This window comes from Schistocerca piceifrons, chromosome 6 (assembly GCF_021461385.2).
Source record: "Schistocerca piceifrons isolate TAMUIC-IGC-003096 chromosome 6, iqSchPice1.1, whole genome shotgun sequence".
NCBI lineage: Eukaryota > Metazoa > Arthropoda > Insecta > Orthoptera > Acrididae > Schistocerca > Schistocerca piceifrons.
The window spans coordinates 327,583,724-327,655,812 of record NC_060143.1 but is presented as its reverse complement, the minus strand read 5'-3'; the positions used below and the strand labels follow the sequence as shown (position 1 = coordinate 327,655,812).

Genomic DNA, 72,089 nt, shown 5'->3' with positions numbered 1-72,089 from the left:
AGTATCATTTCCGAACTTTCGCGGGCGAAATTTAAGTGAGCTAGACTCAGTTCCTGTGTCAGTTCTACTACGTGATTACATGAATGAACGTTGTTAGACAATCCTATACCTCTTCGTTTCTTTTGACTGCTTCCTTTATCCACGTAGCACAATAAGGCTATGTATCATTTCTCAACAAATACGATAGTATCACATACAACGTCCGGTCGTTCTCAGATTCCTGCTGTCCATATTCAGGTGATTTGCTTGATTTATTGTAAAGGTATTATATTCCTTGTGCCTAATGAATTCTCACCCTGTGCTGACAAATTCTCTACTTTTTCTGTGAGAGGGTGGAGAAAAATTGTGTCACGAAATTTTAACCCACTAGAAACCGAAATTACTAATGTTGAGTAGATAGACAACGCACAGTTTTTAAACTACGAAAACTTGGAGCCACACACTTCAAGTGGCCGCAGGAGTGCCCTGTTGCCAGATGCTCTGGATTTCGCATGACCGCGAACGCTATGCCTGCCGGAGATCGTGATCCAATGCGGCCCGCACTCTGTGGGGCTGGGGACGAATCCGCAGCAATCCCGACACATCCATTGCAGTTTCATGATAAGACGGGAACAAACCCGTCAACAGCTGTTAGTACAGAAAGTCTGTTACAAATTCTCTCGGTCAAGAAAAGTGCGTTTTTTGTAGCTAGGACGCTGTTTACTTAAAGCAGGTGCTCGAACTGGCGTCCCTCTGACGCGACGCAAGCTTGGTAACGTCGAACTCTTTCAAAGACTCCTGGCATTGCCGTGATGTGATTGGCGGCATGTTGAATGCGATCCATTAATTCCTTTCGTTTGTGGTTGGTTCGCGTCTGAGTGGTTGAACTAGAACGTTGAATAATCCTCACAGGAAAAAGCACGGTCGCGTGAAGTCTGGTGATGACGAGGGCCACGTCTTACGAGGGCCTCTGCCAGTTACCCGGACGTCGAAGAGTTCATTTAAATACCCGCGAGTGACTGGCCGAGGGACCGGCAACCATAGTGCTGCTCGTCAACCGACGAACGGCGACAGGGCAGTACCACGGCCAATCGGAGCGCGTGGCGTTGCGTTTCCTTAGATTAAAAATGGTGCGTTGTCGACCTATAGTAATTTTGGTTCCTTCTGGAATCAGCTGTCCAGGATTAAAATTTCGTGACAAAATTTTTCTCCTATATATATATATATATATATATATATATATATATATATATATATATATTGTGTGTGTTTGGGACGTATTTTTCGAGCTCTTGTATAAAAACTTAGTTCGAACTATACATGTGACGGAACATATGTCACACAAGATGCCCGTGACGTAGCGTTGTGCCGTCATAGAACCGTCATTTACTACCAGCCGTGACTTGGAGCCACTCCCGATGACTACTCACACTATGACGTGAGAAGAAAAACACTGCTGTCACTCTGAAAAACATTGGGATAATTGGATCTCCCCACAGGTCGCCGCCACACTGGAGGACGATTGTCATCCGATAACCGCGACTCATCGCTGAACACACTGTAACACTATTCACGCTTCACGATCACGCCACCACCCCAGAAGCTGTAGTTCGTGTTAAAGGAAGTATGTGAAGGTAATTCCCTAGCCCACGTGCTGCTAGCCTTTGACCAATGGTGTGAGACGATACGGAGTGTTCAGGGAGTTGTCTATTCTCGGACGGTAGACGCAAAGGTGAAATGGTTTCAGTGAGATTTGCCGGCCGCTGTGACCGAGCGCTTCTAGGCGCATCAGTCCGGAACTGCGCTGCTGCTACGGTCGCAGGTTCGAATCCTGCCTCTGGAATGGAAGTGTGTGATGTCCTTAGATTAGTTAGGTTTAAGTAGTTCTAAGTCTAGGGGACTGATGACCTCAGATGTTAAGTCTCATAGTGGTTAGAACCATTTGAACCAGTTTGAACAGTGAGATTGGTGCACAATCCGGCGATCCTCCATTTTGGCGGTCAGACTTGGTCGAACGTAACGTTGACGACGCGTATGTCTGCCCTCACTTCAACGTGAGGATGTGAAGCATCTGAGTGTCCCACAAATCTGGATACTGCACCATTCGACGAATTGGACAAATGGAGACTAACAATGTGGCCACTTCTAGAGCTGTCAGGGACTGATAACAGTGTTTCCAGTACGCAGCATCTCCGTTTCCCTCAAATTGAGCACTCAGCATCTGACTATACATTGTACTGGTCCTGGTAGCAACACTAAACACGCATGACTTCAAGGTGCTTCATTCTTTTATGTCAAGTTGTGTATATTTAGGTGGACGTTAATCTTCAGTATGTTCAAAAAATGGCTCTGAGCACTATGCGACTTAACATCTGAGTTCATCAGTCCCCTAGAACTTAGAACTAACCTAAGGACAGCACACACATCCATGCCCGAGGCAGGATTCAAACCTGCGACCGTAGCGGTCGTGCTGTTCCAGACTGAAGCGCCTAGAAGAGCTCGGCCACACCGGCCAGCCTCTTAGTTAGTGCTTCATGGTCTCTTAGTGTAACGTTTTGGTCATTTCGTGATATATAGATTCAGGATTCAACAGTTGTTTGACTCTCCTGGAACCTTTTCCGTGCTGTACTACGCATCTTTTTCTAGCGCCTGACACTGGTATGTGAGGAACATTTTCGTTACACTCTCCTGTGTACTAAGGGAACACGTGGCGAAAAGCGTTTGTCTTCCTTCGATTTTTTATGTCACCTCAATTAATTCTATGTTAAGGAGCTCCTACTGATGATCAATAAGCAACACTGTTGAACGAGGATAAAGTAAACTGCATCGTCAGTGAATTGCTTTTCCTCAGGCATCCTCTGATTAATGTGTCTAGCATCAGACATTCCTGCAACTATATTTATTCAGTCCTTTCCTTGGAGCAAATGTCCGACGTCTTGAGATGGTTCAATCTTGCTGGTGGCTGAAGATGTCGGACAGTTGCTCAGAAGAATTATTGCGCAATTTGCACAATGTGATCCGGCGGCAAACCCTTGAAGACTATATACATATCCGCCGGGAAAGCTTGAAGAGTCACATGTAAAATTTTGATAGGTGACCGAAAGTCCGTGGAAGATGTGGGTGTGCTATAGGGTGAGACTGGTAATATACGACATGTACCACAATTAAGAGGGAATAATAAGAAGACCAATTAGGATGTGTTTGCATTAAAATGTGTGTAGGACATGCATGTACTGTTTCGCCCCTACTGTCCAATGCATACATCGAAGAAGCAATGACGGTAAGTACAGGAAGATTCAGAAATGAATTAAAGTTCAAGGTGAAAGGATATCAAGAATAAGATTCACTGATGACATTGCTATACTCAGTGAAGAAGCATTGCAAGATTTGTTGAATGGAATGAGCATTCGAATATAGGCTTAGGGTAAATCTAAAAAAGACGAAACTCGCGAAGTAGATTAAGTCAAGGAATTCTGTTACCCAGGCAGCAAAATAACTGATGACGGAAGAAAAGGGAGAACATCAAAAGCTGACTAGCAGTGGCAAAAAGGGGATTCCTGGCAAAGAGAGGTCTACTGATATCGAATAGAGGTTCTAAGTTGAGGAAGAAATTTCTGAAAATCTACGGTGGATCACAGCATTGTATGTTAGCAAAACATGTTGTAAGGGGATACCTGAACAGAAGAGAATGGAAGAATATGAAACTTCGGGTTACACAACAATGTTGAAAATTCGGTGGTCTGATAAGGTAAAGATTGAGGAGTTTCTGTACAGATTGGGAGAGAAAGGAATACACGGAAAACACTGACAAGGAGAAAGATCAGAGTCACAGTGTAAGTAGGCTGTTTAGATTTTTATGCTGGTAACGTCATGTAGCGCTGTATTGTTGTCTTTAGTGTAATGTTTTTTCTGCTTGAGCTTTGTCATGTTTAGATTTTAGTAATTGCATTTGCTGCTGTTGTTTGCTAGGCATAGTGCTACTAAATTTCACTTTGTATTACTCTGTTAAACCAGTTTTACTACTGATCTATTTTTCTTGTTTCTGCACATTGGCTCATATTAGTTGTAATGTTGCATTTGCTTTGCTGATTTAGATATACTGCTGCTTGCTTTGCCAATTTGCATTTTTTGTCATTGCTGTTTATGTTAATTTGTTGTGTGTTACTGCATTGCCTCGTCCCTTAGTTTATGTATCTGAGCTCAGAAGATTTAAGTTAGCTTAAGAGTAGGGGATACTATATAAGAAACTAACTATGAAGAATACGGAAAGAATGCATTGAGAAGTTATATGAAAAATATATGGGCAAAAATGAGTATTCTACAATGAGAAAAATGTATTTAGAAAGAGGATATGAACAAAACAGTAGGGTTTAGGGACAATAGGTATAGATAGGACTTTTTGGGAATAATGATGAATGAAGGGAGATCTCCAAGAAGTAAAGAAAGTTTTGATTGCAAAATACTGCAGTGAAACAAACCCTGTCCTTTCCTTTTGTGTTATTCCGCTATGTGTTTGTGTACCCTCGTGTATTTGTTTTCTTCCTGTCTCTATATGTTTATCTGATAAGAGTTATGTTGTAGAATTTTTCTAATAATGTGTTATTTTCTTTGTAAAGGTGTTTAGACATTATTTATTCTGTACTGATTTAATGTTCATGTGTGAAATTAATGTTTCGAAAATAATTCTCATTATTTTATTTATTTATGTCATAATTCCTGTAGCACTGATGTATATGTTTACTTCGATTCTTTTGTAAAGCCCGTATTACCACAAATGTTATCTGTACTGTTATGTTCTTTAATGATGTATTTTGTACCTTTGTAATTGTATTCTTATGTTGTAAATGTATAATTGTATAGACACCAGTTCTTCAAATTAAGTTTCATCTCAGTGCAAATGTTTCTGTTGGTCATAGTATATACACAGTATGTGAAAAAAGGGGCTGTTAGTGCTTGCACTTGTGTTAATAATTCAGCAAGGGACTGGTTAACAGCATTGCTGGTTCTAAGGACAACTCCAAAAACTTTGTGAGTGCACAAGTGGTGGTTATGGACTTGCTATATTGTCCGCAAGACTCTTCGATGGTGACTGTGCACCTGCACAGTCGCAACAGATGGCTGCTTGCCATCTCTACAAGGACTACAGTGGATCTGCATTTTTGATGGCCCACCAATACCATCATTTCTACAAGGACTGCAGCGGGTCTGCACCTCTGGTGGCCCGCCAATACTGTAATCTCTAACAGGACTACAGTGGGTCTACTCTGTGATGACCTACTTACCAATATTCTTCAAAACTTTGACTGAATCTGCTGTGGGTTTGCTCTGTTGTGGCCCATTACCTGTCTGTATGTCAAGAGTCAGCACTGTCTTTCCGTTGGAAGGACAACACTACTTCAAGACTGCATGGAAATCCACTACTTCCGTGTGCATTTTCTTTTACTGCTCAGACTTTGTGCATAAAATTGTAATTAATGCTGTGATGAATGAATGATCAGGACTGTGTTTATGCACAGTGAGAAAATTTTAGCTTTTGACCAACATTGTATCAATAAGTGTGAGCATTTGATTTCTTTGTTACTGTAATTATGAATGTTTTTTGTCAAATCTGTATTGGCCACTGCCCAAAACAATTTGTAAATTTTTTTGTGGGGAGCATGGGGGCTATGTAAGTAGGCTATTTAGGTTTTTATATGTTGGTAACGCCCTGTTGAGCTCTATATGAAAATCACTGACTGTGCTGTGTGCAGTCTGTGGCTGGTTTGCATTGTTTAAATTTGCTATTGTAGTGTTGGGCAGTTGGCTGTTAACAGCGCGTAGCGTTGCGCAGTTGGAGGTCAGCCGCCAGCAGTGGTGGATGTGGGTAGAGAAATGGCGGAGTATTGAGAGCGGATGATCTGGACGTGTGTCCATCAGAGACAGTAAATTTGTAATACTGGATGTCATGAACTGATACATATATATTATGACTCTTGAACACTATTAAGGTAAATACGTTGTTTGTTCTCTATCAAAATCTTTCATTTGCTAAGTATGCCTATCAGTAGTTCGTGCCATCAGTAGTTGGAATCTGTTATTTAGCTGGCAGTATTGGCTCTCGCTGTATTGCAGTAGTTCGAGTAACGAAGATTTTTTTGAGGTAAGTGATTTGTGAAAGGTATAGGTTAATGTTAGTCAGGACCATTCTTTTGTAGGGATTTTTGAAAGTCAGATTGCGTTGCGCTAAAAATATTGTATGTCAACTTAGTGTTGATCAGAATAAGTAAAGAGCGAAATGTCTGAGTACGTTCAGTTCTGCCCAGCTGTTTGAAAATCAAATAATGTAAGAGGTTTATCGGCACAGTCATTCATAAATTTTTCTAAGGGGACGTTTCAACAGGACCTCTTTTAAGACACCAGGGAAAACTTCTATTATAGTAGAGGAAGCTGCAGAGGGTAAAAGTTGTAGAGGAAGACAGAGATTGGAATACATCAAGCAGATAACTGAGGATACGAGCTAAGATCTGTTGGCTAAGGAATCTTCAATACTATTACAACGCTGGCTCTGTATTCCGTACACTCGCATTTCATTTGCTAGACGAGACGGGTGGAGAGTGTCGTAGACATTCCTCATATCATGGAGTGCGAAATAAATCTAGGCGTTGAGTTTTACTTCTTTTTTGGAGTTCTTGGAAGAGCAGAGTGAGAAGCTTTCACAAGATCGACGTTTATGGAATAAAAATTGATTCTGACAACGAAGTTTTCTTTGATTTCTGAAAGGCCATAAAATTCGTGCATTTTCAGTATATTATGGTATTGTAAATAAATGTAAAAGCGCGAAACTACCGATCATATGTAAGCACATTTCAGTACGATTAAGTATTATATAGTACATATGACTGAAATGAATCAGCAAATACGAAAATATTATTCTTGTACAACCAATACATGTTTCATTACCTTCTCATGACTTCCTGATTTCATTTCCTATATTTTCCTAAATTTAAAAAAGTTATTTTTGTACATGTAGATAATAATAATAATAATAATAATAATAATAATAATAATAATAATTCTTGCTACGTTTTAGCATGGTTTATTCCAATAATTCGATAAATCTGCCTCTTTACCTTCGTATGTTCCAGTAGCAAATAAACACTCTGATCAAACTTCCTCTGTGAACATGATTAGTTGTCTTACCTTCCTCTCACTGTGCTGACCCAGGCGTCTCTGAATGACAGTTTGACTTCAATCAATATTTTCCTAATGCCATTAACAATTTCAATACGTTCCACTTATATTTTACCTTCACACTTCACTGCAAGCTTGTAACTTTGCACTGCTTGCAAAATTGAACACTGTCAGAAACCACGGAAGGGACATTGCGGATATCAATTAATTCAGAAAACCGCCCATTTACGCTACGGTCATCTAAATTTATATTGATTCTGAACGTTCTCGCTGAGTCTGATTAGATGTCAAATGGTTTATCAAACATAGGTGTCAGTCTGTATTGAAATAATGTCTACATGATTGTAGATACATTATTCAACGCTCACTCTCCGCATTATTTCCACTTTTCACAACCACACCTACATCTACAGGAGGCCACCGACGTGGAAAAAGCCACCATTGTACAGATAGGCTTTGCAAATTGATTTGAAGAGAATGATACAAGGAAAATGGGTGAAAGAATTCCGTCACAGACTCACGAAGGGACCCGATTAAAGATCGATGAAGTTAGATATGCTGCTGTGATATATGTTTGCCCATCTTCTCTGAAGATCAGTAATGAGTTTAAAAAAGCATAACGTGGTGGTAGATTTTAATGTTATTAACAAATTGGGAAAGATCCTCCGACGTAGTATGTTATGGTTCAAATGGCTGTGAGCACTATGGGACTTAACATCTATGGTCATCAGTCCCCTAGAACTTAGAACTACTTAAACCTAACTGACCTAAGGACATCACACAACACCCAGTCATCAAGAGGCAGAGAAAATCCCTGACCCCGCCGGGAATCGAATGCGGGAACCCGGGCGTGGGAAGCGAGAGCGCTACCACACGCCCACGAGCTGCGGACGTAGTATGTTATCCTGGCTGTGGTGGTGCACTAGCAGCTCATTTACATCAGTGCAGTCACCAGCTTTACGACATCGAAAACAATTTACAGGTTCTTCCTTAGGAGAATATAGGTGTTCCTTTGGATATCTTGTAAGACCTAGAAATGTTCGTACATAGACGGCGGTAGCATAACCGATTACTTAATGAGCTGGTCTATAGAACAAGAGATTGGTTTTTCCATATATTTGATAATGCCATCAGTTGTCATTGGAAGTAACACCAAATGTACGGTGACATTTGCCGCGACTTTGAGTATAAATTTATATCCTGCAATTTTCATATATGTAATATCTGCAACTGTAGTTGACACGTTTTGATACATTTTGAACTGTATAAAACTTCCTGGCAGATTAAAACTGTGTGGCGGACCAAGACTCGAACTCAGGACCTTTGCCTTTCGCGGGCAAGTTTCATATCAGCGCACATTCCGCTGCAGGATGAAAATCTAATTCTGGAAACATCCAGGCTGTGGCTAAGCCATGTCTCCGCAATATCCTTCCTTCCAGGAGTGCTAGTTCTGCAAGTTTTGCAGGAGAGCTTCTGCGAAGCTTGGAACGTAGGAGACGAGGTACTGGCGGAAGCAAAGCTGTGAGGACGGGGCGTGAGTCGTTCTTGTTTGGGTAGCTCAGATGGCGCCGGCACAGTAACTAAGCGTGTTGACCTCTGTAACAAAAAACTGAGTGGAAGGATCAACAAACGAACTTTAACGGATATCATGTGATGTCCGCAACGACCAAACACAACGATCAACAACGAATAAAATGCAAATAAATAAAAGAAAAAGAAAAATATGGTAGAGCACTTGCCCGCGAAAGGCAAAGGTCCAGAGTTCGAGTCTCGGTCCGACACGCATTTTTAATCTGCCAGGAAGTTTCATATCAGCGCACACTCCGCTACAGAGTGAAAATCTCATTCTGGAATTTTGAGCTTTACTCTTTTCATAGCCAGTATTCTGGATATACAACTTACATTAATTTCCATGCGATACTGGCGGCTCTGCTACCTGGGATTGTGTTAGCCCAAGGTGCTCTCTATCGGCCACAGCAAGCGTTATCTGCATCTCTGTCTCTGGTACGTTTGATTTCTGTCTGTGCGAGTGGAACGTTGTTGCACCTGATATACCGTATGCATTCCGTGATGTACGGCATTTGCTACTGCCTCCTCATATGGTCTGTTTCACCTATTTTGACATCTTTGATTTTTGTATTATTTTTGTGCGTTTGTGAATCTGGCAACTGCTTATACTTGCATTCGTATTATGGGAAGAGTTTGTAATCCCAAATATTAATTGCTGACAGGTCACCAGACGGTAGGCTGATCTCGAAACTTGTTGTGAATCGGAAAATAAAAAAAAAAAATCCGCAAAAACAGCTACGAGAGTTTTTGCCAACCAACAAGCCTTTTTAGATCCATTTTTACTATACTAATCCTATCTGATAAGGACCCTATACCGCGCAGCAACACACCAGAAAAGGACAGCCAGATTTAGTGCAAGCAGTCTCTTTAGTAGATCTGTTGCATTTTCTAAGTCCTGGGTTGGCTTTCTCCACAAGGTAATGTATTGCTCGTTTCAGTTTAAGTTAGTCGTAATTGTAATCCCTAATTATTTAGTTGACTTCATAGCCTTTAGGTTTGTGTGATTCATCGTGTACCCGAAATTTAGCAAATTTCTTTCAGTACTCAAGTGTGTGACATTACACTTTTCATTATTTAGGATCAATTGTCACTATTCGTACCATACAGATAACTTGTCTGTCATTTTGAAATTGGCTTTGATCATTTGATGAATTTACGTGCAGCTATTATGGATAAGCCTCACATGAGTCTCACAGACGAGAAACTTTCTAATTGCGAAGTCAGCATGGTTCTGGAGAACTCAGAAACGCTAAATTCTTGGGCCCAAATTCTAGCGTTATCATTGGGCGAAAAGACTTTGAATGCGTTATGATTCCACATATGCCCATGGAAACACGAGAAAGTTTGAAGGAAAAAAGATGATCTCCTTTTTTCCAGGGTTTTAAGTTACATTCCATTTTACCTCCATAATTTTCTACCTTCTTATAACATTTTCATGTCTACATAAACTACCATATCTTCTATAGTGTATTTCAAACATTCTACTAACGTTTCCCTTCGTTTGGTAGGTCTTTATCGATTCAATGTGAGCTATCTAGACATAGAAGCTAAAGCTTGTTCATCTGAAATTGGCTTAAAAACTACGAAATGTATATATACAGGTTTGTCAGGAACAGTGTGTAATGTTTGTAGGAGTGTTGCAGGGTGTCTTGTGGCAAGAAATAATTGTTAAGGAAAAAAATTCCTTATGTTGCGCTGTTTTTAAGTTAATTAGCATAGAAATTAACCAGTCACCCTGCCTCGCTCAAATTGAAGCGTCCCACCAGAGACAGTTACACTGCTGCAAGATCCCATCGCCGTCGTGGAGACATGAGATACGAAGGGGTGCAGGTGGTCCGCGATAACGTTAACGTCGTCCGTAGCTGCCTTGGTCTCGTCGAGTAACAGCACTGGCCCAATGGAAGCCCTAGTGATTGCCCCACGTGACGGCATTGTCCTCTTTGTCAAAGTCATTTACGTCAGTAGGTACCCCCAGTCATATCCCGTAGCGTCTCTAGAATTATGCATTATTTGTCTCTGCTCTGCGTATTTAGGGGTACCTTGCTTACATCGTCACGTACCCTCAGCGTCACCAGACAACATTCAAACTAACGTAGGAAAATGGTCGTAATTCTTTTGCTCATCACCATATGACAGTTAAATTAATACTGCTAATATGAAATGAATCACATAAACCCTTACCAAAACAAAGTGAAATCCATGGGAGTGCTCTCCGACCCTTTTTAGATTAAAAACCGTTGTACGGTAAGGAGATGGACTCACACCACTGCTATGTAACTGCGCTCAATGGAAACCCGAAGATCCATTGTGGAACAAAAAGAAAGGCATCAGTGTCAATTGTCTGGCCTTTGTCGAAGGATGACGCTAGTAGCCGAGACCTAGGAAGAAGCCAAAGAACTGACATTCCAACCACAAGAACTGACAGAAAAAGTCGGTTTCAGAATACCCTTCGGAAAGATTGTGACAAAAGGTATTTTGAAATTGCTGGAAAAACATACAGGTCGTCAAAGAATTCCCATATCTTGGAGAATACATCTGTTGAAATGACCTCGAGAATGGTAATGAAGTGTAAAATATATAAAGCTGGACTGGCCTCATCACTCACCGCAAACATATGTAACAAAAAATCCCCCTAATAAAAAGTAAGACTAGTACACAACAACACGGTAATGAAATCGAAAGCCCTGTATGCAGCCGTAGCACTATCACATTGCCCATGATCAGCCATGGTCCAGTTCAAAGACTGGAGATCAAAGGAAGGGTGACATTAAAAAGTCCTTGGGCCCCAGATTTGTACAACAAGAAACTAACCCACAACACATATGAAACCTTTTAACAAACTGCCGAAAAACTCTCACATAATGAGAAAAAGAAGAATTGATTTTTATGGACACATTCTCAGAATGAACCCAAACAGATTACTAAAAACAGTTCTTGACCTCTTCCCCCCGCCCCCCCCCCCCCCCCCCCCCGCAAAAAAGAGGCAGCAAAATTTGTTTATGGAAACGAAGAAGTACTTAAGAGAACCCAAAGCGCATAAAATATGCTCATAGATAAAAATGCAAAAAAAGGTAACCAATCACAAGAAACAGAGGTTTCAGGTCAAAATGAAAATAAAAAAACGATCCAAATTTCTGAAGTGAAAGGAAGTCGAGATCAGGAAGACTGGAACAATATTTGGCTAACAGAAAGGCACAGAATATTAATAACTGATAATTTAACTTACCCAAAAGTCGGATGAAACGAAAGAAGAAGAAGAAATGAATAGTTGTAACGGAGATAAAGTCAATGAAGAAGCAATGCCTTGAAATATCAGCGAAGCTAGTGTAATAAATTTGTTGTGACTAATGAATTATACTTGTATTGTGCACGATATGTACGTCTGCTGACAATATGTAATTCTTATATTTCAAATGAAACTCCTCCACACAACTAATGTCTTTCACAGTTGTCTCGTTGCTGTTGCTGTTATTTTCTTGCAACTGAAGTTATCATCTGCCACTATATTAGCTTTTGTCACCAGATTTTCTTCTTCTTCTTCTTCTACCTTGTCATCCTCCCTCATTTCAAGGAATGAGGTGGATGTCGCAGGGCGCCACGCTTTGACATCATTACAAATGAAGGTTAAACGAACATTTTTTGAGCCGTAAACTTATGCATCGCAATGGGAGACAGTTTCTGCGTCCCTAAAAAGTGATTCTTTAATTTTGTTGTGCGGAGTAATTGCAACTCCAGAGAAAATTAAAAAGGTTTATATTGTATCTGTAAGATAATTTGTGTGGCTTGCTATACAGAGAAGGAGACCGTTGACTTAATTTATATTAATTCTGTGGTATATATGCAATCCTCCGCTAAAATACAAATGAAAGATGTGTTTATGATAACATGATTTAAATCCGAAGAAATGTTCAATGCATGTGAAGTATTTTTCAAGATGCTAACTGTGCCTTACGCTACTTTAATATACATGGTGCCCTCCTACTTTTGAAATCAGCAACAGGGAAAATGGTTCGCTGGTTCGAAAGATCTACTGCTTGAGCTGCCGAAAATCTGTTGAATAACGTACTGGTAAAGTAAAATATTATGTCCTCTGTCCACCACGAGATTCAGTGCCACAAGGGGGTGTAGCGGGAGCTTTAAGTTGTAAGCAAAGTATACAGAGTGAGTCACTGGCTATTGCCACCAAGAAAAACTCCGAAAGTATGATAGTAGCTGAAAACGTAGGCGACAAAAGATGCCTGGAACAACGGGGGCCACAATATGACGTTTGTTTTTTGTTGATAGGTGGATCGCTTCAGAGATATGAAGGATTTTTTTTTAATGGGATGCTACATTTTGGTACTTATTTTCTGATATCGGCTATCGAGACGAATCCAATGATGTATAACAGTAAGGTATTCGAAGGTCAACGAAGGTTAAAAAGGTGGCATGAACGTTCATTTACAGAGGGCCATAGACACGGGTTCCCATTTAGATGCCGTGTTTCTTGACTTCCTCAAGGCGTTGGATACAGTTCCCTACAGCCGTTTAATGAACAAAGTAAGAGCATATGGACTATTGTGTGATTGGATTGAAGAGTTCCTAGATAACAGAACGCAGCATGTCATTCTCAATGGAGAGAGGTCTTCCGAAGTCAGAGTGATTTCAGGTGTGCCGCAGGGGAGTGTCGTAGGAGCGTTGCTATTCGCAATATACATAAATGACCTTGTGGATGACATCGGAAGTTCACTGAGGCTTTTTGCGGATGATGCTGTGGTGTATCGAGAGGTTGTAACAATGGAAAATTGTACTGAAATGCAGGAGGATCTGCAACGAATTGACGCATGGTGCAGGGAATGGCAATTGAATCTCAATGTAGACAAGTGTAATGTGCTGCGAATACACAGAAAGATAGATCCTTTATCATTTAGCTACAAAATAGCAGGTCAGCAACTGGAAGCAATTAATTCCATAAATTATCTGGGAGTACGCATTAGGAGTGATTTAAAATGGAATGATCATATAAAGTTGATCGTCGGTAAAGCAGATGCCAGACGGAGATTCATTGGAAGAATCCTAAGGAAATGCAATTCGAAAACAAAGGAAGTAGGTTACAGTACGCTTGTTCGTGAAGTTTCGAGAACATACCTTCATCGAGGAGTCAAGCAGTATATTGCTCCCTCCTATGTATATCTCGCGAAGAGACCATGAGGATAAAATCGGAGAGATTAGAGCCCACACAGAGGCATACCGACAATCCTTCTTTCCACGAACAATACGAGATTGGAATAGAAGGGAGGACCGATAGAGGTACTCAAGGTACCCTCCGCCACACACCGTCAGGTGGCTTGCGGAGTATGGATGTAGATGTAGATTTAGAAGGTGTTCTAAGTGATGACCATTGGTATCAGTGCAGTGCTGCAATTTTCTTCTTATGGACTGAGTGGTATTCCTTATCACATTGGCACTTACCGAAGCACATGCTCTGACAGTTCTCTCTTGCATATCTTCAGATGCTGTTGAAACGTCTTTATAAACCAAGTATATTACGAATCCCGTCGAGAAGAAAACCAGAGGTCTCAAGTCTGGTGACACATCTCCACGTCCAATCCACCGATTTGGGAATTTTGTCTTCAACGTATTTCTAGCCATCAGTGAGGAATGTTCCGGACACTCCTCGTGTTGATACCACATTCTGTTTCAATAACAGACCTAACGCTTACTGCAGGAAATTGGTGTACTTCCTACCATTCAGATTTCCTTCGATGAAATAGGGGCCTATAATTCTGTTCTCTAGAACCCCACACCATTCATTCACCGACCATGGTTTTCGGTGTGCAACATGCCTCAGCCCACATGGATTTTCAGTTACCCAATAATGCGTGTTATGCAAATTAACATTTTCATTGTTCGTGAATGTAGCTTCGTCAGTAAATAAAATCAGATTAATAAATGTGTCATCCCTCTGAATCTGAAGCTGAGCCGATTGGCAGAATTCAATGCGACACATACCGTCCGTACCAGTAAATTCTTGATGGAGACTGACATGGTAATTATGATTTTTATGGCGATGCACAACACGAACAACACTTCTCTGGCTCATGGCATTCCCTTGCGATTTGACGCCAACTAACACAAAGATCTCGAACCACAGTGGCAAGCGTACCAATTGCAGTTTCCTCGTTAGTAACTTTCCTTTGCCGGATATGTTTGCGATTTGTTAAACATCCAGTTGTTCTCAATTTTTCATACACATATTTAAAGGTACGACGTGTAGGGTGAGTACGTTGAGGATATGTTTCAGCGTATAAGTCTCTAGCTCCATTGAATATCATTGGCATTCTCCGTAAGTGAGAAGCATATCGACTTGTTCTTCGAAAGAAAATATCATTCTTATTCGCTTGATTCGACGATACTTGTCTTACCGTTTCCATTAGTGTTGTACTGCAAAACCGTCGAATATTGTTTACATGTCCATGGCACGTTCTATGGATACGCCGTTTTATGCGAATATTTACTATTTGCACGATATAGGAGAGAGAATTGTTAGGGCGTGTACGTCGATAAGAGCCGGAGAGTGATAAAGAATACCACTCAGTCCATGATAAGAAGATCGCTGCACTGCATTGATACCAATGGTCATCACTTCGAGCACCTTCTGTAAATGGACGCTCATGCCACCTTTCTAACCTTCGTTGACCTTCGAAGACCTTACTGTCATACATCATTGGATTCGTCTCGAAAGCCGCTATCAGAAAATCAGTACCAAACTGTAGCATCCCAATTTTTTTAAAAGTTGACCTTCATATCTCTGACGCGACCCCACCCAGAAAAAAAATGGTTCAAATGTCTCTGAGCACTATGGGACTTAACTTCTGAGGTCATCAGTCCCCTAGAACTTAGAACTACTTAAACCTAACTAACGTAAGGACATCACACACATCCATGCCCGAGGCAGGATTCGAACCTGCGACCGTAGCGGTCGCGCGGTTCCAGACTGACGCGCCTAGAACCGCTCGGCCACAACGGCCGGCAGAAACACAAAACCAACGTTATAGTATGGCCCCCGTTGTCACATGCAATATTTGCCCCCCACAAACTTTTCAGCTACTATCATACTTTTGGAGCTATTCTTGGTGGCAATATTTAGTGACTCATCCTGTATAACGGAAAAGAGATGATTGGGTAACCATTTTAGTGAAGATGTGGGCCTCAATTGGCGAAATCCCCATTATCAAGGGAAGTTTGTTATGGCCCGGCTCTTTGGACCACAATCTTGGGAAAAGAGAATCTGGCCAGCTGTTGGTATGCTACTGTCGTGAGTTTTTGTGGAATTTGGTTGAAGTGCTTCTAAACTAAGCATATGCGACAAGGTAAATGACGTCCTCTTTGTAAACCACGCAATCCGTCGCAGATCAGCCGTCAAGGTATAGTGGTGCTGTATGCAGAACTATTTCGGAGCACATCGTTCAGTGCACGTTGTGGGAGCTTCACAACAGACGGTACCATTTTGCTCGGATGGAGCCATGAATTACCACTGCAGAAACCTGTTGTATCACCGGTATGCGGACCGTCGGTTAGTGGAAACGTGTCGTCTTGCTGGATGAGTTCAGTATCTATTTACACCATATCGATGGTTGTGTTGGAATACGCCGTCATTCATGTGAACGGATGCTCGTAACATGCACTACATCACGAACACAGGACGGTGCTTGTAGTATTACGCTATGTGGGACATTCACCTGAACTTCCATGGGACTGTGGTCTACTTGAACATGATTGCGAACCATCTGTACCCCTTCTTTAATTGAAGTCTTTCTCGATGGAGGTTGCATCTTCCAGCTTGGTAAGTATTCGTGTCAGGAGGCCAGAATCGTGCTATAGGCGTTTGAACATACTGTCACAGAACTTGTAGGCCTTACATCGATTAGAAGTAGGTTTATATTATGTAGCTGTGTATCAGCAAATTTATGAAGTGTGTTTGTGTTGTTTAAACTCCTTGATCTATGTCAAGAAATTTAGAGTTTTGTAATGTATATACGAAAAAAGCAAACGAATATGTTGAAATGACCAATTATTATGAGTATGTTCATGAAAAGTCCCTCTGCAACGGAAGTGGAATGGCGCAATGTAAAAGGTGGTTTTGGCGGTCAAACTGAGCAGCTCCATTGTGTGAACGGCTTGAAGTGTCTAGCCTTACCACGGTACACTCCGACGGTGCTAAGAGGGGAAATTGGAAGCTGCATTATAAAGGATTTGCCTCGGATGTAGATCTGGCTAGTATTTGGTATTCACAGCATAATGGAATGGCTCTAATACGTTGAAAATCCGACACCAGGAAATAGTTTTATAGAGCATTCGTACATCAAGAACCGTGAGTACTGTTAGCAGCCCTGTCGCCAGCCACCAACCTTCGCCATTGCTTCACAAACTTCATACACTCAGTTAAGTGATGTATATGGGCGTGGACCAGTTCATTTGTGTGTTGTTTCAATAATAACCATATAAAACCTAAATTCGTGTCTGGAACCACATATTTAATCCTGATCACGAACCTACGCAAGGACCTCACCTAAGTGCTACTAGAACCGAATATCCTCATTTAAATGAACAACTCTAGCATTCGTTTGTTCGAAAGTGATTTTTTTGTCTAAAATGAACGGAGTATAAACGTTAAAGCTAAAAACATAAATGTGAAGTAGGATAGGCTTTTGATGAAGTTTTCTTTGTTATTATAAAGTATAGTTTTGTAGGACTACAGTGCAAGATTGTGTAAATATTATTGTCTAGAATACCTGCTCCACAGGTGATTAAAAGCAAATATCTACAAATATTTGATGAACAGGTTTACGATACTAATGTTGGAAGTGAAGTTACGCTCATTTTCAAAAATAGTTTACTTTTGGTTTCTATTATAAAGTTTTCTGTTTTGAAGTTAATTAAACACAGTGTTGTGTTGTATTGTCTTGCAAAGTAATTCATGGACTACTCCAAGTGAAATAAATTATTAGCTTTTGGAATTAGTCTTTAATACTATAATAATCAAAGAGCGTTGACTAGTGAAACTATAGTAGTTCATGGGTCCCCATCATATTCTCCACCTAATAGGAAAAAATTTATTTATTACTGTTGCTAAGAAAGAATGATGTTTGTATAAGAGCTTAAACAGTGTATTTATGATATTATTCATATTTATATATGCTTTTAATGTCATTCATGACAGAGGCCCCTCATTTCCATATGTAGTTCTGCACTTCAAGCAGTGACACTTGAGTATTTGATGAAGTAATGCTTTTGTGTGTGGTTGTCATTAAGCTGAGCTTGGTGCGGATTTACTCCCCATAATTTACTGGTGTGTGTGTGTGTGTGTGTGTGTGTGTGTGTGTGTGTGTGTGTGTGTGTGTCTGTGTCACAGAGTGCACTGTGCCAGTTTGTATCCTGTTTGCTATTCAAAGGTAAATCTAAAAAAAATATTAACTTCAATAACCGATATTAAATTTTCTCAAACATATATTTCCCAATTAATGTGCCTAATTGGGCTAGCGACCGTTATTTTTTTCATTCATTTGTGATTTTAACACTTTCATTAACTCCCAAGGCTAGAGTCAGTTTGGTTTTTCTGTTAATTTCACCAAATTGAAAATTATAATCCGATACCTCTGTCCATTAGACACACGTGCGGTCAAACTTTTAAATCCCCTCAGGGGTTAACATTAGCATGTTCCACGACACGTTAGTTATATACGTGCCTTTCCTGTGACGGGACTGGAGGTTCAGTTGTTGTGGAAGAGTGATACACATTAGTGTCATATGTGGCGCCGCGTGACAGGACGTTCGTCAGTTTTACTCATTAAAATACACATTCTAACATAAATATGAGGCGTATAACAACTGTGAAACGAGCACTGAACGTCCAGCGACGCGAACTTACAATAGATCGGGCAAAATTATTAACAGAAGACTTAACAGGTCCTTAAAAGATGAAATATAAAGTTTTAATAAAATTAAGATGGATACACAGACGACAGTAGGTCAGAATGTGTGCTAGGTGGCAGTACTTCACTAAACGAGAGCACAGATAACGCCCCAGGATGGCAAACAGGTTTATGTTGAATGCGATACGTCACAAATATAACAACATATGAAGAATGACATGAATTAAGACAGTGGTTATGTTAGCGAATATATGCATGCATATTCAATCCATCGAAAGTCGAATGTCAGCCGAGCGAAACACGACAAGTAGAATCTGAACATGGAGACACCTTAGTACAAGATACTGAGAAACCACTGAGTATGGACGATTTGTTAAATATGTTGTCTGCACAAATTCAGCACAAGGTCATCAAATTAAAACACAAGGTGCTAAAATCAGTAAACAGATCGAAAAAGTAGACTCAAAAGTAGGTGTTGTGAGTAATGCAATAAAGCACTTAAAAATGAGATAGACACTATCAGTAACAATGTCACCATTCTGCAGGGGCAAATTAATGACATCAGTGATAGGTTTGATTGCGAAATAATGAAGATTCAAGACACTGTAGAACATCTGGTTGTAACGAAATGTTGATGAAAAGGTTTTCGGCCTCAAAGCGGAAATAGTGAACTAATATAAAACCGAAATTTCTCAAATTAGATAGACGGGAAACGATTCCGAAAAGGAACTGAGTAAACAAGTGGCAACATCTGAAAAAAAGTGTGGAAAGAACACTTCCCAAATTGAAGGTGAAGTGAGCGACCTTGAACGGAAAATCAAAGATAAACCGATTTATGTCACTGACAGAATAATGTGTAGCAAATTGCTAGAGAGTGAAGAACGATTCGATCCAGCAAAAAGGCATCATTTCTTGGAAAACTGTGAAAGTAATATTCCTGATTACGTAATGGGCCAGGAGAATATCAGTGTGGTTATTATCACATTAGCTGGCGATGTGAAAGAATGGGGCCTAAATTTGGATGTAGAACAAATGTCATTTGGAGAATTCAAACAGAAATTTATAGGGGAATACAGGTCAGAGCAAAAACAAGACTGTCTGCGGAGGGAGTTGATGATGGTAAAGTTATATGACAGCAGAGGTAGAAACTCAGTGAAAGAGTTTTGCAAAATGTGGTATCAGAAACAGACACACTTGAAAAACAGACAAACGGATTCCGAAATAGTGTGGGAACTATGTGAAAAGGTCCCAGAGGATTCAAATCGTTATGTGGGAAGTAATCACAAAAGCTTGTTGCTATTTTTCGAAAGGGTCGACGACGAGGACCACTGGAGAGGCAATCGTGATTATCGACAAAATAATAATAACAACCAGAACCGGGATAATCACGAGAATACCGAACAGAATGAGAAAAAACATTAATGTGTAAATACGATGCAAAGAGGTATAGGCAGAGGTCGCGGTAACATGTCGTTTCACGGTAGAGGATTTGCACCGCCAAACTGTCAAAACCAATATGACATGAAAAGCTAAGGCCCATATGTTTAATGGGCCACACTGGTGTGAACGAATTTTACTGGCGCAAACTGAAGAAGTCACACCGGCAAAAACAAAGTGAATTTAAGATAAAAGTAAGCAGCAGAGGTTCACCACAGGATGGTGCACACAGAACAACTGATGTGGGCATGAGTGATTCACTGGCGACAGGCTATGCTACAGGGGGTAGCATGCAAACTAAACAACCATGTTCATTGAACTCGGAACAGCAATCAGTTGTCCACAATGCGGATGCAGTAGCGGAAGTAGAAAGAGATGTCATCACAAGGAAATTCAGTGGACTTGTTTCAGTTGAAAATATCACAGAAATGAGAAAGGAATCGGACACGTTGTTAAGTAAAAAAAGAAAGCATCGACAACGAAGCACAGATAATTTCTGCGAAAACGATTCTTCAAGGATGGTGGAATGGGACGATTATGTGTTTTACGGTTTAAAGCAATGTGAGTGGGAAGATTTTAAAAAGGATTATAAGGCCAGGGAATTAATAAAAGGGAGCAACGAAAGTGGAAACGTTAAAAAGAGGGCGTTCTCCTAAAATGAAAGGAGATGGAAGCAGTTAGGGCCGTGCAAGGTGCACGAGCAGGGATTTCAGATGGAGTGGTTGGTAGGAAGGATAAAGGTGCTGTGCAAAGCATGCAGGCTGCCGAGGTTAAAGAAATTGCTGCTAGCAACAGAAAAATGGTCGGTATACATAGGAATCTGGAAAAAGATGAAATCCTCGATATTGCGGATGAGGCGATCCTGGCTGATGAAAGACTCATACAATTGGCTGTTATTGATGGTCAAGAGAACATAGGTTCAGATGAGTATATGCAAACCACTGAATTCAAAGACGATCATACTAAATGTGAAGTTAGACATCAAAAGTCATATTGAAGAAACGCCTGTGATTGAAAATGAAATACAAATTTTAAGAAACAGTCCAAATTTTAAAAATAAGGAAACTAACGAAAGTACAAAAAAAGAGCTTGCTTGTTTTCTAAGAGTAGCGTTCACGTTTGAATCAGACGGTGAATCTGAAATAAATTATAGTGCAGATGAAGACAATGTAGAAATGGAGGGAAGGAAACAAAGAGTAACTGAAGATGTATCTGAAGACCAAAATGAAGTCTCATACAAACAAAATCAGGCAGTAAATACCGAACCGAAAACGAAAGGGCCACCAAACAGTACAATATGGGGGCAAGATTTGATTAGAGTCATGAAAAACTTCAAAATCAGAAAACAGAAGAAGGCCCCAGACATATGTCAAGGCATGGGACAGGGTTATTGCAGACTTTGAAATTGTAATGAATACCCTCCACCACGAATCTACAGGTTTTACACCCAAGGAAATTCTACTTAATCAGAAGAGCAAAAGAATAATGGAAGAAAGCTTACAACTTCCATCCTATGTAGAACTAGATCTTAGGGGAAAAAAGACTTAGTAAGAAAAAGAAGGAAAGAAAAAGCGGAAGCCAGATCTAAAAGATACGAAAAAGGCATCAAAGTGACCAAATTCTAAATTGGGGATTTTGTTGTCATAAAATCTCACGAAATATCTAGTGAATTAAACTAATAAATTTCTAAATTCAAATATAATTTTAATGGTTCCTTTCAAGTGCAAAGAACTCCGCACACTAACGCTAATTATCTTGTTTACCATAAGTCAAAGAAGCCATTAGGTGTTTGTAACATTGGAGATTTAAAACCGTATGTCTACAGAAATGAATAATAAGAGGCAACAGAAGAAAGTGTATATGAAATCAAATAATACTTTACTCTATATGTTCTTGTTCATGATGTTGTGTTGTAAAGTGTTGTTATGTTGAAAAAACTTTTCTATTATGAGGCTACTGATATATGTCTCTAAGATTGCGATTCTGTGTAATGTAATTAGATATACAAATTAAGTGTAAACTCTAGGCTATGATATACATATGGACTGCATTGATTGAATACTGCAGCATAATCAGGAGGAGTGCCAAATTTGTAAAACGGCAGAGATGGACAGTGATGAAAAGTTTATAGTGTACTGACTGTTATGTTGTTCTTGATGAACTAGATGAATATTTAAAGCAGACAAAACATAATTTCTTAATGATCATACAGTATCAAAATAGGTAAGGACTAACCATGTGTAACGTAAACTGTTTAATGTAAGCTGTGTATGTAAGCAATATGTAAATTGCTGTATATATTTGTCACAACAGGGACACTTGTATAGACTAGTATATATTTTCTGAATGTAACAAAAATTCAAGTTTTAGTAATTGATTAAACAATATTTAATATAAGCAGCTATGCCAAATGCTTGTTGTTTAATATATTTGATAATTCTCATATCGCCCAGCACTGTTTTTAAGTGTTATTGAAGTTTCATTGATGTACCCCTGTTGGGAAACCGCAATGAAACATGGGACTTGCGTAACACTTACATCGATTACAAGTGGGTTTATATTATGTAACTGTGAATCTGCAATTCATGAGGTGTGTATTCTGTGTTATTGAAACTCCTTAATCGATGGCTAGCAATTTAGGCTTCTATAATATACAGATGAAAAAAGCAAAAAAATATGTTGAAATGATAAATTATTATGAGTATGTTCACAAAAGGAAACTTTTTTTATAAATTGTTTCATGCTTTGTGCAATTTTATTTGCAACATGTAAAACGCTGTAGGGAAGTCCCTCCGCAACGGAAGTGGTATGGTGCAATGTAAAACTGAGAGGCTTCTTTGTGTGAACGGCGCGCAGTACGTGGCTAGCCTTAGCACAGTACACTTCGACGATGCCAAGACGCGAAACTGGAAGCTGCATTATAAAGAATTTGCCTCGGATGTGGATCTGGCTATTATTTGGTATTCACAGTGTATTGGAATGGCTCTAATACGTTGAAAATCCGTCGCCAAGAAATAGTTTTATAGAGCATTCGTACATTAAGAACCGTGAGTACCGATAGCCGCCATGTCGCCAGCCACCAACCTTCGCCAGTGCTTCACAAACTTCGTACATTCAGTTAAGTAATGTACTCGTATGTAGGCATGGACCAATTAATTTGTGTGTTGTCTCAATAACAACCATATAAAACCTAAATTCGTGTCCGGAACCACATTTTTAATCCTGATCACGAACCTACGCAGGGTCCTCACCAAAGTGCTACTAAAACCGAGTATCCTGATTTAAATGAACAATTCCTACATTCGTGTGTTTAAAAGTAATTTTTTGTCTAGAGTGAAGGTAGTAGTAAAAGTAAAAGCTAAGACCATAAAAGTGAAGTAGGATAGGCTTTTGCTGAAGTATTCTTAGTTTATTATGGAATATAGTTTCGTAGGATTGCAGTGGAAGATTGTCTAAACATTATTGCCTAGAATACCTGCTTCACAGGTGATTAAAAGGCAAATACATACAAATCTTTAATGAACAGATATATGATAGTAATGTCAGAAGTGAAGACATGCTCATTGTCGAAAATAGTGTAGTTTTGGTTTCTATCACGAAAGTTTCCTGTTTTGAAGTTAATGAAACCCAGTGTTGTTTTTTATTGTCTTGCAAAGTAATTTATGAACCACTCGAAATGGAGCTTTTCGAATTAGTCCGTACTACTGTAATAATCAAAGAGCGTTGACTAGTGGAACATACTGGATCCGCATCATATTCTGTACCAATTTGGAAACAGCCGAGTTGCGGATAGCGTTGGTGCCATTGGTAGTTTATCATCGTGTAATTGGGATAGTGGCGTCTCGTTTTCTTCTTGTCTTTACTGGCACCACTATATTTGCTAGTGTTGTATGTCCATGAGTAGATGCACCACTGGATATCGATATCTAGTAAGGTGGTACTATCTTCGGAGGGACATCAAGGTTGTTCCGGGTGAATGTGTCAGTGAGTTCGGTTGAGTAGGAGCATCAGTGAGGTCTGGCAGCGCGTGGACTTCCCGACACCGCTGGAGGTATGCAGGCACTGCTGGATCTAGGGGCTGTAGCTGCGAGGGCCACAACCTCATTGTCCACCCGACCCAGGACGTTTGACTTGAGTGAACATTAACCCCGTAGTGAAAACTCCACTATTTTGAGATCACGCCGCTTGTTCGTGCGTTGCTGAGATGAAGAGCAATAAGTGGAGTTTTTGGTAATGGCGAAATTAATTAGCCGTCCTCCACTTCTTTTTATTATCATTGAATTCCTTGTGTTGTTATTGGTGAAGTTCAACCAGCGGTATTTTTCTGCCTAGTGGCTGCTAACGCCCCAGTTACCTTCCCTGGAGGTTAGCCGTCTTTTCGCGGCAGTGTACCTTTCCTCGCCTTGCCGCTGCAGTCCGGTAAGGGGTGTAGTTCGACAGAATCCTTGATTGTGGTTCGGATATTTTGATTTCTTTTGGACTACTTTCGTCACAGTGGTTCCTTCTGCTTCTGGATGTTCTAAACACCGGATTCTGAGGACGTAGTGCTGTCAGCCGATTCCGCCTTGCCTGGGCTACTCCATCGTTGTATTGATCATCAGACATTAGGTAGATATTGCAAGAGTGTTGGTCTGCGTTTAAACTGTCACTAGTTTGAGTTGCCATCCAGTTAAGTGAATACAACTCTTAGCTGCCTGTCTCATCGTTTACGAAGCTGAGCGACATTCCCAGGTCGATCCTTGGAGCACTGTCTGAGGCCTATATCTCTCTTGATTTGGTCAGATTGTGATGTTTATTTTTTTTAATTTTGTTTTTTTTTTTAATTTTGAATTGTTACTGTTTGGGCATTCAGCCGACAAAGAGTTTGAATTCTTTGTTAATAAAATCTTCAGCAGTGAGTGTAATTTTATCTTAAGAAATTTTAATTAGATAAAAAATATTAACTCTGGAATGTTGATGATTGTTCTTTAAATATCTCTCGAAGAAGTTTAATTGCTTCTCAAAAATTTGCTATCAGGGCCTTCACTTCAGCCACTGTTTCTTTGCGTTATTACTAATGGGGCCTTGAGCCGGCAAATAATTTGAATTTCTTATTAATAATATTTTGAATTATACATTTGTCTTAACAGTCAAATTTGATAATTGTTCCTTATTGTCAACTTTATTTGCAAAAAAAAAAAAAAAAAAAAAAAAAAAAAAAAAAAAAAAAAAAAAAAAAAAAAAAAACTGAGCAACCAGCGGTTACTGATTATGGCCCCGTCCACACCGAATCCTGCCTTTCCCTAAGTATCAAGTCCCAGAAACAACTTATTTATTACTGTTGCTAAGAAAAACTGATATTTGTAGAGGAGCTTAAACAGTGTATTTATGATAGTAATCATCTTTATTTGGCTTTTCATGTCAGTCAAGACAGGAGCCCCTCATGTCCAAATTTATTTCTGCACTTCATGCAGTAATATTTAAGTATACATATGAACATATATACTGGTGTCGTGGTTGCAAAACTGGACCTCGCCATGGATATAGGGAGTGAGGTCGCGCATCATGCAGCCTATTGCGCACAGTTTGAGTCGTAACAAGACGTCCTGTGGCTGCACGAAAGGTATTATCGACCATGGCGGCGTTGCTGTCAGGATTCCTCTGAGCCATAATCCGTAGGTAGCGGTCATACACTGCAGAAGTAAACCTTGGGCACCCTGAGCGAGGCATTTCATTGACAGTTCCTGTCTCTCTGTATCTCCTCCGTGTCCGAACTACATCGCTTTGCTTCACTTCGAGATGGCTGGACACTTCTGTTGTTGTGAGACCTTCCTGGCACAAAGTAACAATAAGGACGCGATCGAACGGCGGTATTGACCCTCTAGGCATGGTTGAACTACAGGCAACACGAGCCGTGTACCTCTTCCCTGGTGGAACGATTGGAACGGATCGGCTATTGGAGCCGCACCGTCTAATAGGCGCTGCTAATGCATGGTTGTTTATATCTTAGGGCAGGTTTAGTGACATCTCTGAACAGTCCGATGTACTGTGTCTGTGATACAACATCCTGAGTCAACGTCTGTCCTTTGGAGTTCTGAGAACTAGTGTGATGCGAAACTTTTTAAAACCTTTTTTGATGTGTTTAAATTTGTTTTAGTATTTAACCGCTTCTTACGTTGACATATACAGGCTTCCAGCATGTTACCTAGTTAATGACGACACTATAAGAGAACTGAACTTGAGGATTAAGAGTGTCCTTTAAAGGGTGATTAATTATTAAAATAACTTTAGTGCAGTTTTCAAAAAAGTTACAGAAAAGCATGATACACTTACACAACTTTCCGTAAGCCATAAACGCAAGTAGCCATGATCGATAGTATAAACGGGTCTTGAGTTGCAGGTACGTAACAGTGACGTTGCTTTGTGTCTGCTTTTCTTTTGATGAACCACAAATGTTTTCTGATGGTGGAGATGGAATAATCTTTGTCTGCATTGGACAAAATTTGTTTGTTTTTGTGTTTGAAGCTTGGACTATATCATTGAACGTATTCTAGACGTCACTTTTTCTCCAGTGGAGTACATTTGCACTCTCCACATTCTTACACTCTCCACATTCTCACTAAACACAGTTTGGTTAGAGGCTCCTGTTCCCTAGAATACATCTTTCGTCATGTCGTTGCTACTCTACTCCAGCGAGATCTTGCACTCAGCTTCCGTACCAATTCACGACTTGTCTCATTCTCTTGCATGTTTCGCTAAAAGAGAGCGAATCAATGAGCTGAAAGTGACTGCAGAGGCACCTTTCCCAGACTCGTCATACTCGTGGAACTGTTGCTGGAAGGAAGGAGGCCGGTACAGCATTAATAGTGGTGCCTCGATTTCTAACTTGTGCAACCCTCAACAGCAGTCTCGTATTCGTTCGGATTCTGACTTACGATCCTCTGGGTCTCACTTCTCCCCGTGTTGAGAAATGAAATGACGCCAAATAGCTTTTTTTCTCAAGTGGTGAAATCTGGCGATGACGCCAATTAAAATAACAGTAAATTAATGTCTTTCACTCAAAAAAAAAAAGAGATTCGGAAATGGTTAAACAACGAAATGAGCCACCGGTGCACTAGGCGCCTTCCATCATTTTATACCATTTGTTTTCTGTGTTGCTCGAGTCATTAAACACACGTACGTTCGCGAGCCGCTGTGAGCGTTACGCAATTATGAAGGATATGGAATAAAGGTTATGCAGTTTCATGGCACTTTGGAGGGACGGCGGTTCAAATACACTCACCACAGCACACCTCGAACACCCGGAAAGTCATGCAGTTTCCGAAATGCTCGTTCAGAGGCTCCAGGCCATCACAATCTGGCTTCGGTGGAACTCACGAAGGGAGGGCAAGACGTTGGGATTACATATTTACTTCAAACTTTGTACACCATTAGTAGGTTATTAAAACAACATAGTGTGCAAGTGGTAAGGTGAACTACTCTGGCAGTTCCGACAAAATTGCAAGAGAAGTTTCACGCATCTGTTATGTAACGAAACTGTCCATCTGCAGGTGATCGGATGTTAGGTTCATGATGTTGGTCAAGAAGTTAGCGTTAGAGCTTCATAAGACGCACGTGTATGCGGCGACGGTTCGGCTCCCGCTCAAGCTTAGTTTTTAATCTACTCGTATATTTTTTCATCATTTGTCATATTATGCAATTTACGTGACGCTTCAGAGGTAATATAATTTAAGAAGCAAGTGTTTTTTCATGAACTTTTAGTGAATTTTATGTTATTTGAGTACTTACTATTTATAATTACATTTAATTCTTAGAACAGACGTACTAGTAATTGTAAATAGGGAAATGAAGAAACGCATAGAGTTTTCCTTAAAATGTATGCCTGTCGTGTTTTACGAAACCCCTTAGACATGCAATCTGATAAGGTACCGGTAACTACTTTGCACCTCGACGCTGCGAGTTTCAGACGTAGAGGCAGGCTCCATTTGGCAGTTAACGAGTGTAGCAGCGAACGTTGCTAATGAAGCAGGAACGAATATTGTAGGTGCAAATTTTTGGAATATTACACAATTTACACACGTACTACAAAAATTTAGGTTTGAACAGGAGTCAAAACGTTTTCTCATACACGGTCGTGTTACGTAGCTCGAACGGTAATTATTTGACCACCATGAACTCTAACGTCCAACACCTGCGCACAGATACATCAGTTACATAACATATATGTAAAACTTGTCTTGCGATTTTCTCGGGATTCTCATAATAGTGCACATAACTACTTAAAAGTTATGTTGTTTCAATGGCCTATTAAAGCTGATACCATCGTCATGGCCTCTCCTTGGGAGGTACAGAGGCTAGGAAATCTAGTGTGAAAAACCTGTATTTAATTTGAAAAGGTTAATTAATAAGGGGCTGGATCCCCATTTTCCCGTAGTACAGTTGCCATTCTTCTCGGAATACTGGCACATAACGATTTTATAGTCTCCTGTCGAATGTTGTGCCACTCATTGTCCACAATCTACCTCCTGTACTGACGAGGGAGGCGGAAATCTGCTCCGGAGTCTGCACTCCTATACCACCCACTCGGGTTCGGCAATGTTAAAGCCCGGCGTCTATGCTGGCCAGGGAAGACCCTGCAGTGCAGTTGTATGTTCTTCATATCACGATTGTACTGTGCTGGCTGTGTGAATGGGTGCATTATCGTCCTGAAATCCGGCATCATTGTTGGGGAACAACATATGAATCATGGGGTGCACCTGATCACCTGAAATGTTCACTTAATCGTAACACGGCCTTTGAGAGCAATTATGGGTCTAGCAGAATACCATGATACGGTTGTCCCCATCATCATACTTCCACCTCCATGCTTAACCTTTGGAATCAAGAGATTACGATTGCAGACCTATCTTGACGTTCGCCAGACATAAATCCTGGCCGATGATGGAAATAATGAAAATATTGACTCGTCGAACCATATGACGTGTTCCCACTGATAAGCCGTCAAGGATTTATGCTCCTGACATCATCGTTTATGCTTCTTTACGTTGGTTGTCGTCTCTAATGGTTTATGAATATTCGCTTTATCTACACTCCTGGAAATTGAAATAAGAACACCGTGAATTCATTGTCCCAGGAAGGGGAAACTTTATTGACACATTCCTGGGGTCAGATACATCACATGATCACACTGACAGAACCACAGGCACATAGACACAGGCAACAGAGCATGCACAATGTCGGCACTAGTACAGTGTATATCCACCTTTCGCAGCAATGCAGGCTGCTATTCTCCCATGGAGACGATCGTAGAGATGCTGGATGTAGTCCTGTGGAACGGCTTGCCATGCCATTTCCACCTGGCGCCTCAGTTGGACCAGCGTTCATGCTGGACGTGCAGACCTCGTGAGACGACGCTTCATCCAGTCCCAAACATGCTCAATGGGGGACAGATCCGGAGATATTGCTGGCCAGGGTAGTTGACTTACACCTTCTAGAGCACGTTGGGTGGCACGGGATACATGCGGACGTGCATTGTCCTGTTGGAACAGCAAGTTCCCTTGCCGGTCTAGGAATGGTAGAACGATGGGTTCGATGACGGTTTGGATGTACCGTGCACTATTCAGTGTCCCCTCGACGATCACCAGTGGTATACGGCCAGTGTAGGAGATCGCTCCCCACAGCATGATGCCGGGTGTTGGCCCTGTGTGCCTCGGTCGTATGCAGTCCTGATTGTGGCGCTCACCTGCACGGCGCCAAACACGCATACGACCATCATTGGCACCAAGGCAGAAGCGACTCTCATCGCTGAAGACGACACGTCTCCATTCCTCCCTCCATTCACGCCTGTCGCGACACCACTGGAGGCGGGCTGCACGATGTTGGGGCGTGAGCGGAAAACGGCCTACCGATGTGCGGGACCGTAGCCCAGCTTCATGGAGACGGTTACGAATGGTCCTCGCCGATACCCCAGGAGCAACAGTGTCCCTAATTTGCTGGGAAGTGGCGGTGCGGTCCCCTACGGCACTGCGTAGGATCCTACGGTCTTGGCGTGCATCCGTGCGTTGCTGCGGTCCGGTCCCAGGTCGACGGGCACGTGCACCTTCCGCCGACCACTGGCGACAACATCGATGTACTGTGGAGACCTCACGCCCCACGTGTTGAGCAATTCGACGGTACGTCCACCCGGCCTCCCGCATGCCCACTATACGCCCTCGCTCAAAGTCCGTCAACTGCACATACGGTTCACGTCCACGCTGTCGCGGCATGCTACCAGTGTTAAAGACTGCGATGGAGCTTCGTATGCCACGGCAAACTGGCTGACACTGACGGCGGCGGTGCACAAATACTGCGCAGCTAGCGCCATTCGACGGCCAACACCGCGGTTCCTGGTGTGTCCGCTGTGCCGTGCGTGTGATCATTGCTTGTACAGGCCCCTCGCAGTGTCCGGAGCAAGTATGGTGGGTCTGACACACCGGTGTCAATGTGTTCTTTTTTCCATTTCCAGGAGTGTAGTTCTCTGCGGACAGTTTCGATACATGCGAGGTCTTGAATATGGTTATTGAGCTCTGCAGTCACTTTAGCCGCCGTAGTTGTGTTGTTCGACACAATTCGTATTAGCGTACGACGATCTCTGTGATTTAGTTTTGATTTGCGTCCACTACTACGTTTACACGAGGATGTCTTTCTACGATTTGCGTAGGCTATCATGACTATTGAAACAGCTGCTCGTGAAAAATTCAATAAGTTGGCTGTCTTGGTTACCGATGCTCCAGCTATTCGGACCCACACAATCTGCCCTCTTTGGAACTCTGTTAGGTGTTTCATTGCACGTCGACGTCGGTCTCTGAACGCAAGTACGAAGTGTGCACTACTCGTGAACAACCTGCACTGATGTTTAATCCGTGCTGAACACACACAGTCCAGCGCTACACGTGGCTTTCCTGCGTTTTTGATCGCCAAACACAACCGTCCCGTTACTACCACTGTTGACACTATTTTGCTTATCCCCTGCATAACGCACGCCTCCCTCATTCCACACACCGACACACCTCTCGCTGATATGACGGGCACCGTGTGTGTGTCTGATTAGCAGTCATTCCTCTGCAGGTGACTCTACTGTCCCGGGGACACATATATGTCGATTGTATGTATGTTAGACATGATGTTCTGGCTCATCAGTGTAAACTGTTCGGTATTAGACTCTGCATACAGACACACAAATTACTAAATGGCTAATACGTTAATCCGGTACCAATACTCCGTTATGGGTTGTGTTTGTAATGGCTTCCCGAAAAACAATGATTTGGTTTTCAGTATTTCATATTATTCTTCACCGCATTTAAAAATTAAAAGTGTTTTCATAATCTGTGGACTGAGTTAAGGGTTTAATACCTTTAATCAAGCATTACAGTTACGTACTGTGTATCGTCTTGAAATACCTTGACGCACTGCGCTAAGTAACCAGAATAATTCATCCAGCATCACAGAATGAGAGTTCTCAGAGAAGTCCCAATAACTTTTCACGTAATTTCAAATCTTTTCGAAAGTTTTTCTCGCTGGCACCCTAAATAAAATAACGACACGAATAGTTTTATCGCTGTTTACATGTTCTCTGTTAATGCAGTAGAACTTCAGCGGTAGATGTCACGTTTTAATTCGCTGCTTCTCTACTGCTACCTCTATTCGCAAGATAATTTTCGCATGTACCGCTGCGTGCACCTGCAAGATTATGTAATTTTACGACACGTACTTCAGGAGATATAACGTCGTAAATAATGAGATTTCTGAAACGGATGTTTCATGCATGGAAGTTAGATTTAAGACGGGGTGTTAGAGGGGGGCCGTTACTGATAACTGTATAAAAGGTCAAATATAATAATAGTATGATCCAAATTTTTCTTCTGTATTAGTTACAGTTGAAAGGGACAAGAATTCTCAATCAGTTCGTCTACTTTGAAGTGAAAATAAAATGAGCTGCGCTGGATTTCTTCACATAAAATTTGGTATCTACAAGACATGGGACTTAGAAGACATTGAAAAGGTAGCCACACTTCAGTTTATGCTGCGTGGTAGTAACTTTTACTGTATGATCTCCCAGATTACAGCCCACTCCACCTCCACCCATCAATCCCGTCTCCAACGACGCTAGCGGCTCGTTGAAGATTTTATCAGAGCCAAAATGGGCACGGTGATGTCACAGAGTACTTTATTTATGTTATGCAGTAGAGGTGGTGAAGTTTGAAGGCACTTCGGAAGGACGACTGTTCAAATCCACATCCGGTAGTTTACGTTCAGATTTTCGCGGTTTCCCGAAACTGATTAAGGCAAATGTCGGGACGGTTTCTCCCAAGGACAAAGCTGGTTTTCTTCCATGTCCTTCCCAAACTTGAGATTTTCCTACGTGTCTTTTAGACTGGGAGCTTAACCCAAATGGTGCTTCGTTTTTTAAATTCATATCAAACATTCCTTATTACTGAAAGTGTCACATGACTAAATTAGTAAAAAGGTTGTCCGGATGCAATAAACTCGTGAGTCGTGAATTGATAGATAACATTTGACTATACAAATAATTCCTCTACGAGTTGAATGTATTCGTCCCTTCTTTCTTTTAATCCTCAGCTGGGACGCCTAACTAAGGCCTGTGGGGGCTGGTCTCTATGACTGCGCCATCCTCTATGCAGTAGATGGGTAATCCCAGTTGGTCGTCCCTTCCTCCTCGTGTCGCCGTCGTTAATCTACATGTGAAACTTCTCTTGAGGGCGGAGCGTTTTTAATCCATCAAAGATGTTTAATTAGCCTCTCAGAAGCTGGCGCTCATTTCCGAGCCAGCTTGCCAACGTGCTGCATATAGACCTTGTAATATCTCACTCCGTGTTGCAGTTCTTTGATGTTCTCAAATCAGTTCTTTGATGTTCTTAAATCAGCGCACGAAACTTCGAACTACTTCGTCCTAGAGGAGAGTTAGCGAACGGCGATTTTCTTTCATTCACTATCGTAGTCCTTGTAGCGATTTTTGAAAGACCACATGTACCCTTATGCATAACTCACGAAAACACATTCCTTCTGTATCTGACGCCAAATGAAGGGACATTAGTTTCCAATACTTTTTATTCGATTCTGGTCGGATTTCCCTAATATCGTTCACGACTCAGTGGAAATTTGATTAGGGTGCCTTAGACGAATTTAATAGACACGAAAGTTTTAATATATCACCTGATCTGAAAGCGTAGCACGAGATGCGTTTGTCTTCCAGACACACAGGTCGGAGGGACTTGGATCGGTTCGAAAATTGTTGGTCTGCTACAATACGCAGCCTCAGAGGTATTTCTAACAAAATGTCCATACTTGGTTAGCTTATTTCTCATGCTCACCTCAGAAAATTAAAAGAAAAAGTTACAACTGAATCAGTGCTCTAATGTGGTTCCAATGAAATTTGGATCACGTGAAACATTTGGTATCATACGACCAGCCCTCGCATCGCACGCTGGGTTCATAGGGACCTCAGCGTACTTTTTACTGTGTATTACCAAGATTATGTTAGCTAAAATTTATTCAAACATAGTGTACATTAGGTTGGTAACACTGCCTACATACATGCGATATTAACTCAAACATCTGCATTGTTGTTGCGGTAGTGTCAAGCTGTAAAGACTGTTGAACGTCCGTGGGGTCTTGATTACTACAGTGTGCGTTCCGTGTAGCTCATTTATCCAGATTGAGAATTATAACTTAGTACACAATATTGAAATATATATTGTGTGTAACTTATAACTGTTTCATTTCAATGTAGCCCTACATTATTTTATTTTTCAGCGACAATCAGTAAACGACTCATAGCAAATGACGATATATAGAATACACTTACGGACGAGTAGGGCCATGAAGACGATTCATTTTGAGGCCTGGATTCTTATGAAGATCCTCATTTTGTCGAAATACAGGAACCATCATGTATGAAAGAGAAGACGCTGATGATAGTCATGGTAGTTCTTCCAACTCAAACATTCTTCTAGGTAAGAATGGCTATAAGTAGAGTGGAAGAACTAAATCCAGAAATTCAGTTACTCACCTCCCAGGACCGTAGGGTCAAAGAAGGTCTACTTCCAGTCCAATTGAAACATGGTATTTATTAAACTGAAACTTCCTGGCAGATTAAAACTGTGTGCCGGACCGAGACTCGAACTCGGGATCTTTGCCTTTCGCGGGCTAATGCTATACTATTCTTACTATGGTATTTATTAGTCACAGATGAAGTGCTGGACGTGATTTTTCACTTACACGAACGACGAAATTACTCGAAAACGTTCTTCAATCGGAAACGCGGAAAGTTACCATAACACTACAAATATTGAAGAGCTAAGAGCTGCCATTGGAGACTTGTATCTCTGCGGGGTAAACAAGGCTACTCACACAAAATTAGAAGAACTTTGCTCCACTAAATTTGGCAATGCTCTGTTCAGCGCTTCGATGTCAGAAAGGCGATTTCAGTTTCTGACTTTGTCTAAGATTTGATGAGAAAGCAACCAGCATGCAAAGAAAGCAAGAAGACAAATATGCGCCCGTCCACGACATCTGGACTAAATTTATTAATAGCTGCATATCCCTATAAACCCCTTTCGAATACTGTGCAATAGACGAGCAGCTAATGGGTTTCTGCGGTAGATGCCCCGGACACATATAGAATTAATATTTTGCTGTTGAATGATTCCAGGACTTTTTATATGCTAAACGCTATTTCATACATTGCCTAGGTAGTAACAGAAGAAAATGAAGCTGTCCCATCTTATTATGTGAGAAAGTTATCAGAACCCATTCATGGCACTAATAGGAACCAGACTGCTGACAACTGGTTTTCGTCAGTTCCCCTTTATCAGCCAATGACTGAAAACTTTGATTTGACAATGTTGGGAACTATGAGAAAAAATAAACCTGAAGTGCCACAATCATCTTTACGTTCTCAAAGTTTCTGAAAAACCAAATTTGCCTTGGATGAGAATAAGACGCTACTGTAATATGTCCCAAAGAAAAATAAAGTTGTATTCTTGCTGTCTACCATGCACTACACAAGCGACATCGACAAAACAACAGGAAAACCTGAGGTGATAATTTCATACATTCAAACAAAAGGTAGTATTGATACTTTTGATCAGATGTGCGAGACTTACATCACTTCACGTGGAACAAGAACGCGGCCTATGAGGGTGTTCTGGGACATTTTGGATGAAAGTGGGATAAACGCCATGGTTCTCTTTACCCTTTCCAACACTAAAGTAAAGAAACCACGAAGGAAATTTCTGCTTGAACTGGCATGGAACTTAATTGCTCCTCACCTAAGGGCTAGGTTGAATGTACGTACACTACAAATGAATGTGAAGAGATATCTAGAAGGGATACTGGAAATAGATATTGTGGCAGCAGACGGACCAGAACCTCTAACAAACAAAGTGATATGTTCACTATGTTCAAGGAAAAAAGACAGAAAAACTAAAATATTTTGCCAAAATTGTAAGATGGCGATATGTGATGAACATAGAGCCCTAATTTGTACCGAGTTTGCTCACTGACAATATAAATGGTGACTGATATGTTAGAGTTTTTCACTTGTTTGTAATATACACTATTTTCATCTTTCTTATGCGTTTTTGCACAAATATGCTATAAGAGTAATTTTGTAAACAACCTATGCGAAAATATCGTGTAAAAATTAAATAATCCATTACATTGTATTAGAGTATATTACTTTGTACATTCAAGTTCAAACTCCAGTTGAATTTATACATTAATAAAAAATATAAGGAAAAACTTATTTTCAGTATAATGTTAAAGTGTAACATGTACGAAATCTGTAAATACCGTATTTTTCTCATTGCAATAACTAAATAAAGCCAAGTAAGACATTCTGTTGCATTGTACACATTCAAATATGAGAAGGCTAAACATAAAGAAATACAAAACATTATTTGTTAATAATACTGCGCACATTTTATTTATACCATGTATTACTCATTGTTTTAATAATAAATAATCTTAACAGGTAACTACATAGTTATTTACAACGTCCCATATACGTAAGACAGTCCAACGTATATATTAATGAGCTTGGAACACGTGATATATTATAACATTTTACTGGGGTCCAGTGGACCCCATTGTGAGGTGCAAGGTAATTCAAATCAAACGTGTGGTGTGGGGGATAGTCAATAATACACTGAGGTCATCAGTCTTAGAACTACTTAAACCAAACTAACCTAAGGACATAACTCACATCCATGCCCCAGGCAGGATTGGAACGTGTGACTGTAGCAGCAGCGCGGTTCCGGACTGAAGCTCCTAGAACCGCTCGGCCACGACGACTAGCTGAGGGATAGTCCTAGTAAACGAACTGAAGAAATAAAGGCCTCCGTTTAGGTCATTTACTGATTTGTATTCGAATAGTGCCAATTAAATACTCAGATTGGTGTTTCTACCGGCGCGGTTCGTTGAACATCTTACTGCTAGTTGAAGCTTCCGTCATCATGGGCTCATCGGGAGAGGTTATATGACCCTCAGTCTCCCGTGTGCAATTATCGATTGAAATCCTTGTTCTTCGGAAAGAAATGCAAAGCGTTCACATGTATCAACGAGTTAACCTCAACTTTCTTGTGGAACTTAGGAAACTGGTACAGAACCTCATGGCATGTTAAACGAAGTGTACGACAGTGAGTGTTTATGGCGATCATATGTTTCTGAGTGGTTCAAAAGTTCCGAAGGGGATCCTCGCCCTGCACGACCCTCAGACATCAAAAACGGACGAACAACGTCGACAAAATTTTTAAACTGATCACTCAAAGATGTCGCCTCAGTGTCCGTCGACGTTGTGACTGCCGTTCGTGTACGAGTGATAGTTCGAAAACCTGGTTTGTAGAGTTGCCAGTCTTTGAGGGTTCACCAAAACAATTCACCACGATAATACGTCAGCGTGTTCCACTTTGTCTGTAACGGTGCTTTTTGTGAAAACGGCATCACCGTGACGGAATGCCCACCGTATTTGCCCGCCCTGCCCCCCCCCCCCCCCCCCCACTTGTAACTCTGTTTCTTCCGTAAAGTTAAATCGTTACTCAAAGGGGCAAAATTTGAAACTGTGGAAGTGATGAGAGCTAAAGTGAGACAGTCTCTTACCATGTTGACAGAAGCAGACCTCCAGCACTACTTCGAATAATGGAAAATTCATATGGAGCGTTGCACGGAACGTCAGGGAGAGTGTATTTAAGGTGAACTTTGAACAGTAATCTGTGATTAACACTAGCCCTGTTATTTAATTTCCAGACTTCTTGTGTCGGTCAAAAATGCAGATACCAGGCTGTATTTACATCAGTCGATGGACATGAAAGTAGTTCATAAGAAAGGGAGACATGGGTGTAGCCTATCCGAATATTACTCAATCTTTATACTCAACAATCAGTAAACGAAACCAAGGCATAATTTCGAAAGCGAAATGAAGTTCGAAGTAAAAGAAAAGCTTCACGCTTTGACCATGACACTATAGTTCTATCACAGAAGACAGGGGATTACGAAGCTTATTTGAACAGACTGCGTAATGCTGGGAAGCAAGGCTAGTAGAGTGTAGTGGTGAGACTTACATTATGATCTGAGGCACTCTTCTTCTTCTTTTTTAGCCATCGTTTCATACCTGTACGGGGTCTGTTTGCTAATTACTAGATTTGACTGTGTTAATGTTAGAGGGTGACCTGAAGTCCTCCATGTCACCACCCGATAATCACCCTGGACTGCATCTGTGTACCCAAACCGTTCGCTTATGGTGTTGTTTAAGTGAAAGTGTATGAATGATTCCTAAATGTTCACCAGTCCTGTAAATGAAGCGTGATAGGGATACCAGCACTGTATTCAGCTAGTCGGATGTGGGAAACTGCCTAAAAATCTCATCTGGGCTAGGTGACACACCGTCTCTAGCCGTTAATTCGCTGGGAGAATTCGACCAGGAACGGCGCGTCTGCCCGAATCCTGGGTACTAAAAAACCTAAACTCCGTCCGAACAGGCACCTAAGTACCGAACGGTAACCTCCCACCGCCTTGTCTACTGCCGACAGGGGTCACAGTATGCGGATATGGAAGGGCATGTGGTCAGCACACCGCTCTCCCATCCTTGATCAGTTTTCATGAGCGGAGCCGGTTTTTTTTCTAAGTGAAATAGGTCCTCAATTAGCCTGACAGGGGTTGAGTACACCCCGCTTGCGACAGCTCTCTTCATCCTCGGGACGTCACCCGTCCAAGTTTTAGCCAAGCCCGACAGTGCTTAGCTTCGGTGATGTGACGGCAACCGATGTTACCACAGAAACAGTACAGTTGGCCGAATCCTGAATGAGGCCTATTTACACGCACGGCTATCCAGGCAGGTATACTAAACGTAATAAAATAGTTCTGCTGCTGAGCAGAGGAACTATCGACGATAGATTGAGTAATGCGGACATAAAATACAAGTTGTCAAATCCAATAAAAATTTTTCTGAGTAACAGAAATATTTTAATGTTATATGCATAATCATATGGTATAAAATACGTTCTGAAAGTGTTGCCCCGAGTGCACGGAAGTGAAATGTGGACGACAAGTTCAGACATGAAGATAATAGATTTTGTAACGTGCGATGCAGTGGACTGCTAAATATAAGATGGACAGAACGACACTATGGCCTTCAGAAATTGCAGCACTAAGAGATGGCATGAAACTACGCGACTAGTGCTCGAGAAGCCAGGTGTGTTCTTCTGCAGGCCGAGCTGGACTGTACAGCATTGTAACGTTCCTTGAGTCACGAAATGGGCTAGGTTGCCTCTACTGACATGGCAGCGAGACAGTGGTGCAGCCAATTACAACGTTGGACACAGGAGTGGCACGACGCCGTGTTTTCAGGCGACTCATAGTTCTGTGCGCAGCATCGCAACGGACGTATCCGTGTGTGGAGGAAATGAGGAGAATGAGCTATAATAAATTGAATTCATCAATATCGGAAGCGCCCTGCACCATGCATGATGGTATGGCGTGCCACTACATACACTACCTCATCTCCCCTTGTTGTGATAAATGGTAATTTACACACGAGCCATTATATTCCTGACTTTTTAATAGCAGTGGCTTTGCAGAATTTTCGAACTCTCCATGACGGTATTTTACAAATACATAACGCAAGACCGTTCCAGACTACCTCGGAACAGACTGTTCTTCAGTGTTGGACTGTCCACCACTTTCTCCTGATCTCTGGCCCACTGAAAATATCGTAGGTTGCTGAGAGACTGGAATACCATCACTCGCTAGCCTCTACACTGATGGACTCTCGCAAATTGCTCATGTAGCACTCTACTTTCAACAACATGCAACCAGTTTACTTAGTCGTACTACAGTCCTGTGAGCTGCCCTAGGTGTACTGTCTCAAGCACTGCAGATCCACAAATCAGCTACAAATTTCATAATGTATTCCTCTTAGTAGTCTGTATATTTTCAACAGATAAAATTTCGTTATTTGCTATTCTTATTGTGTTGGAACTTACGAAGGAGATCTGACTCGAACTGGAAAGAACATGAGTGTACTGCCTGAACACTGCAAGAATATATACAGAACTAAGCTTACTCGGTTTCGATTACACGTGAAACATAGGAGAAAGTGATTTCATATAATACTGGTGAATTATGTCTTCCAGAAAGGGAAAAATATTTTATGAACTATGTCTTCAAGGGGGAGGGAGTATTTCCAGCACCTACTGGATGTTGGTTAATACACTATATTTCATTGTAATTAGTATAATTATTTAATTTCATTGCTTTAATTGTAATAATGTTGAATCCTGTCTCCTAACATAACTGCCGCTACTTGCAGTGAATCCGGGCCCGCAGCTTATACATCGACATGAATGTGTTGCCAACCTTACACGGCACGCAGGTTGAGAAATACAGAGTTCGCCGCTGCGGAGAAACTTAGTGGACGCACTGTACTCTATTTACTGCCCTCCTGTTTTAGGAATCTTTAGCAACTCATGGAGTTGATGTAGCTCCCTCTCTTCTCCCCAAAGACCTCATTAATTTTCGTGTAGGCGGTATCAATTTATACCGTAATGATACGCCCTTCCAAATTCTTACATTTGTTCTTCAAATGGTTGAAACGGCTCTGAGCACTATGGGACTTAACTTCTGAGCTCATCAGTACCCTAGAACTTAGAACTACTTAAACCTAACTAACCTAAAGACATCACACACATCCATGCCCGAGGCAGGATTCGAACCTGCGACCGTAGCGGTCGCGCGTTTCCAGACTGTAGCGCCTAGAGCCGCTCGGCCACAGCGGCCGGCTACATTTGTTCTCTAACCATTCCTGCTTAGCCATTTTACACTTACTGTCTGTCTCGATTTATAGACATTTGTATTTCCTTTCGCTCGCTACATTTACTGCATTTTTATATGTTGTCCCTTCATCAGTTAAATTCAGTACATTCTGTGTTATCCAATAATCTCTATCAGGCCTAGTCCGTTTGCCTATTTGATTCTCTGCTGCCTAAACTATTTCACCTCTCAAAACTATGTATTCATCTTCAATATTTCTTTCCTCTGTTCTCGTCAGTCGTTGCCTAATGCTTTCTCTATATCTCTCAGCCATATCCGGTTCTTTCAAACTTTCCAGATTCCATTTACTTAATTTCCTACCAATTTTGCAATTTATTCAGCTATAATCTACACTTCATAACTATTACATTGTGCTGAGAGTCAACATTTGCGCCTAGAAACGTCTAGCATTTTAAAACCTGTTTCCGAAAGCTCTGTCTTACCATTACATAATCAATCTGAAAACATCCGGCATCTACCTCCTCCTCGTAGACAGGCTACTTTCACGGTTCTTAAACCAAGTGTGAGCAATGATTAAACTATGCTCTGTGCAAAATTCCGCCAGATCGCTTCTTGTTTCATTCCTCTTTTCCGGCTCATATTCACCTACTACATTTGTTTCTCTTCCTTTTCTTAGCATCGAATTCCAGTCCCCCAGCACTATTAAAATTTCTTCTCCCTTAACCATCTGAATTCTTCAATCTGTTTATCAGATCTGAAAGGAGAACTATTTCTCATTTGAATATTTAACCCAAGAGGTCACCATCGTAATTTAACCACACAGTAGAGCTGCATGCTTACCGCTGTAGTTCCCTCTTGCTTACAAGAGTCCGCTGTACGGGCACATGAAGGCTATTTTGGTTGATGTTACAAGGCCAGGTCAATAAATCATACAGACTGTTGCCCCTGCAACTACTGAAGAGCTGCATCCATTCTTCAGGAGCCAAACGTTATTCTGACCTCTCTACAGATATTTCTCTGTTGTGGTTGTACCTATGGTAGGGCTATCTGCATCACTGAAGCCCGCAAGCCTTCCCAGAAACGGAAAGAACTATGGTTCCTGTGGAGCAATAGCTTCGTCCAATGTATCCTACTGTTCGTGTGGGTATATAACGTGTATGCAACTAATTGAAGGCAGTTTGTTTATTGCCATACGCGTTTCGCGTCTTTTATTTGGGAAGCATCATTGGCTTGTTATACATGAATTCCTTTATACATGCAATAAACGTATTATGTGCTAGAGATAATATGCTGCTATATTACATTTTGTTGTGTCTTTCTCTTGTTTCTATAGGTTAAAATCAACTTTTGTAGCACAAAGTTCGTAATGTGAACATATCGTTCGGTGTCGTTTATGATTTCCAGCGCTGTTAAATTCGTGAATGCACCGTCGAACCATGTGGTAAACACATGAACAAAATCATAATGAAACATTATGAAACGAAAAACAGCAAAACAATGAAAACCGAAAATGAGCTCACAATTCAAACAAAAGACATACACATCCCATAAACAGCATCACTCATCTCTTATGACGTAGAGAACATGTACTTCTCAATACACACTGCAGACACAATAAAACTAAGTGCAGAAAAGTTAATGACATAGAACTATCTACCTGCAGACAATATTAATGACATAACTACTCAAGCACGGCGGCTTGTGTCCCGAGGATATGATGTACTGGCAGGATTGAGGCTGTGAGAACGGATCGTAAGTCGTGCATAGGTAGCTCAGATGCTAGAGCACTTGCCCGCGAAAGGCAATGGTCCCGAGTACGAGTCTCGGTCTGGCACACGGTATTAATCGGCCAGGAAGTGTCAGGTATATCCAGCTAGAGTGCCAAGAATGTAAATTCGTATATTTATGGATGACAAGCAGGAACTTCAAAACTAAATATAAAGAACCTGTAAGACGTTGGAAATATGAAAATAGCTATTCTACCTTCGCAGAACACCTCTTAAAACATGGACATGAACTATCCAATATGGAATGTGACATGACAGTTGTCAGAGTGATTAATCACAAGAAAAAGCTCTTGGTATTTCAAGAAAACTTCCACATCCAAAGATGCATTGCAATGGAAAAGGAAGTAATCAACGACCAAATCCATAAAACAAATAACACTCTGATCATGCTAGCCACCATAACAATAACAAACCGAAATGTAACCGGGATAAATAATTAATCAATATCCTTCCTCCCCCCCCCCTCTCTCTCTCTCTCTCTCTCTCTCTTTCTCTTTCTCTCTCTCTCTCTCTCTCTCTCTCTCTCTCTCTCTCTCTCTCTCTCTCTCTCTCTGTCTCACTCACTCACTCTCATTCCCCTCCCCCCTCCACACACAAATATATATACCTAAACAAAAAACGTGTACACACAGCAAAATACACACACACATACACACACACACACACACACAAGACAAATTAAAAACACAATACGGACAAAAGACAGATAAACACACAACAGCAGTTGGTGACACTTCATCCAGAAAACACACACATCTTGATCACAAAACGGAAAGTGCAAGTGATATATACTATGTGACCAATGTGGGTGAAAGAGCGCAAGAAATCGGCCAGCTGGATTACGGAAAATAACTCCAGGGCCCCACACATCAGTTAACAACAGGCCTAAATGGTGTTGGGGGGAGGGGGGTGTTGTGGACTTTGGGTTGGCTTCTAAGAATTGATGATTTTGGGTTCTTCTGTGTGGTCTGTTGTTTTCGTTCATCTGTGAGTATATGTCTGATGTCTTTGAGGTTCTTTGTAATGTATGTCTAGAAACTTACTGTTAGATCAGATTGCAGTTTTGTGATATTGTTAGAGGGGGTGAAATCTTTACTTTTTCTTATGTATTGTTCTTTATTGATCAGTACTGTGCCGTTCCCTTCTGATGACCCTCCCTTTGGCACTAGAAAAATTGTTAAGTACTCCTGACAAGAACAAAAAGAACAGACAGGCAGCATCGAAACTTTCCGTTGCAGAATTAATTGTAACTATTGTCGACTACACTTACTAGGTCCTCTTTCCTTCCTAGTATTAAATGATTTAAATAAAACTGTCCATCATCATTTAAGACGGATTATGCCTTTCAGCGTTCAGTCTGGAGCATAGTCCCCCTTATAAAATTCCTCCATGATCCCCTATTCAGTGCTAACACTGATGCCTCTTCTGATGTTAAGCCTATTACTTTAAAATCATTCTTAACCGAATCCAGGTAACTTCTCCTTGGCCTACCCCGTCTCCTCCTACCCTCTACTGCTGAACCCCTTGAGTCTCTAGGGTAACCTTGCTTCTCCCATGCGAGTAACATGACCCCACCATCTAAGCCTGTTCGCCCTGACTGCTACATCTATAGAGTTCATTCCCAGTTTTTCTTTGATTTCCTCATTGTGGACACCCTCCTGCCATTGTTCCCATCTACTAGTACCTGCAATCATCCTAGCTACTTTCATAACCCTAACGTTAACCTTATTGATAAGGTAACCTGAATCCACCCAGCTTTCGCTCCCATACAACAAAGTTGGTCGAAAGATTGAACGGTGCAGAGATCACTTAGTCTTGGTACTGACTTCCTTCTTGCAGAAGAGAGTACTCACTGCATTAGCTTTGCTACATCTCGCTTCCAGTTCTTTCACTATGTTGCCATCCTGTGAGAATATGCATCCTAAGTACTTGAAACCGTCCACCTGTTCTAATTTTGTTCCTCCTATTTGGCACTCAATCCGTTTATATCTCTTTCCCACTGACATTACTTTCGTTTTGGAGATGCTAATCTTCATACCATAGTCCTTACATTTCTGATCTAGCTCTGAAATATTACTTCGCAAACTTTCAATCGAATCTGCCATCACAACTAAGTCATCTTGTAGGGAAGCAGCCTACTCACGCCGTATAAAATTCACATCAGTCTTTCCATTGTGTGCCAGCCTAGTCTGCTGTAACTAGCTCTGACGTCATAAATGTTACGCAATACTTTAAAAATCAAGTAAAATACCTGAAACGTTTCTAGCATGCCAGGAATAATACTAAATCAATATGTGTTGAATATCAGTTCAATAACTTTAATCATTTTCGAAATTTGGACGTTTTTCTGTAAAAATCATTGGCGCAACAGAAAAGAGCTAGAGGCTTAAAAATTTATATTTAGATTCCTTTTGCATAATAATTTACTAGAAACAGTATTCTGGATCACACAAATTAAAATTTAGTTGAAATCCATAATTTTCTGGTTTTTGTCTTAGAAATTAAGGAAGAAAGATAGATTAAGTAGGCGAATAAATAAGGCTAGGATGTTTAAATTTATGTAGAAGGGAGATCCGCTATAATCATAAAGATGTAAGAGCTATAGCGATAGCGTATCTCCAAAGGGCAAGTTCGGAGTTCGTCTACTGCGTGTAGTGGAATTAAATTAATTCTCTCGCCCAAAATATTTGACTTAGCCATGTCAGACTTTTATTATGATTACTTACCTGTGTGCTGAATCCACATTTAAATTGGGAGCTTCATCGGCCATCAGCAAACGAAGCTATGATTTATTCGATAACTTAAAGTGGTGCGTTACTAGCCCAGCGGCTAGTCGGGAGAACCGATTTGATCAGGCGTTCCCTTAGCCGTCCGCACCGCGGCTTTATATATAAGAACGCTGCGCGAGGAAGTAAGGCCCCAGTTCTCTCCAGACGCTGAATAGCACACCACCTGAGCCGGGAGTCGCGTCGCGTCAGTATCATTGCTATAAACAGCCTCGGACGCCGTAATAAGTTACTCGGGATACGCGTAACCATGAAATCGTTTTCGAGTGAAGTGTTAATTCTGGGATGACTTCAATGATCTATCTTCAGTTTGCGTGTGTCGTATTTTAACGTGCCGCCGTGGGACAAACATTCTACCATTATTTATCGTGGCGTTTGATGAACATTATCACCAAATTATGGCGAGCATTCACTTAAACATTTAATTTGAACAGTTATAGTTGCAACAGCGCATTAAACTCGGAACTGCTCTGTTAATTGGATTGTGTGGATTCTTTTTGGTCTGTGACTTTCAGAATATAGTCAATATTTTTAGTGAATCCTTTTTGATTATGAATCCCAGACAATCTCCTAATTCGTCAGAGCTATAAGCTGTAGCTATAAGTGTATATCTCAGATGAAGTGGGCACTAGGAATTCTAATTACATGCTTCACGTTTTGCTAATCACTTTCTGGTCGCCAATATTGTAGTTAGATAGCCAGTGTTGAGAACGGCAAAAGACAGCATAAATGATAGGAACATTTATATAACAATTAATTCCACCCACCGCCCCACATATGGTTAATCGGCCGGGAAATGCATCTTTTATACATTACAAACCAAGCATTATATAACCCAATAACTCCACCAGCCGCCCCACAATCTGCATATTGCGAGACTGCTTATTCTGTGTTCACATATCTTAATCTCACTCAGCCATTTTATTATTTTCGGCATATGATCCATAAATAATATGAACAACAGTGGAGACAGGTTGCAACCTTGTCTTACTCCTGAAACTACTCTGAACCATGAACTCAATTTACCGTCAACTCTAACTGCTGCCTGACTATCTATGTAAAGACCATTAATTGCTTGCAAAAGTTTGCCTCCTATTCCATAATCTCGTAGAACAGACAATAACTTCCTTCTAGGAACCCGGTCATATGCCTTTTCTAGATCTGTAAAGCATAGATACAATTCCCTGTTCCCCTCGTAACACTTCTCCATTATTTGCCATAAGCTAAAAATCTGGTCCTGACAACCTCTAAGAGGCCTAAACCCACACTGATTTTCATCCAGTTTGTCCTCAACTAATACTCGCACTTTCCTTTCAACAATACCTGAGAAGATTTTACCCACAACGCTGATTCAAGCGATACCTCTGTAGTTCTTACAATCTTTTCTGTTTCCATGTCTAAAGAATGGTGTGATTAATGCTTTAGTCCAGTATGATGACCGAGCGAGGTGGCGCAGTGGTTAGCACACTGGACTCGCATTCCGGAGGACGACGGTTCAATCCCGTCTCCGGCCATCCTGATTTAGGTTTTCCGTGATTTCCCTAAATCGCTTCAAGCAAATGCCGGGATGATTCCTTTGAAAGGGCACGGCCGATTTCCTTCCCCATCCTTCACTCACCCGAGCTTGCGCTCCGTCTCTAATGACCTCGTTGTCGACGGGACGTTAAACACTAATATCCTCCTCTTCCAGTCTGATGGAACCTGTCCTGATTCCCACGCCATTTCAATTATCCTGTGTAGCCATTTAAGACCTGACATTCCACTGTATCTGATGAGTTCCGACTTAATTTCATCCACCCCAGCCGCTTTATTGCACTGCAATATATTGACCTTTTTCTTCACTTCCTCAAATGTGATCCTATTTCCATCATCATTCCTATCCCATTGTACATCGAAATCTGAAACATTACTCATCGTATTTTCACCTACATTGAGCAACTCTTCAAAATATTCCCTCCATCTGCCCAAGGCATAAACAAGATTCACCAGCAGTTTTCTGACCTGTCCATAATACTCGTCGTTTACTTCTTACCTCCCTTTCGAAGACTGCTAATTACACTCCAGAATGGTTTTCCAGCAGCTTGACCCAAAGTCTCCAACCTGTTTCCAAAGTCTTCCCAAGATTTTTTCTTGGATGCTGCAATTATCTATTTGGCTTTGTTTCTTTCTTAAACATACCTTTCTCTGTCTACCTGAGTTCTAGTATGTAGCCATTTTTGATACGCCATCTTTTTCCTTTTACAGGCTGCCTTGACTGTGTCATTCCACCAAGCTGTTTGCTTCAACCTACCTTTACACACTACATTCTTTAGTCACTTCTAGTACTGTGTCCCTGTACCTTGTCCATTCCTTTTGCAATGGCTGTAATTGACTACATTCAACTAACTGGTACCTTTCTAAGATCGTTGTTATGTACTTGTGCCTGATTTACTTATCCTGAAGTTTCTCCACTCTTATCCTCCTACATATGAATCTGACCTGCTGCACTGTCGGCCTCACAATACCAATTACTCTGGAGATTAAATAGTGATCAGTGTCATCAAAGAATCCTCTGAATACACGTGTGTCCCTCACACCCTTCCTCAATCCCTGGTCTGTTATTATATAGTCAATGACAGATCTGGTTCCCCTGCCTTCCCAAGTTTACCGGTGAATGTTATTATGTTTAAAAAATGAGTTTGTGATTACTAAGCCCATACTGGCATAGAAATCCAAGAGTTGTTTCCCGTTCCTGTTGGTCTCCATATCCTCTCCAAATTTATCCATAATCTTCTCATACCCTTCTGTTCGATTTCCAATCCTGGCATTAAAATCATCCATGAGCAGAACACTGTCCTTGTCCTTTACTCTAACAACTACGTCACAGAGTGCGTCATAAAAACTATCCATCTTATCTTGATCTGTCCCTTCACAATGCGAGTATACTGAAACAATCCTAATTTTCTTGTTAGACACTGTCAAATCTATCCACATCAGTCGTTCGTTTACGTATCTTACTGTAACTACGCTGGATTCCATTTCTTTCCTGATGTAAAGCCATACACCCCATTGTGCTATTCCTGCTTTGACCTCTGACAGGTAAACCTTGTATTCTCCCACTTCCTCTTCTTTCTCACCCCTTACCCGAATGTCACTAACAGCTAAAACATCCAACCCCATCTTACTTGCAGCCTCAGACAACTCTACCCTCTTCCCAGAGTAGCCCCCAATGATATTAATAGCTCCCCATCTCGTTACCATTCGTTTACCGAGTCGTATCTTAGGAGTCCCTGGTTTGTCAATTAGAGGTGGGGCTCCGTCACCTCCAAAGGTCCAAGGCATTTTGCTCTGATTGTGGCCAGCATCATATTTAAAGTACCAGGGAAGCAGGTTGATAGCCTTACTTGCCCCGAGTCCCATTGAGTTTTACCCCTAACGGTTGAGGGACTAACCGGTGGATTTGGTAGTCTTTGCCGTATGAGCACAAAGGTGACCAAGACTCAGAATATGTCCGAGATGCCCAGCCTTATTCCAAAGTAACTGTATCCTGACTGTCATGACCACTTACTTGGCCACTCATACGTTGCCCGTGGTTCATGAACTAGGATATGACAACAGGAACCCACACCATGACCCACTAAAACTTTCCTTTCGTGTTACTTTTCAATTTGAAAATGGAAGTTGACCTTTTCATCAGAAATAAAGTATTTAGTGCTGTGGATCTAAATTACCGTCTTCTTGGGTGAAAGAGAGTAAATTATTAATTTTGCAGTAATGCGTGGCGTCTCCGAAGTGTAATCGAGCGCACTAAAGGCTAAAGTTCTTCTTAGCAGTCAGCGCAAGAAACAGCTTTTCAAGATCTGCTTCTTAATGTGACTCCGAAAAACTCTTGACGCTGTTATTGAAGAGCAACTCAGGCGGATACGATTCTTAATAATGATTCTCTGTGTCGGTAGCGCAAGTACCACAAATTTTCGCTTTTGACAAAAGAGAATCTGTTCATTCCAAAATTTCGTGATATTAAACACGGATGGCAAGGTACTACTTAACATTCAAAATTTTAATTCTTCTGCTTGCTTCCACTTTGTATCGTAATTACTAGGAGAGGAAAGATGAGCATAATATTCAATTCCAAAATCAGAAAAATTTTACCTTACTATTTCATGAACTGGTCTTCTCAGTGCTCAAGTATCATGAGATTCATCTTCTTCCAAGGGCGTATACTGACAATAATCAATATTTTCTTATATCTCACAGCAATGGCGGCTATCGTTTCCTTTTTAACAATAGAAGTACAAGTGATTTTAAAATAATTCCTTCTCTAGTGAAGTATACTCGAAGAAAAAAAAACCATTAGTAAAGTCACGGTGTACAGAAGTGTGTTAAAAATCACGGAACGCTAACAAGCCAAAAATATTATTTCCAATGCTGCGCTCTCGCAGGCGAAAGCGATAATTCAGGTTATGAAGTGATACTATACCATGTCCATTATAATTATAAGCACCTTCCATCGACCTGCGGATCCCCTTGAAGATCTCTCCCGCAGTCGGAGACGAAACGTTGGGAACTGAGACAAAACTCATCAACCGACCACGGCATAACAGCCCGGATAATTATAATGGACATGATATTTCCGGCCGAGAAAGTCTACATTTTAGTATGATACTATACCATTACCAGTTGTTGTATGACAACGTTAACTTGTACTTCTTCTTTTCATTTCTTAGCGGTGTATGTTATCTGTTTGCAGTTTAATTTGATATGCTGATTATGTTATTTATTTCTTTCTTTCTACACTACTTCTCGTGTTATCTCAATATTTACGGTGTTATTTTCTTTTTGCTCTTCCTCTGTCAGGATGTTTCCGTTTCTACAATCAGGTTTTCCATGTACTGGTCATCTATTTTTGCGCTGTTGTTGTTTCTGAGCCTTCTCTCATAGCTTTCTTTGATACGAAATGCATATGGTAATAAACAAACTGCATTCAATGAGTTGAACAGACGGTACATATCTCCACGAATTTAAAGCAACTTAGGGAATGACGGAAAACAGAAAAAAATGACAATATTCTATTGTGTATGTGCAGTTCGTATTAAGAGTAACATTTCTGCTTTGCATTCTACTCATTAAGTTTATTTTTTTCGTTCACAACGGACAGATAGGTTTCTTACAAGTTAATGGCATACGACTATTACCAGTATGTACACCATTCTTAATGAGGAGAAATGCGACATAACGGGAACTGTATTAATTACGTCAGTTATTCTTTCCTCCTTACATGTTTAAAAATTGTGACAACAGTGATCATAGTCTACTTGAGCGATGAGAAAAAAACAAATTGTAACGTTTGGTACAAATCAACGTCGCCAATGATCACTGAGAAAATTTTGCTTTGAGAATATTGTGAGTTCCACACGGATAGTGCTGAATATGTTATGGTAACTTCGTAATTCACCGGGGAAAGGACAAGATATAGAATACTTAATAGTAATGTTAAAACCTTTGGCAGAGCTCTGAGAACGATTGTGACATCTCGCAAAATAGAGAAATCATCAGGTACATTTATAATCTTGGAAAAGCTGACAAAATTGTAAAAGTATGTGTAAAGGAAATATTCCATGTGTAGTCAGTCGTGAATCAGTTAAAAAGGTTGAGTAAGTTGCCTTTAACTAGTGGAGTGACAAGGACAGAAAGGAAAGGTAACTATAGTTTTCTGACACTGAAGTAAATACCTAATTTTCTTTCGCTACATGTGTAAACAGAAGAACTGGTAATATATTCAAGCTACAGATTTGGAAGGAGATTTATTTCAATTTAGGGAAGCCCTCTTAGAGCATAATTTTGAAGTCTTACTGTGTGTAACATGACATGGGTTTCGTGATCAGTAGCAACTGTGTAAGGTTTTAATTATAAATAACCAAGGAAACAAAGTGGCCGGATCACATTCCTCGATTTTGAACTTTCGTCTTTTAAGCTAATTAACCTTGTATTTAATTCTAGTTTAGTTTGTTTTTCTTTATTTTACACTTTTGTTTTAGCGCTGTAAACCTTCTGCATCCTGCCGCAGGACCTACGCTGTTTGCTCTTCAACGTATTGACGAAACGAAAGTATCGTCATTTTCACTGTTCAAAGTTGAAGAGCTGTTGATAGTGATTTTGAGTGAAACCAATAGAGAAATGACACGGATATCACAAGTCAAAGATACGACTTTCACTACTATTACAAATTAAGAACTGAAGACTTACTTGGGACTGTTCATATTAGCTGTTGTGTACAGATCTGCTGGAGAATCTCTTGAAGAGTTGTGGGATAACATGAAAGGTCAGCCAGTTTTTCTTGCAACGATGTCACTTCAGCGTTTCCATGTTGTTGTTGTTGTTGTTGTTGTTGTGGTCTTCAGTCCTGAGACTGGTTTGATGCAGTTCTCCATGCTTCTCTATCCTGTGCAGGCTTCTTCATCTCCCAGTACCTACTGCAACCTACATCCTTCTGAATCTGCTTAATGTATTCATCTCTTGGTCTCCCTCTACGATTTTTACCCTCCACGCTGCCCTCCAATACTAAATTGGTGATCCCTTGATGCCTCAGAATATGTCCGACCAACCGATCCCTTCTTTTTGTCAAGTTGTGCCACAAACTTCTCTTCTCCCTAATCCTAATCAATACTTCCTCACTAGTTATGTGATCTACCCATCTAATCTTCATCATTCTCCTGTAGTACCACATTTCGAAAGCTTCTATTCTCTTCTTGTCCAAACTATTTATCGTCCATGTTTCGCTTCCATACATGGCTACACTCCATACAAATACTTTCATAAAAGACTTCCTGACACTTAAATCTATACTCGATGTTAATAAATTTGTCTTCTTCAGAAACGCTTTCCTTGCCATTGCCAGTCTACATTTTATATCCTCTCTACTTCGACCATCATCAGTTATTTTGCTGCCCAAATAGCAAAATGCCTTTACTACTTTAGGTGTCTCATTTCCTAATCTAATTCCCTCAGCATCACCCGACTTAAATCGACTACATTCCATTATCCTCGTTTTGCTTTTGTTGATGTTCATCTTATATACTTCTCTCAAGACACTGCTCTTCCAAGTCCGTTGCTGTCTCTGACAGAATTACAATGTCATCGGCGAACCTCAAAGTTTTTATTTCTTCTCCATGGATTTTAATACCTACTCCGAATTTTTCTTTTCTTTCCTTTACTGCTTGCTCAATATACAGATTGAATAACATCGGGGAGAGGCTACAACCCTGTCTTACTACCTTCCCAACCACTGCTTCCCTTTCATGTCCCTCGACTCTTATAAATGCCATCTGGTTCCGGTACAAATTGTAAAAAGCCTTTAGCTTCCTGTATTTTACCCCTGCCACCTTTAGAATTTGAAAGAGAGTATTCCAGTCAACATTGTCAAAAGCTTTCTCTAAGTCTACAAATGCTAGAAACGTAGGTCTGCCTTTCCTTAATCTTTCTTCTAAGATAAGTCGTAAGGTCAGTATTGCCTCACGTGTTAAAGTATTTCTACGGAATCCGAACTGATCTTTCCCGAGGTCGGCTTCTACTAGTTTTTCCATTCGACTTTAAAGAATTCGTGTTAATATTTAGCACCTGTGACTTATTAAACTGATAGTTCGGTAATTTTCACATCTGTCAACACCTGCTTTCTTTGGGATTGGAATTATTATATTCTTCTTGAAGTCTGAAGGTATTTCGCCTGTTTCATACATCTTGCTCACCAGGAGGTAGAGTTTTGTCAGGACTGGCTCTCCCAAGGCCGTCAGTAGTTCCAATGGAATATTGTCTACTCCGGGGTCCGTGTTTCGACTCAGGTCTTTCAGTGCTCTGTCAAACTCTTCACGCAGTATCGTATCTCCCATTTCATCTTCATCTACATCCTCTTCCATTTCCATAATATTGTCCTCAAGTACATCGCCCTTGTATAGACCCTCTATATACTCCTTCCACCTTTCTGCTTTCCCTTCTTTGCTTAGAACTGGGTTTCCATCTGAGCTCTTGATGTTCATACAAGTGGTTCTCTTATCTCCAAAGGTCTCTTTAATTTTCCTGTAGGCAGTATCTATCGTACTCCTAGTGAGATAAGCCTCTACATCCTTGCATTTATCCTCTAGCCATCCCTGCTTAGCCATTTTGCAGTTCCTGTCGATCTCATTTTTGAGACGTTTGTATTCCTTTTTGCCTGCTTCATTTATTGCATTTTTATATTTTCTCCTTTCATCAATGAAATTCAATATTTCTTCTGTTACCCACGGATTTGTACTAGCCCTCGTCTTTTTACCTACTTGATCCTCTGCTGCCTTCACTACTTCATCCCTCAAAGCTATCCATTCTTCTTCTACTGTATTTCTTTCCCCCATTCCTGTCAATTGTTCCCTTATGCTCTCCCTGAAACTCTGTACAACCTCTGGTTAGTCAGTTTATCCAGGTCCCATCTCCTTAATTTCTCACCTTTTTGAAGTTTCTTCAGTTTTAATCTACAGGTCATAATCAATAGATTGTGGTCAGAGTCCACATCTGCCCCTGTAAATGTCTTACAATTTAAAACCTGGTTCCTAAATCTCTGTCTTGCCATTATATAATCTATCTGATACCTTTTAGTATCTCCAGGGTTCTTCCATGTATACAACCTTCTTAATCAGCATATTTTTCAGATTTGACAACTAGGAAGATTGACTGGCTAGGCTCCGTTATGATTAACTGGCTGCTATAAGGACGCTCTTTCAAATGTTTCTGGAACAGTTCGATAAAATGTTCGGTCCTTACGAAGATGTCACAGTGGATGATCAATTGATTCCATTCGAGGAAGATGTTCCTTCAAAACCCAGAGGGAAATATTGAATAGGCCGGCCGCGGTGGTCTAGCGGTTCTGGCGCTTCAGTCTGGAACCGCGGGATTGCTACGGTCGCAGGTTCGAATCCTGCCTCGGGCATGGGTGTGTGTGATGTCCTGAGGTTAGTTAGGTTTAAGTAGTTCTAAGTTCTAGGGGACTTATGACCTAAGATGTTGAGTCCCATAGTGCTCAGAGCCATTTGAACCATTTTTTTTGGAAATATTGAATAACAATTGTGGTTGTTATCTGACCTAAAAGCAGCATAGCTTTGTGCAGTATGTACTGGAAACCGGAAAAAGTACCATGAGAAACAAATCAAGGCTGAAATGCTGTTTAGAGGCTAGTTTACAGTACTGATAAAATTGGACGAAACATTAACACCGATAATTTCTTTATAGACTGTTCACTGGCCATAGAAGTTCTCAAGAAAAATATAACATTAGTAGGATCTCTCAGAAATACCAAAGCTAAGAGTAGACCAGTACGTTCAACCTTCTTTGGGTTTAGAGGGACATAACGTCAGTCGAGTACGTGTCAAAAGAAAAATAAATAAATGAATAAATAAATAAAGCAGTTGTATTACTTTCTATAATGCTCCGTGAATGTAGCCTGTCTTCAAAAGTGCAACAAAGTAGGCTGAAGTAAATCTACAACAAAACGAATGGAGGAGCAGACACAACAGATAAACTCGCCAACACTTATTCCTGAAAAAGGTTTACCGAATGAGGGCATGTTTGTTTGTTTGTTTTATGATGTGTCAGATATTGCTGTAATAAATGACTGTGTTGTATGTACACATCAGTCTAGAGTACAGTCAAAATAAATTGCACAGAAGGCGGCTATTTTTAAGAGGACTTGGATATGTGTTAACAAAACTAAGGCCAGAGGAAGAAACTGAGCAAGATCTTTCTAGCAAGAACAGAGTAGATTTCGGAAACATTTCAGGAACGAGTTCAGGTGCAAAAGAACATAAGAGGGGCCGATCCAAAGCGTATGGACAGAAAAAAGTCCGAAAGACGAACAAAAACTGTAATAGTTATCAATCATTTCTCTGACAAGGGCATGCAAACATTTACTGCAGCAAATTCATGTTAAGGCAAGAGGCATAGAAATTAAGTTCAATATAGTCCTTCAAAGTCAAATTTTGTTATTCAATTGACTTTTATAATAATCATTGTCTGCAATAAATGTTTTTCTCCAAAAAATGTATTTTGAAGGACTATGTAATACTAATTTATTTTTCTATTGAAATTTTGTAAATGATTTTTATTTTGTAATAATTATGTTCAGTAAATGTTTAGAAGTTCGAATGTCTGTTTTCCCACATAAAAAACTATTTACAAAACATATTTTGAAGTGCCACATAACAATAATATTTTTTTCTTTTTTAAATTGTGGGTCTAATTGACCCATTCAAAATATATCTCATTCTGTTTGAAACACAATGGAAAGGTTAATAATGAATAAAAATTAGAGAAATTTAAAACATATTCACTATATGAATTATAATTCTAAAGAGAACATAGTAAGACTGTAAACGATGATAAAATGCCAGGTGACAATGACAGCACCAGTAAAAATGAAAGATGCTGACTGTTTGGTCTTCATTGGGAGAGACAGAAATGGTACAAATGGATCCCTCAAAAATCTAACGAGGACAACGAGAGAGAGAGAGAGAGAGAGAGAGAGAGAGAGAGAGAGAGAGAGAGAGAAGATGTGAAACGAAGACATATACCAGTTACAGACTCCTTATAAAAAGTAATATCATGGCTTGATTAAATTGACGGTCTTATGTTCACACAGTGGGGAAGGCCAGGAGCTGATGGAGGGTGAAACAGTAAATGAAATCTATCGTTCGCAACACTTGAATAACGCTTGAATTTGTTGATAGTGGCTGTCAATAATAAGATTGCTTCGCAATTTTTTTTTTTTTTAAATTGGCGGTCTTCTTTATATGTGTAGAAAAGTTCATATTATGGAGATCACCTCAAAATCAGAATAACAGTTGTAGTTGCATCCCTTTAGTAATAGCTCTAGAGAAGTAGAAATATGAAATACGTAGATATTGATGTTAAACTATATAATTACATATTTTACAAATCATTACCAATCAGTAAGAGCAATAATTTTCCATCATTTCGTGTTGAATCTCTTGCTGTAGCCGTGGTTACAGACAAAATTACGTATTTCATTGCAGTCTGCTAAGCAAACAACGGTTTTTACCCAAACCACAACATATAAGTATGTTTCAACTCCTTAGCACCGTCGTCACTGATCACTCTTTATTCAGTTCTGTGAAATGTAAACAGCTTTTAAGTAGTAGCTATTGTAACCAAATTGGACACAGAACCGTTTTTGTCTGTTGCCAATACCTTAATGTTTTCCACAGTGTTAGGTTATGTACGACCCTCTGTACATTACCGTGTATTGGTAACTTCTTACCTACAGGTAAATGATGTTACTGTGAGTACGGCCGGTGATTTATCAACTCACTCTATGTATAAACGAAATTTCCTTTTGCGAAAATATTTAGCGACCATATTTTGCGATTAATGTTATTTAGTTTCGAAATACCCATTCCCATCTTTTGTCGATACGCTCACACATACACAAGTATTCCGTAATTTCACTCCTCAGTAGCGTCGCTGGTTTGTGTATAACATCTATTGATGTTCACTTGTTCTCGTAGCAGCTTAGGGCTGGATATTAACTTTATTAATTTTTGCTCTCTCTCTCTCTCTCTCTCTCTCTCTCTCTCTCTCTCTCTCTCTCTCTCTCTCTCTCTCTCTGTGTGTGTGTGTGTGTGTGTGTGTGTGTGTGTGTGTGTCGTCATATCTGTATACATCCTTAATGTATCAGTTTGTGTAAGTGTTTATTTTTCCCTTCCGATGACGCCTTCTGTGTGTTGGAGCTTTCTTGAAATGTAAGTTTATAGTATAGGCTGTGGCTGGGCTTTGGTATTTTCTGTTTAAATTAAATGCTAGTTGCGGGCTGATAAGTCATCATCAAACTGGATATGCAAAGAGTTCCTTCTTGGACCCCCGAGGCGCTCTGAAAATCTGGTTTCAGTGTCTCTGTATGCTTGCCCAATGCACAATGACTGACAAGAGTTGCATGTAAGTTCTGATATGCTTGATCTGCTGAATTAATCTGTCAGAGTTTCCTGTATTCGGAGATTTTCTGTCTTATTTTCGGTCTACCTCCAAAATACTGTGTATTGCGTTAACTACTTTATTATTATAGGTGCGTATAAACCATTTTCTTTAATGTGTGGGTTCTTGCTGTATTGTCTTCTATGTGTGGTCATTGCGTGCGTGTTGAGTTCCTCTGTGCTATTGTCAAAGTTCTTGTGTACATATGGCCAGTTCATTCCCTTACCATTGTCACGTTTTTTTTGGTTTAATTTCTCTACCGTATTGGTATCATAACTATTCTCCATTTATTGTATTCAACTCCCGTTTGTAGTTCTGTTTAATCTGTGGGGCATGGATATGAAGCTTGATGATCGTCGGTGGGTAGTTTGATTGCGAGTGGTAATGTTTATGGATGGAGGTTTCCTATGTACTGTGCAGTTTATAAATAATTATATTCCACTATGTAGTGGCACACTATTTAACATATTAAAAGAGCTGTACGAAAAGACGACACTAACAGATGAACACAGACACATACACATGCGCTCGCGTGCGGTCTTGGAAAGAGAAGCAGAGTGAACATAGTTCAAATTTGGCACCACTCTAATATGAGACTAAGTAAACATAAACAGGTACTAGACACACAGCAGCTACATAAATACATAAATACTGTCTTTTGCGAGTGAACTTGCAGAAAATGTTTATTATCTTTGTGTGAGGATTTCCACAACAGTAGACAATGCTGGTGAGAACTTATATTTCGAACGTAGCTTCAAGTAATTACAAAACAAGCTCTTGAAATATGTTGACACAACGAAATCAAGTTTATATATGAAGTTATTTTCTGACTCGCCAACCAAATTTACAGTAATATCTTTCAGTTTCCGATGAGAACCTTGCATCATACAGTGATAGATAGAGGCTCTTACAAAACCGAAAAATATACAAAAATTAATGCAGTGACACAAACAGACAATAAATATTATAGTCCTAATTCCGTCAGAAATTATTGGTTACAACTTATTTGTATTTAACAGAACTGAGTAAGGACTTTTGACAAAAGATGGCACACAGGAGTTGTAACAAGTTTATATGTTTCGATTTGTATAAAAAACAGTTGTCTATGTAAAAAGGCGACTTGAAATAAAATATAACAAATAATTGTAGAAGCGAACAGTGGTTAACTCTGAGGCACATATTTCATTTTTAAAAAGTGGGTATGTTCTATTGCTTGTCTGTAGGGCAAGAAGTTAATTTCGAGAAAGGATATAAGCCTTTACGAGCTTAGTTTTTTTGGTTACTACTTAGAAGTGAGGGAGAACGCTAGGGCGGGTGTGCGTGACACCGAGGGAGATGGACGTCGTGGTAATTATTTTAGCGAAATTACTGAAGTATGATGTCTGCTTTAACTACACCCGTTTAATGTAATGTTGTTCATGGATACTTTGTTGTCACGAACTCTTTTTGACAACTACTTAGATGTGATTAACTCTCTTTAATTACTTGAACTATAGCATCGAAAAGTGGGTGTATTTTAATTACCTGTTTTTAAATTTTTCGTTGAGTTTCTGCGTAATTGCCACAGTCAGTGTTTTATCTGAAAATTTAGACTACCATGATAATAATATTTATCTGTGTTCACTACGAAATTCATCTGACGTATTAGAAAGTATGTCATGCTTATATACTGACAGAAATGAGCCGTGTACATGAGATTGTGGATCTAAAGAGCACTGACGGTACTATAGCAAATATTCAATATGTATTATTCTGTATAAGGTTATTATTGCGATGGTAACAATGTATCGTGGCCCTAACTCCGTCATTTTATCATTAACTTTGGGGAATCTTACAAATGTTATCAGTTATATCAGTACCACAAGAACTGTTATGTGACGTAATTGCATCTAATGAACAATTTACTGATCAATAACTAGTTTAGAGCATAATAACATCATCAAATGACAGCAAAAATTTCCTGTGTAAATTACGCGTTGTTTACCATTGGTAAAGCCAGTGTGCAAAATTAGAGCGCGGTGTCACGTTAATTCATAAAAAAAGAGGGAAGGAGGTCATTGGGCAGATTTCAAGCATATGGGATGAAATCAGCCATTGCCTTTAAAAGGAACCATCCCGGCATTTGCTTGGACCGATTGACCGAAAACACGAAAACCCTAATACTGAATGGTCGGACGCGAATTTGAACCCATCTCCTCCGGAATGCGAGCGCAGTGTGCCAACCACTGCGTCATCTCTCTTGGTTTGACTCGCGAGACACCGCGATATGACTTCATATCAATAAAATGTAAGCCATCTGATTTCAATTTGTCCCCTTACGTTTAGCAATAGCCATAGAGTGGGGAATACATGAAGGTGAAGCAAAGATACAAAAAATATTAAAGAGAATGGAGCCATCAGTTTGCATGACGTGATACAGCAAACCTTAAATATTGCGATTTTTTCCTCCCAAAATATTGTACCCCTGAATGTTGGTATAGTGAAGTTTTCTCGTGCACCAGTCAGTTTGGTTTATTCCCCTCCAGGCTGAATTAATTAAAGAACTCGGGCGTAATTTCTAAATTGAATTCCCAGCATCAAAGCATATAAATCAAATAACCTGACCAACAGAAGCAAGCACTACTCATGGGTCTATAAATTGCGAAGTGACGTCTATCTCGCAGTTGCATGAATTACCAACACGAATGGAATATCTGAAACTGAACAGAATAACGTAGTCTAAATTCTGGAGTCCAACGATTTTAGCACGGTCACAGGGGTATAATATACAAAAACATATAAAAATAATTCATTTTACTGCAATTTCTTCTTTTTCGCAGTTTTTAAATGACATATGTGTTTATATGGTTATGGTTTTGCTATAATCGCATGGAGCCTTGAATAAGGAAGCGACAGTCACGCCTCACTCCCTTCATATTGCGCCTTAAAAATGAGAACAATTGGATTCCTGAACTCTCAAAATGGTTCAAATGGCTCTGAGCACTATGGGACTTAACTTCTGAGATCATCAGTTTCCTAGAACTTAGAACTACTTAAACCTAACTAACCTAAATACATCACACACATCCATGTCTGAGGCAGGGTTCGAACCTGCGACCATAGCGGTCGTGCAACTCTCAAAAGATCTAAAAAAATTTGAAGTAGAACTGGAGGGCAGTACACTCTGTATTTTGGAGGAAATTCATGTGCGCCTATCTACGAACCCCACAAAATTATTAAATGAATAGTCTGGCTCAACACGACAGTCGTTCTATAATATCTTCGATGAAGTAATCAATACGTAACTGTTGGACTGCCTCAACAGATTACTTATTCTTTTAAATGTTACATGCTTTTGCTGTGGTTTTGAATGGATAAAACTGTTATGTTTGTTATATGTTTAGACACACATGTACAGATATTTATTGTATTATTGACCAATGTAGCAACCCACGATGCATTTTCTCTGTGTATTTTATGCTCCAGTTATTGTATACGGTAATTCCTTCCATTTTAATGTTGTTAGTTTAATGACTAGTGTTGCTTATGAAACATGTGCTACTATGTAACACAATGGTCGTCATCCAATGCATTTGCTATCTCTACATGAAACTCTGGTAATGTTTCTTCAATTCTAGCTACATTTGTCACTATGTTTGTTTCATTTATACCTTCCATTTGTCAAGTTCCATTCCTACAGATCGCTCTGCCTACTCCTCTCTGTCCACTCCACAGCCTCTGCTTCACAAACCTGGGTGTCGTGGCTTGTGTAAGATTGCATGTTCACTGTGCGTCATTGCTGTTATATGCTATAATTCTCACCATTGAACGACCAGTATTGCTTAAGCAGCCTACGTTGTAAAAATGGAGGAAAAAAATTTAAATAGATTTCCTGGACGTCATCCTATGTACAGGAGATCCGTGCATGTGTATAAATTTTATTTTTAAATGTCTTGTAATAAGAACCTAATACACCGTGCCAACCTATAGGTTGGTTCCTCCCACCTTTACCTGGCCTTCTCCTACTTCCTTCCCTCCTCTGCAACTTTAAATTTGTTGTTGTGTATAGGACCTGTTGTTTAATTGTTTTTGATTGATTGTACATGTAGTGCTCCACAGCACTGTTATCTGGTGGTGTATTTGTCTTCCACAACGATGTAGCCGGGTAATAATTCAGCTTCGCATGGTCTGATTTATAAGATATTTGGCTCCATATCTGTGTACGACGTGCTTTCTTTAACCTTAGTATGTTTTGATGATTGTACTTCGACTTATATACTGTTGGTTCTTAGTAGTCAGTTACCTGCTATCGTGCACTGTGTGTTATTTATGCGTCTTCACGGATTTTTCAGATTAATCTCATGACGTGTAAAGCCAAACGAATCATTACAGAAAATAGTCACCTCACATCCTGTGAGTTTCATGTATTTTTATAGCGTCCATTGCAGCCATGATGTAACCTTCAACTTGCGTAAAAATGGGCGCATACTTCCGAAGTAACATCGCGTTACACCAGTTATCCATCGATATTGCCAGGCTGAAGCATCAGCTATGTGTAAGTTGTCTGCCACGTTTGCCGAATTCCATATATTATGCTAATTATATGTGTATCCTACTCCCTCGCAATCTGTGCTCTCATATCTGCGTCCGATGATCGACTTCCGTATATTAACTGCTCCGTTGAGTATGCTAATTCTTCTGTGTAAGATTTTTTAGGCGAGAACGACCTGGGTCAATGAAAACGAGGGTCCTCATTTGTCCCACATGCCACAAGAATTTAAACAGGGACACAGCCTAGTTCTTCATGTCTATCCTGTTCGAAGTTGTTCTTAAATTGACGTGCGCTTTTGCCGTTGTGAGATGTGGTTTGCTAATGAGGGTAGCTGTATGTAAGCATCCTAAGAAAGTTATGTATCAAAGCAGCTATGGGTCTGTGTTGGTGAAATTATTATCAGAATTGTATACAGCTTTGCTCCAAGCCTTTACTCTGGAACATATGGTAACATTTTTGTGACCCACATGTTGACGTTGCATATTGCGATAGTGAAGCACGGATGCGTAATGAAAAGAAGAGTGGCGTTTTAAGCTACAATTAATATTGGGTCGATTCTGTTCTGTTGACATACTATGTCTGATTCCCGATCGGGTTTACAAGTCGGAGTTTCATTCGCCATATCGCTTATTGAACAGTAGTGTGAGCGATTCTTGAGTACAGCTCGATTGTTTGGGACCCCAATCTGGTCAGCTTAAAGAAAGACATCAAAGCCATTGAGAAGCAGGCTGCCAGATTTCTTCCAACAATCAAGAGTTGAAGAGTTGGTTCCGGAACTCAAATGGGAATCCTTGGAGAAAGCGAGATGTTCATTCCAGGAACACTACTAAGAAAATGTACTATGCTACTGTGGATGACGGACGCACAAGCAGAGAAACGCATCCAGGCAGCAAAGAACAATAGAAATTAATTACGCAATAACGTAAGCAACTGAGATAGCTTCTTAGTAAAGCCAACGAAAAGGTAATCCTGATCTGCTGAAAGTAAGTCTCTAATACTACGCCGGCCGCTATGACCGAGCGGTTCTAGGCGTTCAGTCCGCAACCTCGCTGCTACTACGGTCACAGGTTTGAATGGTGCCTCGAGCATAGATGTGTGGGATATCCTTAGATTAGTTAGGTTTAAGTAGTTCTGCGTTCTAGGGGACTGATGACCTCAGATTTTAAGTCCCATAGTGCTTAAATCCATTTGAATCATCTAATAATACACAGCCCTTGAAGGGGCGAATTGAGCACTCAGTCGCGATAAAAGAGCGATGTCGTAGGCTGCACTGGCGATGTCCAACCCTTTCATGCGTTGCACTTGTAGGAATATACTTAGGGCACTTCAGATGTAGAACGTCGACGTTGAGTGTGGCACTCACAGTGGCTGACGAGCTGCTGGACGGTGTCCTAAAAGGGTCACGTGACTTATGGAGGCGAGCTGGTACCGGCTATGTCCGGTGGGTGTTGAGGCCTCAGAACTGCAGTTTTTGTTACAGGCAAGACGAGTTGACCGTCTGGCAGACGTCTTAAGAGGGCGGCAACCCGCAACACACTGTTGTGTGCCGTGCGGCTGGATCATGAGACCCCACCCATACGCTATGTTACTCTTCCCGTCGGAAGAGATGGCGTCATCATCTCGCAGTATAGACGGCGGCCAAAGGTATGGAGGACATGTGGGAGCCATCCAAGAGAAGCAGGCCAGAGAAGAGTATCGCCGGTGAACTGAAGGTCCAGAGGGGTGCCCCAAAGACTGCAATTCTTCAGAGAAGAGAAGTCTCAGAAGATGCAGATGATGCCAACTATCGGAGAAAACCAGAACGCACAACCAGGGCAAAATGGCACAGAGCTGGGTGGAGATGAATACAAATGATGCGCTGCAAAGCTGCCTTTATGTGAAAGACTGTACTGTGCAGGGCAGTGAACAGTTGTAATGTGTGTGACGCCGAAGTGCGTGTCTTATAGTTCCATCACACAAAACTAACACAGTAAAAATGCTGCATAAAATTATAAACTGAACTGAAAGAATAAATGCTCAAAATGCTTTTATTAAAGTGATCTACAAATTTACGTACTAAAACTGATTAAGTAACAAGCCGAACATTAAATAACACACACGCGAACATCTAACACTGCACTGATAAAATATATTAGATCTGAGTTAAACTGACGGCAATTCCTGAGTGTAAATAATCTTGCCATCTTATATCGCTGATGTTAGAGTGGCCGTAATAAAATTCCATGACTTACGTTGTGGCAAGGGGAACAGGTACTGTTCGAAAGCGGTGTATGCGAAAATACAGCACAACAGGATACCAGCAAAGAAAATTTTGCCCAAGTGCAATCCAAGGAAAAACAATTATGCTAGGCACATCATACTTTATGCTTTGAGAACTGTACTCCACGAATGCAAAACGATGACACGTGATAACAAAATAAAACGTTAGTAATGAGAAGTGGAAGAAAGTGAACTTAATTAGTGATACAGCAGAGACTAGCATGTAAAATCTATATTGTGAAACCCACATTGGTATGTTACAAAAAAACTTGACGAAGTTCACTTTTTATCAAAAGATATTACTCTGCCATAGAATTCGTTCATGAAACGGTAAAGAAGTGGTGAATCTGTAACACTGAGTCCAAGACGTGTAAGCAGATAAATTTGTTTCGTCTCGCCTCGTTAATTAAAAGAAAGCCATGTTCGCAAAACACGAAGCTGAGTCAAACGAAAATCTTAAATTTTTAATAACAAATCGAAATTTCGCGTCGTTATCCTGTATGTTGGTTAGCGTGCTACAAACAGCGTGCAGAATGGCCTGTAGGTGGCAGCATCGTGCAGATGCACACATACAGTCACAGTATCAATATAAAGATGGCCGCCCCACTGGCGATTGCACCTGGGAAGAAGAGCGTTCCGCTATTCGGTTTTTGCGTAGTGAAGGTGTGAAACCTACTGAACTTCACCTACGTATGAAGGCTCAGTAAGGTGATGGATGTTTCTCACAGCAGCAAGTCTACGAATGGAGTAGGAAGTTCGCGAACGGTGTGCCTTCAGTGGAAGATGCTCCTCGTCCAGATCAGGCACAACGAGTTGTGACTCCACAGAACATTGCAGCAGTTGAAGCCATAGTGAAGGAAAACCGCCGAGTGACACTGAATGACATTGCAGCATGTTTACAGATTAGTCATGGGCCAGCACACCACATTGTTCATGATGTGCTCCAGTTTCACAAAGTGTCTGCATGATGGGTGCCAAGGCAGCTGACTCCTGAAATGAGAGAACGACGTGTTGATGTTTGTGAAGAACTTCTTCAGCGCTTTGAACCAGAAGGTGATAGCTTTCTTGCAAGAATCGTTACTGGGGACGAAAGCTGGGTTAACTTCCACCAACCGGAAACTAAGAGAGCGAGCATGTCATGGCGCCATTCCTCATTACCAAACCAAAGAAGTTTCTAATAGAACCCATCAGCAGGGAAAGTTCTGCTGACTCTCTTTTGGAACGAAGAAGGTGTCATTTTGGAGCATTACATGCCTAGAAGGACCACTGTCACCAGTGCATTACACAGAGAACTGCTAAAAAATCATCTGCGGCCTGTAATCAAATCTAAGCGATGTGGATTACTGTCAGCAGGTGTCCTTTTGCAACATGACAATGCATGGCCCCACACTGCCCGTTCAACAGTTGCAACAATCACAGACCTGCATTTTGAGTGTCTTCCTCATGCACCATTCTCGCCAGACCTTGCCCCAAGTAATTTCCATATGTTTGGACCACTCAAAGACACAGTGGGACGAAATAAGTTCCGTTCTGATGAAGAGGTACGCCACGCGGTGCGTGAGTGGTTGCTCGGACTGCCAAAAGAATTTTTTTCTAAAGGAATTTATGCGCTTTGTAAGCGCTGGAGGACTTGCAATGAGCGCGGGGGAGGTTATGTTGAAAAGCGGTACACCTTTGTACTACTCCTGCACAATAAATAATATTTTAAAAAATATTTAAGGTTTTCATTTGATTCACCCTCGTACATCCTCTGCGCTTGTATCTCTGTGTCTTTTTAGTTATTCAGAGATCATTCAGCATAATCACTAACACCAGATTCATTTAACACTGTGTACGCCAGAACGGCAACTACAGTACTATTGACAACCAAAGCTCTCACTGCTTGCACTTAGAACCTCTGTGGGGTAACATAACGATTCTCTCACGTAATACCCTGCGATGCTAAAATGGCAGCGACAATACTACAGACAACCAGATATCATTGTTTGTGTTCATAACCTCTTTATCGTTACAATCGACTATTAACGACTTCTATCTGTAAAATATCTAAGGTACAAGAATGAAGTATGGCTCATCGAATAAAAGATCACACATCATTCTCATGGAGTACCAAAAATAAGGCACAAACTGTACACACCTACCGTTTGGAGACTGTACGGGAAATCACGGTAGGGACCGGTAAAGTAAGCTGGACGATACTGGACGACTCTTCCCTTCCACAGATGCAGGCTTCTGCATGTGAGCTCTAATGGGGTCATAGTAGAGCGAATATTTGTTAGTACGTCCACAGCAGATTCATGAGTTTATTTTCACACCCCAAAGTGAAATAGCAGAATAAAAATTTGTTCCCCGTAAAAGGTAAATGGCGCCTGTCAAGCAATTCATACTGTGTCCCGACAAGAAGTTAGCTTTTCTCATGCTATGAGTATTACTTATTTTCTCTTCTTACGCCATGGTCAGGCGGAAACTGAACGCCAGCACTAAGTATATACAAAAGTTACTGATGAAGGTGTAGAACGGACATGAAATGATGAGGTATGAAGTGTTCACATAATAAAATATCACATGTATAGTGTATATGGGAACAATTACAGTTAAAAATATTTAATAATGGTTAAACTTAGTGTAAAGGAGTAGGGAAAGGTACTTGTGTACAGTCATTGGAAACTAAGCTGGAATCCGGTGTCCTACGTGCACTGATTGCAAGTACTATCACCTTTACATTTCTGTTAACACTATAGGAAACGTCGCCCAATGTACTTGTATGAGTAGTTTACTTTTAAGAGATGTTCTGTAAAGGTTCGATCTCTCCTCAGCAGCCTCCAGTTCGCCGCATGTTGCAACAATCTATCACTGCTCTGCCTGACTGAGAAGCATACACTTTTCCACAAGACTTGTACGTGGTTTTATATGCTCCACTCTGTGCCAAAAGTCAAATTTTCTCTGCGATATTGAATGATTATTTAGCCCCTCATGTCAATAGTTGGAAACAATTTATTTGCAACATTATATAAATTTGCCAACATATGGCATAGCGAACCAGATTTGGAAAATTTTCCTGTTGGCCAGTGATCATAAGCAGTGTATTTTTGCACATTTTTCCTTCCTCGAAGGATTTTGGCAATGAGGTCAGAGCTGTACGTAGTAAGCACAGAGATATGACATTATGGGATGTACCTGAAACCCATAAACGTATTAGGATTCCCACGCTAGTTTTATGTGACAAAAATATTTTCAGTTTTCCACTTTGTAAAATTAAGTTTGTTATGGAACTATCAGATTACAATATTAAAATGAAATTTAACATTCATGTTTTTCTTAATTTAACGATTTCCATATAACGCACAGGTACAGCGCTTTCCTTTGTAGACACTCTCTGCTTAATTATTTTACGTGTATACTGTATATGTATTAGTAAAATACATGGACGTCACACTTGGCTTAAGCTCTAACTGCCACAATCACTTGTCACTTAACGATGGCGGCAACCTTTTTTGATGGCATAAAGCGCTCTTCTAATCGAAGTGAAAACAAGCCAACCTGCAATAGTGTAAAAGGTAGGCGCGCATGAGGAAACGGCGTTCGGTCGCTTTCGGTTCGCATTCGGTGTTGGCTGGTTTTCCGCTGGTTGTCAGTCTTTCAGTGAATCATTAGTGGAAGTACACGTCCTCTCGCTTCAGCGCTATCGGAACAGAAAGCTTACGTACGCTACATTGTCTAGTTTTGTTGTTATTAACATGAGTGTCGTAAACGATGAGGTTCTCGGAAGGAAATTTAATGTTTATGGTAGTGGAATGTAGATAGCAAACGCGTTTCTAAGAATCAAAAGATCCACAACACAAATACCGAATGGAAAGTAATATTATTGGTAGTAGATAGCTCAAGCACTCAAAAATATTACTGTGGGCTCGAGAAAGACGATAAATTCATTAGATGTTTGCATCAGTTGTAAAAGGAGTGAAAATCTCTTCGTTGAAATGGAACAGTCTAATAAATTTCATTGAAAATAAAGTGTGAATATGCTGATGAAAGTTAAAAATATAAGAAGAATCTGATCACTCTTGTTGCTTGCGTTCACGGTGTATGTAATTACGTGGTCTTCGTATCACAGTCATATCAGTAATATTTGGCGTTAAAAGCGAATTATCTGTGTGACGTAATCTGCCCTGCAACAACGCATATAGATTATTTGACAAGGTAGCCGATGAGACAATCCTTACATATAGCTAGCTTCGCATTTCATTAACCAAATTTTATTGAAATCATCACCATTGTACGTACGTAAGTTAAAATCTTTGAAGTGATTCGCATGTATCACAGAAGTCATAAGAATACGCAGCAACTAAGTACAAAACAATCACTCACACAACTGCCTCCACTTGTTAACTACCAGAGGGAGAATACTTTAATGCATCTTACTAAATCAAAATCAATTAATTAAATGAAATTTTGAATGTCAGTTACTCGCAGGTAGACCCGTCAGACTGACGACAGCTGGAGCACATTAATAACGTAGACGAGTAGAATTTTTAAAGTGAAATTAAATTAAAAACTCTTACAGTCTAAAACAACCCTATTACCTGGATATTTAAATGTTCAAATGTGTGAATTCCTAGGGGACCAAACTGCTAATGTCATCGTTCCCTAGACTTACGCTAAGGACAACACACACACACACACACACGCACACACACACACACACACACACACACACCTGCCCGAAGGAGGACTCGAACCACCGGCGGGAGGGCCGCGCTGGATATTTAAGTTCTTGTAGTTAGAGGCACAAAAGTCGTCCTCGGAGAGCGCCAGACCGTGATGATATGAAATTCAACGTGATAAACGATCAGCAGTACAACAACTATAGTACATGGATTTCGAGCAAGAAATTTGGACGGCAGGCTCTAATCATGAGAATGTAAATGCGCGATAATCAAGTCACCAATGCTGAAAAAAATTAGCGCAGCCTTTTAGAGTTTTGCAACTCAATCAAGATTTCTTTTTGAAACAGTGCAAACGGAGTACATGACACGATTACATTTATAGACCAGTAGCACCATCAGTTCTGAGGTTCGGGTATCGACCCGTGCTCAAACACCCATATTAGTTTAGTACGTGGTCTAGCCTACACGCGAGGCAATGCAGGCACTGAATCTAGCATCTAGTGGATCCTACAGACGGCAAATACTGTCCAGGAATACGTAATGCCACACCCGATCGACGTGTTCACTTACTTCTGCAAGAGTTATTGGTTGACGAGTCGAACGAGTCACTTTACGTCCCACCATATCCACCACATGCTCCATTAGTGACAATAATGTAGAACGTGGTAGCCAGGGAATTTGCTGCATGTCTTGCAGAGCACGTTTGGTTTCACCGCCAGTGTGTGGGTGAGCATTATCCTGTTGGAAAGACTTATCACCTTCTTGTAGCAAGGACGGCAAAACAATGGGTCTGACACCATTCTGCATGTACCTAGCGATGGTTAGAGTCCACTCCAGAAACATCAAAGGTGACCGAGACTTGTAGCTTACCATACTCCGGACTATAAGCCCTGGGGTGGGACGTGTGGCTTAGAGGAATGCACTCAACGAGACAGCGCTCACGACGTCTACGTCGTACGCTAAAGCTACCATCACTTGCTTCCACGCCGAATCCGCTTTTATCGCGGAAGACCACGGCGTGCCATTCCATCTCCAAAGTGATCCTCTGTCGGCACCAATGGAGACATGCATGTCGATGATGTGGCGTGAGTGGAAGACAGGCAAGAGTTGTGCGTTCCAGTAGTCCCACTGTTGTAACCGGTTCGCAACAGTTCGGATTTACAAGTCTCGGCTCACGAGCGGTCTTATCTGTGCTTTGGTCGCTGTACCATCTGCCAATACTAACCTTAGAACACCATGTTTCTGGCGGGCATGCGTGCTGTGTGGACGTCCAGAAACTCTTCTGCGGGTGTGGATATGTTCACGTAACGACTGGTACCAGCACAACGGACGCAGCATGTCAAACGTAAGTGGCAGTTCTCCGAGACAACCATTTCGTCACTCGGAAGGATACAATTTGACTCTTTTTAAACATGCTCAGTTAGCTGTAGGAATCTCGGGTACATCTCTGTGGCATGGTTACCTGTTTGCTTCACTCGTTTGCACCACACTGAGTCTTCTGATTGCATTCCCTTTTAAAGGGTGAATACAGATGGCGCTCCGGTAGCTATGCCATGACGCTAACTGTTGGCGGACGACATTGAAAACGTTATTGGCATATCTACAATTTCCCAGGTGATTATAGCATCGCTTCTAGAAAAAAGTAATGTAAATCAATTTTTCGATATGTAACTACAATGGAACCGCTATACGTGCTCATAGAATTGTAATTACTTTTATCTCTGTATCTTAGTATATAAGAAAAAGATTTCTTTCTTTCACGCTCTTGTCTTTTTCTTTGTCTTCTGTGTGTGGCTGGTTCTGATGTCCTATCTGACGATTGCATGTGGATCACGGTCTGTAAATAATGATTTCAATTATATGTAATGATAATTTTTGTTAAATATATTTGCAAATAGCTTGGTGGTATGTGTTTTCAGTTAGTAGCAAACTGTACCTTTTCTGACCCACAATTATTATGTACGTAATAATTAAATGTTGCCCTGGCCATTTTGTGTAAGTCCATTGTTGCAGCGACGCCATTGGTGTTACAAATGATAAAACTATTTTAATAATCATTTAATTGCAAAAAGTATTAAAGAGAATAATCTAAATAAATGCAGAATGGCGTCTTATAATATTTTTCATTTCTTCTTGTAGTCCAGAGGTACAGTTTTACTAAAAACAATTATTTCAATTATATACAATGCCATTGCACATAGGCAGCTGTGCTGAAGCATCAAGCCACACAGAGAAGAATAAATAATTAATTGAGTATTATATTTTACTTGCTTATCGTGTATCATTAAAGATACATAATTTTTTTTATACATCGTAAGTCGGATGTCTTAACGTTGGAATACGTATGATGTTTCTGGCGATAGTGCTCTGAGAAAATTTAGCCGTGGTTTTTAGCGAACATAAACGAAATTTTTTTAACAAAACATTCCATTCCAAATTTAACAGGACATTTTATTTCATTCACTTTTTTAGTAAGTTACGCGATATGACATATGCTTTCTTCGGGTAAGTATCGACGCCCTCTTTAGCTGAAAAATAGATACATGATTTATTCATTGTTAGTAAATGTTATAAATCACTTCCTCAATAAATAAAAACTTCACAATTTCAAAGATGTTATTATTTGAAACCAAATTACTTACAACAACATTACACATCCTTGCATCATGGAAGTCGTGGCAGCAAAGGTAACAGGGTCGAGACTTGCCGTGTCTCATTTCTTTTCAAACGACGATACGTGAAATTTAAAGACGCATATTTTTTAACGTAAGTTCTGCTATAAACTCAAAATGATCACCTGAAATAACAAACTCAGTGATTTGTTATAACGCTATACTTTGCTTTGCTTCCAAATTTACGCCTCATTTGTAATGAGATCCCGGAAAAATGCGTCGGGCGACATATGTGGAAAATTATAGTTTAATACTAAGGGTAGCTGCAGCTGCAATTAACTGTGTAATACAGCACCTCCACAAACTTCACTTCTGCGAACAAATTGACAAACCTAAATTCTTCCATCCCTCTGCCATTTTGCTCACTTTATCAAAACTAGTGCATCCGCAATAGTAAAATAATCCTCAAAGTTCGGCGTCGTGCCACTAAGTCCGTATTGTTTCAGCCCGTGTGCCGATTATTACTGACAAAAAATAGACAGGTTATCTTTATTACCTCGCGTTCTCTTCCGTTCCCCTTAGTATTAACGCTTGTCCACAGATACAAACAAATGGCAGTGAGCACTGGCGAATCGTCTGCAAAAATGCACTAGCCTGTGAACCGCGAATTACTCTCCTATTCTTGTACAGATATTACATTATCCCTCTTTCACTATTGCTTATTCATATTTTCTCGAAATTTCTTACACCACATTTCATTAGGCGAGCGCTTTTACTAGATCGATGAATCCTATGAGCGTGTCTTCATTTTTCATGAGCTTTGCTTCCCTTATGAATCGCAGCGTCAAAACTCTCTGGTACCTTTACCTTTCTTAAAACCAAACTGATCGTCATCTAACTGATCTTCATTTTTCTTTTCATTCTTTTGTATTTTATCCTTGTCATGAGCTTGGATGCATGAACTGTTAAGCTGATTGTGCAATAGTGTTTTCGAGAAGTCCTCCCTCTCTAGACGCCTTCTATGTCCTCTTTCAAGCTACCCGCTCTCTCTTCTGTTGCCAACAGTAAAATTGCCACTGTAGTATTAAT

General features: G+C 40.5%; 1 non-coding gene across 1 annotated transcript; it reads left to right on the top strand.

Annotated features, from left to right (window-relative positions):
* Positions 1-46,387: 46,387 nt before the first annotated feature.
* Trnaa-cgc lies at positions 46,388-46,460 on the top strand. Its single transcript has one exon. It is a non-coding gene; the product is annotated as a tRNA-Ala (tRNA).
* The last annotated feature ends 25,629 nt before the right edge of the window (positions 46,461-72,089 follow it).